Below are 72,089 nucleotides of genomic sequence, written 5' to 3' on the forward strand. Positions count from 1 at the left end.
CTGATACATACAATGTCACATGAATACAACAATACAACATACAAGAACAACATCCGACTACGGATGAATCATAAACAAAAACTCAAACAATATCCACCCTGCTAGCCCAGGCTGCCGGCCTGGAACCTATCCCCTTATCGAAGAAGAAGCAGAAGAAGAACTCAACGCAAGCAAGCATCGCTCTCGCGTCATGATCATCGAATAACCTGTACCTGCAACTGTTGTTGTAGTAATCTGTGAGCCACGAGGACTCAGCAATCCCATTACCATGGGTATCAAGACTAGCAAAGCTTAAAGGGAATAGAAGGGGTAAAGTGGTGAGGCTGCAGCAGGGACTAAGCATATATGGTGGCTAACATACGCAAATAAGAGCGAGAAGAGAGCAAGCGGAACGGTCGTGAATCTAGCAATGATCAAGAAGTGATCCTGAACTCCTACTTACATCAAACATAACCCAGAAACCGTGTTCACTTCCCGGACTCCGCCGAGAAGAGACCATCATGGCTACACACACGGTTGATGCATTTTATTTTGGATCTGGTGTCAAGTTATCTACAACCGGACATTAACAAATTCCCATCTGCCTATAACCGCAGGCACGGCTTTCGAAAGATTATACCCTGCAGGGGTGTCCCAACTTAGCCCATGACAAGCTCTCGCGATCAACGAAGGAATAGACCTTCTCCCAGGAAGACCCGATCAGACTCGGAATCCTGGTTTACAAGACATTTCGACAATGGTAAAACAAGACCAGCAAAGCCTCCCGCTGTGCCGACAAATCCCGATAGGAGCTGCACATATCTCGTTCTCAGGGCACACCGGATTGTCCAGACTTCCGGTAGGCTAGCCCAGAGTTGCCCCTGGTGGCCACCGGCGGCCGACAGTTTGGACCAACACTCACGATGAGCACTGGCCCGGGGGGGGATAAAATAAAGGTGACCCTCGAGAGCGCGACTCTCAAGGGAAAAATGGCTAGGTGAGGCAAATGGTAAAACCAAGGTTGGGCCTTGCTGGAGGAGTTTTATTCAAAGCGAACTATCAAGGGGGTCCCATAAATCACCCGACCGCGTAAGGAACGCAAAATCCGGGAACATAACACCGGTATGATGGAAACTAGGGCGGCAAGAGTGGAACAAAACACTAGGCAAAAGGCCAAGTCTTCCACCCTTTACCAAGTATATAGATGCATTAATAATATAAGAGATATCCTTCCACGCTAATTAGGGATGCAGTAGTTGGTACCACCTTTGAGCTTGATGAGGAGGAGTTTGATGAGCCGGTAGTGATATCCTTTGTTCCTCATGATGCTGCTCTGAACATGCGTCTGACTTCTTTCGGGCTGGAGATCTGGTTGTTGTACATTGGTTTTCCGTATGATTATAAGACTCAACACTATATGCACAAATCTGTCGATAAGTTTGGTCAGTTGGTTGAATGGCATAACCCGAGAGGGGACCGTCGATTCGTGCTTCTGAAAGTCAGGGTGATACATCTTCGATTCGTTCCTAAGAGTGTGGTGTTGCGCCAGCTTGGAGGCGCTCGCCAGAGCTGGACTATGGCCGTCACTATGTTAAGGAGCAGTGACTGGAATGCGCACATCCCAGATGTCCCGCCGGCCACTAAGGATCCTCCTCCCGAAGATGGAATTCCACACCCACTTCATGGAGAGAACCTCACTGCTGAACAGATTTATCAAATGCAGCTTCACAATTGGATCGCTCAAAATGTGGCCGCCAATGCCAATGCTCAGCCAGGAAATGGCAATGCAGAACAGGTGGTAGATGATGAAGTGCAGTTTCAACCTAATTGGGGAGTCTGGCCCCCATCCCCACCACATACACCTCCCGCAATGTTCAACTTCCAGGCCTGGCTAGCTGGAGAAGGTTTGCAGGTGCACCATGGCATTCATCCTCTCAATAACCTGCAAGATAGTCCGGCTGCTGCTTGGAACGACTCAATCTCTGTTTCTAGCAGCTCGGACTCCAGTGCTACTCTGTCTGATGGTTTCGCCATCGTCCCTTTAAACATCTTCAACCAACTGCTTTCTGTTAATGGATCGGCCTTGGGTGTTTTGTCTGTCGACACAGCTCAGTCCAATGATTCTGTCCAGGGCCCGATCGCGGCTCCACCTGAGGTAAACAGTATTGAACTGACCCTGACTATATCCAATGCTGGTCTGCAGTTCTCCATGCTTTCAGATCATGACAGCTATGCCTCGCTCCTGCTGAATGAGTCGGTGCCTATGCTAAGGCTCAACACCTACCTCACTGCGGCTATCCGGCCTATCATTGCCGCTTTTGGCCCTTGGAGTTCAGGTTTTGGTTTTCGGGATAGTTCAGTGCAATTCTCGGTCAATGTTGAGGAGACAAATGGGCATTTCTCTGTTCGGTCAGCATCTAAAACTGTCAAACACTCTGCTGACTCTGCCTCTCGTACTATCCTCATTCCTGGTCACACCACATGGGCTCTACACCAGGGAGATGATGCGCCTGTTTCTCTTGAGGAATCTGCCATTCTCCCCCGGGCTGCTACTTCCAAGGTTGTCATTACTGAGATTGATGCTGGCCTCGATCAGGATGTGCCGTCAGATGTGACCATTCCTACTAACACTAATGCTTTGAGCCTAACTGCTCCGGATGATGCAGTGCTTCCTCAGCTTCCCAATGCTATCACTGAAGCATCAACTGACGCCACCAAGACTTTGATTGCTCCTCATGCGGTGGATCTGGGTGCAGGCACTTCAGTAGTCAGGAAAGGCAAAGCCAAATCTCTAGCATCTATACTGGAGGTGCGTCGCAGCAATAGATCCAACAAATATGATGGGTTTAAGGTACCCTCTGTCTCTGACACTAAGCCAAAACCCTCCAAAGTTAAACCCCGAGTTGTACCCTCTGCTACTGATACTCCTATGGAGGTTGTTGATCACACGGTCAATCAGGGGGACTACATCCCGCCGCCTACTCCAATTCAGGTTATGCAGCACATTGGAATTAGCAAGTGCGCCATCCCGCCAGCCGAGGTCTCTGAAGAAGCTCTCATGGCGGATTCTGCGGACGGCCCGCCCCAGGCTTGAAGTATCTGAAAGTGCCTGCTAAGAGGCTTACCTATTTTGCTTTATCCTTTCATGTCTTCTTTGTTGAATTGGAACATCCTATGCTGGAATGTACGTGGCTTAAACTCTGAACCTAAACTTTTAGCGCATTCTAATGCTATCGCTTCTAGTGGTTGTGCTATCATTTGTCTACAAGAAACAAAAAACCCACCATTGATAATATGTTCATTAAATCTTGCTGCCCGAAGAGATTTGACAAATTTGCTTACATACCCTCGAATGGGGCCTCGGGAGGGATAGTCACAATCTGGAATAGTGCCATCTTTACTGGCTCTGTGATTATGGAAGAAGATTTTGCGTTGGCCATTAAGTTTCATTCCACACAGTCTTCCTAGGAATGGACGCTGGTGAATATTTATGGCCCATGCCAAGGGGATTCTAGAGTGACTTATACAAATTGGCTCCGACATCTTAATATTCCATCTAATGATGATTGGCTTTTATTGGGAGACTTTAATTACATACGTGGCCCCGACAACAGGAACAAGCCTGGAGGTAATCCAAATGACATGATCACTTTTAGCGACATCATTCGATCGAATCAGCTAATTGAACTGCCAATCAAGGGCAGGGCCTACACATGGAGCAATATGCAGATTGATCCACTTCTTGAATAGTTAGACTGGTTCCTCACTTCCAACAATTGGACATCTTCATACCCCAACACACTAGTGGTGCCCTTGGGAAAACCAGTTTCTGATCATATCCCGTGTGTGGTGAAAATTGAAACATCCATTCCACGCAGTAAAATTTTTAGGTTCGAATCTTATTGGACTGAACATCCTGGTTTCTTTGAGTTAGTCCAATCGGTCTCGTCAAGAACCTTCAAGCATACCTCCAATGCAGCCACTTTGCTAGCTAGAAAATTCAAAGCACTTAGATATGAGTTGAAGCGGTGGAGTAAAAGATTCTCTAAACTAACAGTGGCGATCGACAATTCTAATCTTGCATTAGCCAATCTTGATGCTATTGAAAACATTAGAGCCCTCTCCACACCAGAGCAGAACTTTAGGGCAATCCTGAAAAGGCACCTCCTTCGGTTGTTGGGCTATCAACGACAATACTGGCAAAAAAGATGCACTATCCGTTGGATCAAATTTGGAGACGAAGACCCTAAATTTCTGAAAGCTCTGGCATCAGAGAGATACAGACGAAACACAATACCAACACTCAAACTCTCGGATGGATCGGTCGTAGATGACCACGCGGGTAAAGAGGCAATCATTTATCATACATTTAAAGAGCGGTTGGGGAAATCAGGCGAATTCCAAATGAAATTCAACCTCCCTGACATCATCAAAAAAGTTGAGGGACTAGAGACACTTACTGTCCCCTTCACCAAGCAGGAGATAGATGTGATCATTAACGAAATGCCGACCGACCGAGCTCCAGGACCAGATGGTTTCTCTGGTATCTTTATCAAAAAATGCTGGCATATTATTAAGAATGACTTCTATGATCTATGCAACCAGTTCTATGAGGGGACCCTAAATCTTGAAAGCATCAATGAGGGGTTTATTACACTCATTCCTAAGGTTCGCTCCCCAGAGAATGTCTCTGATTTTAGACCAATCACTTTGTTGAATTGTTGTCTTAAGATTCTCACAAAACTTCTTGCCAACCGACTACAAAAGCTCATTCTTAAAATCGTTCATCGAAACCAATATGGATTCCTAAAAGGCCGATCACTACAGAACTGTCTCGCCTGGGCGTTCGAATATATCCATCAGTGTCAAGCCTCCAAGGAAAAGATCATCCTCCTAAAACTGGATTTCGCAAAGGCCTTTGATACGATCGAACATGATGCTATGCTTATGATTATGCAGCATATGGGATTTGATGACAGATGGCTCAATTGGGTAAAATGCATTTTCTCCTCTGGCAAGTCAGCGGTGCTTCTAAATGGAGTCCCGGGTCGTCAATTCAACTGTAAATGTGGTGTTCGACAGGGTGACCCCTTCTCTCCATTGATTTTTGTATTGGCGGCTGACCTCTTACAGGCCGCAATCAATGACGCTTTCAGACATGGCCGAATCCAGCTACCGTTCCCCAGAGAGAACCAACACGACTACCCTGTAATACAATACACGGACGACACGCTCATTCTTCTTCCTGCATGCCCGGTCCAAGCCCTCACAATCAAAAACATTTTCACTAACTACGCTGACTCCAATGGGCTCAAGATAAACTTCCACAAGTCCACACTTATCCCAATTAACTGTGAGGCTGCCTGCTACAATGAGCTCTCCAATATCTTTGGATGTAATGTTGGTTCCATGCCCTTCACTTACCTAGGGTTACCTCTCGGGACAACCAAGCCCTCAGTTCAAGATTTAATGCCGCTTGTTTGTACAATGGAAGGTCGGATGTCAAGCACTCTGGCCTTGATGTCGTATGGAGCCAGGCTATCTCTACTCAATACCATGATCACTTCACTAGTCATCTTTGCTTTGTGCACCCTCAGACTGCCACCAAAGATAATTGAACTGCTTGATAAACTGCGAAGGAAGTGTCTATGGACAAAGAAGATAGAACATGGGGACAAATGCCATTCCCTTGCGGCCTGGAGTATGGTGTGGACCAAAACAGTGTGGAGGCCTTGGTATAATCAACCTACGCGTACAAAGCGATGCCCTCCTTCTCAAATATCTGCATAAATTCTACAACAAGCACGATGTACCTTGGGTGGAGCTTCTGTGGTCCACATACTATACAAACAAAATCCCCCATGCCATGGAACCATGCGGATCATTCTGGTGGAGAGATGTTCTCAAGCTCACCCCGATTTACAAAGGGATTTCTAAAGCCAATGTGCATGATGGAGCTACAGTGCTCATGTGGAAAGACCTGTGGCTCGACGCCACTCTCGATGAAAAGTACCAGCGCGCCTTCTCCTTTGCAAAAAATGAAGATATTTCGGTTAAGGATTTCCTGGGATCCACATCTCTGCATGAAACGTTTCACCTCCCACTATCAGTCCAAGCAATGCAAGAAATCTGTGATCTTCAGCAAGAGGTGAGACATGTTGGCAACGCTACTGATCCGACCCCACACGATAACTGGACTTACTGTTGGGGCTCAGTGGATTTTAAGGCGATCAAATACTACAAATTGTATTTTCGAGAGGTGCATGCACATCAATCATACAAGTGGCTCTGGGCGGCCAGGTCAACGCTCAAAATTAAGGTCTTTGGGTGGCTTCTTCTCTCTGACCGCTTAAACACACGTAACATGCTAAAGAGGAGACACTACAATATTGGGGACGATTACAACTGCCTTCTTTGTGATCAGCAAATTGAAGAGACTGTCGAACACATGATCTTCCAGTGCCCCTTTAGCCAACGATGTTGGTCCATTCTAGGGATAACTTGGCAGCAAACTGGTTCAAGGCTTCGGTGGATCAGCATGGCAGCTCATGATTGGAGCAGTCCCATGTTCATGGATGTTTTCCTTCAAGCGGCTTAGAGCATTTGGAAGGAGAGGAATAACAAACATTTCAGAAGCATCCCACCAACTATTCTATCATGGCTCCAACATTTCAAACATGACTTTGCCCTGCTCCAACATAGAACCAGAGAAGATGTGAGAGACTTTATTCTCTCTTTTGTAATTAGCTTAGAACCCCCTTGATTGCCCCCACCATATAAAGTAGTAGTAGCCCTAGCCTCCACCGGTGGAGGTAAGGCGCCAGGTAAAAACGCCATGTACATTGTACCCTGCTTTTGAGTGATACAAACACAGTGGGAGCCTCTCCCACTGTCCAATTCCTCAAAAAATAATATAAGAGATATTGTGATATCCCAACCAAAATCCTGTCCACCATGGAGAAATCTTCAACTTCACCTGCAACTAGCAATGCTATAAGAGGGGCTGAGCAAAGCGGTAACATAGCCAAGCAACGGTTTGCATAGGAAAGGTGTCAAAGGTTAGAGGTTCATGGCAATTTGGGATGGCTTAATAACAGGTAATAGGTAGCGCAACATAGAGATAGAACGAAGCAACTAGCATAGCAATGATAGTAGTGAGATCCAGGGTAGCGGTCATCTTGCCTGAAATCCCGCACGGAAGAAGAACGAGTCCATGAAGAAGACAAGCGGACGTACTCGAACGAATCCTCACGAACGCAACATTACCGGAACTAAGAAGCAACACCGGAAAGAAACAAACAACATGGTAAACAACCATCACATAGACATGGCATGATGCACAACCAAGTATGATGCATGTCCGGTTTAATAAGGCATGGCACGGCAAAGTGCAACAAACATCACTACAAATTAAGTGGAGCTCAATATGCAACGAGTTGCATATTGACGAAACACCACATGCAATTATTTAGTTTGATCTCGGTTATGTACCCAACAATATTAAATGTTATTAAACATGGCAAGAGGTGAAACATAATGAAACTACCTATCTAGGCAAGTTTAATTGAGGCCGGAAACCACAAACAACAGTTCCGGAAAATCCCCATATGCAAATTATGGATTCGGTACTGTTCTGCCCTAAACACAATTTTAATGTTGTTAAACAGCAAAATAAAGTGCACCATGTTAAACTAGGCATTTTTCCACCCCATTTACATATAAAGTTTATTTAAAACAGAGTTACGGTTATTTAGTTATGAAATAAATCATTTTAGCATGGCATTATGCAAAAGAAAAACAAACAGCATGTTAAACATTTTTAACATAGATGAAAGTGGCATATTATTAATCTACACAATTTTCTAAGCATTTTACATACATAAATTATTTTAATCCGGTGCACAGTTTATTAGTTATTATATGCATGAACAAAAGGGGGTTTCTGCAATTTTGCCAACTCTGGATAAATGGAAAAAATCACAGCGCATGGAAAAAACTACATGGGCCGAAACTGCTGGGCTGAACACAGAGAAGGGGCTAGGGGGTGCTGCTCACCATGGGCCTTAGCAGGCCGGTCGGTTTGGAGAGGAGGCCAGGCAGGCCACGGGGAAAGATGGGCCAGGGGGCGCTGCCCACAGAGAGGTCGGCCCACGCGGGCGTGCGCCTCTCCGACGAGGCCGAGCGAGGCCATGGCAGAACGGCGGCGAGGAGGGGGCATCTCCGGCGAGGGCAGGCGCGGGGAGGCCATGGGACGGCGGTCCCGGCAGGATCCGGACGGATTTGGGCGCGGCGGACCCGTTCCCGGCGATGGCGAGGCCAGCCGGCGACGAGGTTCCTGGCGGCGGCGGCGGGGTTCCTACAAGGGGAGAGAGAGAGACCTGAGAGAGGGAGAGAAACCAGAGGGAGAGACGGGAGGGAGAGGGAGGCGCAGGGAGGCAGCGACCTTGCAGGACGGCGGCGGTCCTCTAGTGGCCGGGGAGGCGAGGCAGGCGCGCCGACAACAAGGAAGCCGGGCGGCGGCGACGAGGACTCGGGGTCGAGGGGTCCTCCCTCGATCCAGATCGGGAGCGGGAGGCGCGGGGACGCTCGGGCCCTCGCGGGCTGCGGCGGCGCGGTCACGGGCCGGGCGGGCCAGATCCGGAACCCGGCGGGCCGTGCGGTGGAGAGGGGGCTGAGGAGGGCAGGTGGCGCATGGGGGTTGGCTGGCGCGGGCGCTAGGGGGATGTGGCGGTGCCTCATTGGCCGGGGCGATGTGGCGGCGGCGGTGCCAAGTGGCGGGCAGGGGCGGCGGCGCCAGATCCGAGGAGAAGGTGGGAGGTGGCAGCTGCGGGAGGTTAGGGGAGGCTAGGGGCTAGGGTTGCCCAATTTAGGAAGGAGGGGTGTTTATATAGGGGTAAGGCTAGGGTTAGGGGGGTTTCCGGACCCTCGGATCGCGATCATGCGCTCCGGACAGAGGGGGGGGGGGACTAGGTGGCTGCAGGTGGGCTGTGTAGAATGCCTCGAGCTGAGAAGAGAGAGAAACAGAGTGACCCGGTGGCAGTTTCGGAGACCGAAACGTCCGACGATTAAACCGACTATATCGCGGTTATAAATATAACGGTTGGGCAGTCAAACGAACTCCGAATGCGATCAAACTTGCAGGCGGTCTGTCTACACTATAATAAGACCGCACGACAAGTTGCAACCCATTCCGAGAACATTTTTATGCCGCTTATAAAATAATATTTCGGAGGTGCCGCGGGCGCGTGCGAGTGTGTACGGACTCGGAACGGACAACGGAGAGAACCGGCGGAACACGAACGGATGCAAGTTTTATGAAAACGATGCCGATGCAATGCGAATGATGACATGAGACGAGATGCATAACAAGAACAAAATGCAAAACAACAGACAAAAACCCAACCATGGAGGAAATAATAAATCACATCTCCGGAAAAGGCAAGAGTCGGAGTTACGAATATGGAAGGTTGTATCCGGGGCGTTACATGCCAGTTCCCTAATTATGATGGATTAGACACAAGGTGCAAATTCCCAGATGATGCTGGATTACACACAAGCCAGGTGGAGTCGTCAACTGTTTGTGTCCTTGTGGCTCTAGTTAAGGCTGAAAGAAACCATGCAGCAGCCCTTGAGAATGTAGCTGAGTTCCTGAAGAAGCGAAAAGAGCAATCGGATGCTCTCTTCACCCAAGCCAAAGAAGAGATGGAAGAAGCCAGAAAGAAGCTAGCAGAGGTAGAGCAGGCTAGGCGTCTCCTGCTATCTAAAACTATTGTCCATACGAAGTTTCCTTCATAATATCTAGGTTCAAATGTTTATCCAGTCAGCATGCCTATTGTGATGTTCGTGCATCTACTGTGTGGCACAAAATAAAAATTTTAGGGTCCTGCAATAACAGCAATTACTTTCTAAACAATAATAGACAAAGCATTGGACATAGTATAGTTCACGCGCAAGCCCAACATTCCAAGTTCAACTTTCACATCAAACTCATGTTCACATATATCTGCACATTCATAAATAATGTCCACAACCATGATGCACTTCAGAGCCAAAAAAATGTGAGGAGAGATATAAATAAAGAAATACCTCTAGTTCCTGCTACAAGTGCGAGCACAACAAGTAAAGACCATGCATAATTAATTATATTTTGATCATTTTTTGTGTTCTAAAATGCCAGCCAGCTCGCGGAAGGACATGTTGCCGGCACACACACAGATTCAATGGAGGCAGGCAGGGCAGTCTAAAGCCGGCTGCATGCGGCGAGGAGGCGTGTTCAGCCAGGCCTGCAGTGAGTGGGGCCCTCTTGGCTGGCGCGCCGGTTCAATGCCTGCGCTATGAGAGGTCGCGTCCCTGTCAGGGCAATCACTCCCTCCAGTCCTTTTTTGTTTGGGTATAACAAAATCTCGTTTTCCATTCACATTTTACAAGTAAAATTCGTGGACAAACTTTGACCCAAAATACGATGGGGACTAGACCAGGACGGAGGTAGTAGTTTTTTTTCAAAGAAGGGTTTCCTCGTTCCGATTTTCATTACTGAAAACCAACATCTAAACCATAGTATTTGCCCTATAACTACCAGGTTCAACATCTCGCAACATAAACCCATACAACCATACACTAAGTAGGTAGTAGTTATGAATTCCATTTTTGCTCCATACCATCGTTCTAAAAACTACTTAAGTACTTATAACACGCCCTTGAAAATCGGAACTCTTACCCCGCTAAAATGTTATTTTAAACATGGCTACTCAATTTGTGGCAACTGGCGAGCCACCGCCTGCAGGTCGTTAACATGTGGTCCCAAACATCACTCCTATGGATCAAATTATCACACGAGCTGACTATTCCTACAAAGGTGCGCTCCACCACGTACCCGGTACCCGCGCATGCAGCAATCGTGCACCTAGGGTTTTAGGGTTTATTTGTTAACGGTGCCTTTACGTAACTCTCATGTGTGTGAGACAGTGAGAGACCGACTGCGTGCGTGCTCCTTTTCTCTTCGTATATGTACTCCAGCGTTTGTCTGGTGTCCAACAAATTATATAGTAGTAATACGTACTAGCAATGTGCCAATGCGTTGCCACACGATCAAAGTAGATTAATACATATTCACTGATTTGATAGAAAAAAGAGTCTAGTTTTGAAATACGTGTATCACTAAAAATATCTTATGTTTCACTCAAAATATATTCCTTTGGCGGTTTTGATGAGATAAGGGAGGAATGTTGTTGGTTTCAAGATTCGTGAAGTGGTATATCTCTAATTTCTATTCTTACTAGAAAGATGCCCATGCGTTGCACGGAACATCAAGATCTTGTGGGAGAAAAGGATGAACGAGGGAAGGTCTTATCTGCAAATGTGGAGAGGAGTGCAGGTAAATTGCCATAGTTTCCTTCCTATACGTTAGGTATAGATCGGATTGCCTATATTGCAGGATGGCAGGCACACCATCATCACCGACTATGCTTTTGTTAAGATTAGAGATAAAAACAGAGTTGGTGATGATGGTGTGCCTGCCATCCTGCAATATAGGCCGTCCGATTTATATCAGATGATAGGAAGGAAACTATGGCAATTTTGGAAAAAGATACCCACACCCCTCTCCACATTTGCAAATAACGCCTTCCCTCGTTCATCCTTTTCTCCCACAAGATGAACTACTCATACAAATGCATCTTGATGTTCCGTGCAACACATGGGCATCTTGCTAGTTGTTGCAAAAAGCCGATGTGTGTGTGTGTGTGTCATGTCTGTGAGAGAGAGGGAGAGAGGAGGAAGACGGAGTGCATGTGTGACAAAGACACATAGAGTATGTGTGCGAGAGTATCAGCTTAAAATGAGGCGATAATGTGTGTGTGCACGATCGTGAGGGCGTGTCTCAAGAAGGGACGAAAAATCTACATAGATACAAGGAGCGAGAGAGAGAGATAGATGTACGCGATAGTGGAAGCACGAGTCTGCGGGTGTATAAACCTATCTGGAGGCTAGTCGATCAATGATGTGAGAGAAATACGAGTCGGGGTTGCGAAAGTGAGAGTTTTGTGTGTGTGAGAAAGAGACGATAGTCAGGAAGGGGAGTGGAAACAGGAGCTGTGTGCGTGCGTGTGTGTGTGAGAGAGAGAGAGAGCGGCGGGGGGGAGTTTGTCGGATCGGTAAACAAATGAATAATGTCAGCTTTATAACTGGGATGGAGACAGAAAGGAGACCGCAACAAATGTTGTGTCTGCAGGAGAGAGTAATTTTAGTGGTATGAGTCATATCTTGAGACATATAGGGTGTGTGAGAGAACCCCATTGAGAGAAACACAAAGTGAAACACGAGTGAGACTGTGTGTGTGGCGGTGAAAAAGATAGCTTAGGTACCTAGTGATACCAGAGAACAGTAGAGACATGAGAGATAATGAAAACCGTGTGATGTATAATGATATGGAGAGTGTGACACTTCTCAAGGGAGGGGTCGAGAGACCATGTTTGTGAAGATAGGAGAAACATGAAGTCAGCATGCGGGTGAGCTGGAGAAAAGAGAATGATAGCTACATGATGGAGCATGCGAGAGAGATGGGCGTGAAAGGAGTCAACATAAAAGGGATTCAAATATTTGAATTCGAGATGATGATACATGTAATTCATACTCGAACTAAATTGATCTATCAAACATGCATACCCATATGAATTCACGCGCATCTATGTTATTTAATATGTAGATATTACTGATCCATACATTTAGTAGAACATAATTTGGTTTAATTTTTTTGAATTCAACCTTATGATTTTGAGATCATTGTATTTGTAAATCATATTATATACATATAAAGGAGCAGAATTCTTTGTTGTTCTTTTGAAAGTATATATAAAAAAAGATGTATACAGAATTTTATTCCAATCGAAAATGGATCCTGCCCGAACAAAAATAGAATACAAATTGGATTCGAATTGAGTTGGCACGGTAAACGTGCACTCTTGCTCTGCAAAAATTTGAACAAAGCAAGAAAGTTGCAGTAACCGCCCGAAACCAAAATTTGTGAGATGGAAATTACTGCCTATCCCTAACACGGAAAGCCTATTCGCTCGATTTCTATTGGTTTCATTAGGGGTAGGTTTGTAATTTCACTCAAACGTGACATAACCGCCGCTCACCGGGATTCATACACGATGGGTGCCAAAACACAGTGTCTCCTCAGCCGAAATCGACTCCCTCCCCGATTCATACACGGTGGGTGCCAAAAACAAACTCTCTTCGACAAACATTCGGTGTATGCGAGATTACCGTCCTATCCCCAACCGACTAATATTGCTGTGATGTAGGAAATTTTAAACGGGGGCTAAGTTTGTAAATTTCCTCACATTCGAGACAAGCACGCCCTGAAGACATGGTACCCCCTTCCTTGCTCCCTCCATTTCCCCATTCGTACTCCGTGGGCGCAAAACACCCTCTCCACCCCAGCCTCCTCCGTCCGCCACCCCATCCACCGCCGTCCACCTCCACTATGCCGGAGCTGAAACCTCGACGCCGTCGTCCATTACAAGAGATTGACCTCTCTCATCCACGAGTTCGGACCGGGATCTTTTCATCCTGTCCTCTCGCTTCATCCCCGCCGTCATCCACCTTGCCGGCGCCGCTCCTACGACCATCTCGTCCACCGTGTCCCGCCGCCACCGTCTACCCTCCTAGATCTGCTTCCACACCGCCGACAACCATCGCTACTGCAACACCGCCAAATTCTCAGAAGATGCATACATGGCGCCACACCAGAGGCGGTACTCTTTTGTATCTGCTCAACTTATTTATCACAGCTAGAAAATAGATCGCCACTGCTTTACTATGATTTCTTGTCCATCACTTACTTGCTAGTTGAAAGCAAACATTGGTTGCGAAGTTGCCTTTGTCCAGTTTGCACCTTTAGATCTGCCATGGCACGCTCAACACTATACCCGCAGTGCTTATGGTTTCCCCCTTTTATATTCCACACTAGTTAAATGACAGTAGACTAAATTTCAAAATTGGGTCAGTCGATTTTTTAGAGCTCGCCGGAGTTCGCCGGTGCGAAGGAAGGGGCTTGGGTGGGGATAGTGCTGGGGCCTTGCCGAATGAAGAAAACTCGACGCGGGTGGGGCGGGGATAGGGGGTGGGGGTAGCGGAGGAACACACACGGTGGGGGCCGGTTTAGGGGAGGGCGGGGCGGGGGGGGATCGGGGCCAGTGGTTCGGCCGGTGGCCCATGCGGTGTTCTGTATGGGAAGAATGAAAGACGAGGAAGAAGAAGGGTTAGGAGACGTAGGTTCTTCATCCAACCACCTGAAATGGTCGACTAACCCAAATGACAAAAGTCACGCGACTTGCATGCACACATGCCTTTATATTCAGTACCATCATCGTACCTGCTTAGCACTGCTCCTGAATCCATCAAGCTAAACAACGTGCCACTCATAATTCCAAACTTGTTGCTCAAATACGAATCTGATATGATGCTGATATTACTAAAACAGATAATGTTTAATTGGTTAGCTAATGTTCCTACTTTACTTTCCAAAAGTGCGTGAACCACATATAGAGAGACAGTAGGGAGTTTCATTCTTAATGCTCTCTGGTTCATCATGTGTGGGCACTGTGCAACGAACATTTTATTATCCAATCTGCTTGCTCTTCTTTAGCATGTTCCTCTTCTGTTCTTCTTTAATAAGTATTCTCTCCGTTCGTAAATACAAGTCTTTGTATAGATTCCACCATGGACTACATATGGAGCAAAATGAGTGAATCTACACTCTAAAATGTATCTGTATACATATGTATGTGATCCATAGTGGAAATCTCTACAAAGACTTATATTCTGGAATGGAGGGAGTATGATAGTAGTATAGTATGTTCCTTGTAGTGAAGATGAGCAGGGACATTTGCAGTGTAGAGGTCTATACGGTCGGTTGTGATGGACACTTTGAACTCTTCGGGCCTCTTTGATTCGTAGGATTTTGTAAACATAGGAATAGGATTTGTAGTGGCCTGCCCACTTGAATCCTATAAGATTAGAAAGGAAATGCGGGGAGCTGTGTCACCTTTGAGAGTTACAATGATATTAATAGTACCGCACCTTCAATTGAAGAGAGCTGGTATCCGAAGCCTTTCTAGCCGTACCAGCAATACTAGCACATATATTCCAGCAAGTTCTACTTTGCTGATTTTACTCCTGATGCTTACAATTTTCCCGTTATATCTACACTATGATCTGTGTAGCTGCTATGTGTCGCACTAGCAGCAGTCCACTCTTGAAGATAAACAACACACCAATCATAAGTCCAAAGCTTACTTCTTCAAATACGAACTGTGATATGATACTGATATTAGTTAACAGACACACATTTAATTGGTCAGGTAATGCTCCCACTTGATTTTCCAAATGCATGTGGCCACATATAGAGAGACTGTATGGAATTGCATTTCTTTGGGCGCTGTGATTCATCATGAGTGGGAACTCAACATTGTATGCAATGAAGCGGAACCTCAAGAATATGCTTCCTCTTCTATTCTTTAACATGTTCCTCTTTTGTTATTCTCTATTTAGTACGTACAGTATGTTCGTTGTCCGGAAGGGGGGCAGGGACATCTGTAGTCAACAGCTGATAGAGCTGGCCTCTAGGTGATCGATAGGCTTTCAATTAGTAGCAGCAATAGAACACCGTATTTTCCAGTCAGTTCCACTTTCCCAATTTATATATCGTGGTTGTGGTGTATCCCTTTTATGTACACTATGATCAGCCTAGTTGTTGTGTGCTCTTTTTATCATGGTTTGGCAATAAACTCTCTATACTGTATATTATGAACCTCCTTCCTTCTGGAACCTATTTTTATGTGTACTTGTGCCAGATTATACTAATGCACGCACCATATTACAACACACATGAGCTCCCTCATCAGAATCCAGTGACAGCACACAAGGGTTTACAGGGGCGCCCCTATATTAGAATATCCTCTACATTACAAAGATAATCTCACTACTATTTATGTTTTCATGGTTCTCAGATATTATACGTAATTACAGATGAATATCAGAATCCGCGCATCAGAAGAATATTGTGGAACACTACATCAACTTACAAAATTCACACCAAGGCATTGAGTGCCATTCTGGATGAAATGAGACTCATATGCTCCCCACCTGTAGATTCTTGTTTAGAATATGATCCTAATGACTATTCTAACTTCGAGGAGTCAAAGGCAGATGGCCTGTCCTGTTCACCCATCAAGGTGCATGTTCTAATTTGGCAAGGTTTTATTGATTGCACGTATCTTGCATATGTTGTCTTGCATTTCTTCTACTTTGTTGCACCGCCACCTGCTTAGTTTACTTATCATATATGTCAAGATGGCATGCCCATCCATTATCAATACATATTCCATCTGTCATCATACCATGTTTTTCCACTCAAATGTTGTTCTTGTGCATCAGACATCAAAAGTGAAGAGGGTGATTGCCAAACCTGAAGGAGCACCAGCAAAGTCCTTGAAAAACATGGTGGTGCCGAAGATATCAGGCAACACCCCACTTATATTGGCTATACAACCAGTGACACAAAACGTAGGACCGACTCCAGCAGACTATACCCATACTTCACTGGCCACACCACTAGCGCCACCACACAGGACCTACACTCCAGCAAAAGGTATGCCGATTTCAGTTGCCATAGCACCAGCCGTACCATAGAAAAATCCCACTCCAGCAATAAGTACAGCAAGTCCACCGGCCGAAGACCTATCCCAACTGCAGAGATGGCCAATTCCTGCAGATTGGAACCCCATTCTAGTTATTCCCAGTTTTAAAGACAATGCTTTCAATGTTGTTAGGGACTACATCCATATATTCCCATCATGGGAAGAATATAGTGAAGACAAACACCATTTTCACATCTTCCTATCCCACTTACGTGTAAGTGCTTTTATTCATGGTGATTATTTTCATGTTTTCTGCTGATTGAACACATCAATGATTTACATTACATTGTTGTAAGTAGGCGAGGGTCAATCTGGATAGTCATGACGAGCAAAGCTAGCTTGCGCTTTTCAAGGAAGCATTGCAACAGTATTGGTGTTACCTGAGGAAATCACACTTTGATGGCAAGTCTATAAACGAATTTCCGGTGAAGTCTCCGGTGCTAAATTTAGAAGACATTGAATGGAAAAACGTTGTTATGCACTAGTCTCGTTCCCAGGATGAGGTACTGTCTATGATATCACATGACAATTTGAACTTCTACTTTTTTGCATGTGCCCTACGGATCTTTTTTTAAGGAAATCAGCTCGAAGAAGAATTCCGGTTTGAAAAGAACGATAGGATATCGCAAATATGCTGCCCGCTGCTTTGCTCTTGTTACTACCTGTTGTCCTATATCACTGTACTTGCATTCATACCTGGTTCAATATGTAACAGCAGTTTGCATGATAGCTTTCTTATCAATTGTTCGCTCCAAATTAGTTGATCTGTATGAATGGTTACATTACTGTAGAATATATCAAATGCCAATGAAATTTTTTAGCTCTGCATTGTTCTTGTAAGTACCTATTGTCCTTTATCAGTGTACTTATATTGGCATGTAGTTGTTCATGTACCATCAATCTACAACTTATTTTCCTTTGCGCTCCATTTTCTACGTATCAGATCTGTATTTACTCTTACCATAAGGTCGGATAACACCGATGGTCCTGAAGAAGTTTAGCTCTGCATTGCTCTTGGTTGTACCTTTTGCCTGTATCGCTATACTTACATTTATAGCTACTTGGTTATGTAGCATCACTCTTCATCTTATCTTAAATATTCTCCATTTTTTCCTATATTATCACATCTATATTTACTCTTAACAAAATGTAGAATAACGGAAATGCTTATGAAGAAGATTTTGTGGTAAACTTCTTGAATTCCCCCCCCCCATCAGCATGGACAAGGGCTTTATAGAGCCTGTCTTCACCAATAATGTAAGTTTGTTCTTCTCAAGACTTCAAACTTTGTTGTGTATATTTGGTTAGGCATGACTGCAACAGCTATTTATTTTTTGTGTTTGCATCAAATTGCATGTTTAATGTTTATTATGTAGTTCATAAACAAAAGTTTGTCCTTCTCAATTTAAGTTTTCAGTTGTACAACCAAGTTTCTTCTTCATACCATGTAAATAAAACTATACAGAGAAAGTGATTTTCTTTTGCACTTCATGTATGCTTCTGTTCTTGATCCGTAATCCAGTGGTGTGGTGAACCTACCCACTACAACACAATGTCATATTTTGTAGAGTCTTAACTATGAACAATGTCATATCCTTCTACTATTATTTAAACCATCTCTTTATTTGCCAATCTGAAATGGGATAAATTGATAGCACACTAACCATTTATACTTATGAGTTCTTGATCTGTAATCTAGTGGTGTCGTGAAGCTGCCAACTCCTTCACAATGTCATTTCCTGCCATGTCTTAACCTGAACAATACCATATTGCGTTAATGTTGTTTTAAATTGTGTCACTTTATTCGTCAGTAAGAAATGTGATGAATTGTCAACACTGATACTTATATGTGCAAAACCTATCATATGTATGCTTGTTTATCTTTCAGAGTGAGGAGGATATAAGTGTCAAACAAGTGCAGTCTCATCAGCTTGCTCAGCTGCTTGCGCTGCAGCTCCTGAGCAGGGCTAACCTTTCTTGAACTTTAATGAAGTGTTGTCGGTTTTGTATATTATTTTGTCAGAGTGTTTATATGCACTAGTGGCGATCTTTTATGCCCAGTGTATGTAATCTGCTGTCTGCTTGTGCTTTATTATCGTAGTGGCGAACTTTGATGCCCAGTGGATGTAATATGATGTAATTTCTTTATTGTATAGTCTAGGTTTTTGTTATTCATGATGTTGCAGTTGTTTTACTGTATATATATCATGTCTTCACAGTAAACCGGCCAAACTGTAAAATTATGGTACATAATCGGGCTGTCATGCAAATCACTACATAATTAGTCCGTGTCGGAGTAATGGGCCATGGGTAGGCTCACCCGAGTCCCTGAATTTATCAAGACTTTCGGCCGTCTCCGCCTTGCTGCACCCCAGGCCGAAGCTCCGCCCTCTGGGGACCGGCTAGCCCAACAGCCGGCTGCCAGAGGGTGGCCAACCATCAACAGACGGAATCACGAGCGGCCGGCTCCAGCCGGCCATCCTCTATGGAAGACGGCATCCCGCAGGCGGCTGCCGCGCACCCTCAGAGTTTGTGCCTCCATCAAGAGGACGAGACGGGGCATGGCAACAGTGAAGCCCTCACCCCCGAATCATGACGTTGGCGTGGCCACAGTGTCCTGTACGGGCGGAGATCTCCGCATGGCGTGGCACTGTTGCCACTCTCCCCTGACATCACTCTGGGCAAGCGGACCTCTGCTGCCCACAACGGCCTGTCGTTATGGCCCGCAGGCTGCGGGCCCTACCGGGCAGTGACATCCCAGAAGACGGTGCACGCCGAACCTGACGGACAGGAGGAGGGCCAGCCTCTAGCAGGCGGCCGTCCCCTCCCTCGAAGCCTGTGTACCATTAACCTGATGAGACCAGGTGTGGCTACAGTGATCTCCCACCAGGCGGCAGGGACCGTAGCCACACTAAGATGACCAAGCCAACATCATTATTAGCACGGCTACAGTGAGCAGCCACCGAACAGACCCGCCAGCGGCAGGAGCGGCCTGACGGCTCCGTACCAGACCAGCTAGCGGGGCCCATCAGGCGGCGGACCCCAGTAGTCGGCGAAGAAGCTGGAGGCCGGAGACGCTGATAGCCGGGCCCAGCAGCCGGCCCGGTTACCATTGTACCCCTGGGGGGTAGGCCTATATAAACCCCCCAGGGCACCCATGCAAAGGGTTCCCACCCCATTAGACCTAGCCACATTCCTAGGGCAGGAGAGAGCTAGCCTTGCCTTCTCCTCCTCTAGTATACAGCTCGAGGAGCAACCTTGTATCACTTGTGCCTTTAGTGATCATGCGGAGACCCCGCAGAGCAGGACTAGGGGTGTTATCTCCTAGGAGAGCCACGAACCTGGGTAAAGTTCGCCGATGTTCGTGTCTACGCCTCATCCATTTTCCGGGCACCGGGGACGTTTTACTCGCTCCCACCATGATAAGCCATCCTTTGGCACATGTCTCACCCAACCCCCGACATTTGGCACCCACCGTGGGGGGAGGTTCACCGTCTCCCGGAGACCTGCTCTGGACGGGAACCTTGTTCCTTCCTGGCGAGCGAAGCCAGCCCAGCACGCCCGACGATGTCAGCCTCGACGCCCTGCATGGCGCGAGATCGCCTGCGCGGCGAGCTGCCTCGCCGACCTCGTTGGCGAGATTCACCACTCTGACGAGCCGTCCTCCGACGCGGGCACCGGCTGCCCCGAGAGCCACCTCGTTAGCCTCCTCGACCAGCTTCACGTCACCAGCGAGCCTGCTGTGGACCTGGAGTTTGTTGGCTCCACCGACCCGATGATCGTTGACTCCGACACGGCGTCGCTTGACGTGTTCCCCACTAATGCGGTGATCTATGACGAGCCGCCTCCTCGCGAGCATAGCGGCGGGAGCACCGTCATGGAGGTGCTCATCATTAATAGTGGCGAGCGCTCGAATGGAGATACTCTAGATCCACTCGATGCGGCATTGCGGGACTTGACGGTGCCCATCCCAGAAGACGCAAACGCTGAAATGCTGGAGGCACGATGCGTCCAGCTTCTCGAGAGCGCTGGCTGGCTGGCCAGCATGCGACGCCTCTCGGACGCCTATCGGCGTGAGATGGACCAGGCCATCGGCGGCACGCCGGCTCCTGGGGAGCCTAGCCGCATCGGCCCTGTCCGGCAGCGTGGCGGAACCATCGCCAGCATGTTTAGGGCATAATGCCCCGTCTACGCCATGCCTGCAGAGAACATCCAGGCCGCCCAGGTGGTGACGGAGGAACTGGACAAATACGAGGGCGACGAGCGTCGCCACATGACGGAGCGAGTCCAGCAGCTCCTAGATGCGGCTGCCGCATTGCACAAAGCCGGCTGCCGCGCCGAAGAGCCCGCACCACGGAATGACAAGCCGCCCCTTCGCCAAGAACACGGCGCGACATCCTGGACGCCGACTGGTGGCGCCCGTGGAAGACGAGGCAACGAGCTGGCGGCCAGCCGAAGCCGGACTCGCCTTTCCATCGAGCCTGAAGAAGACGGCCGCCCTCGAGCGGTGGAGCACCTGGGCGATCCTCTGCCTCCTCCACCTTGCGGAGCAAGATATCCCACTCCGCCACCTGTCATGCACCCGACACTCGGCGACCGCCTTGGCCGCCGAGAGGGAGTCGGAGAAAATGACACACTGATGTCTACTACACAACCTTCTTCTTGTAGACGTTGTTGGGCCTACAAGTGCACAGGTTTGTAGGACAGTAGCAAATTTCCCTCAAGTGGATGACCTAAGGTTTATCAATCCGTAGGAGGCGTAGGATGAAGATGGTCTCTCTCAAACAACCCTGCAACCAAATAACAAAGAGTCTATTGTGTCCCCAACACACCCAATACAATGGTACATTGTATAGGTGCACTAGTTCGGCGAAGAGATGGTGATACAAGTGCAAAATAGATAGTAGATATGGGTATTTGTAATCTGAAATAATAAAACAGCAACGTAACTAATGATAAAAGTGAGCGTAAACGGTATTGCAATGATAGGAAACTAGCCCTAGGGTTCATACTTTCACTAGTGCAAGTTCTCTCAACAATAATAACATAGATAGGTCATATAACAAGCCCTCAACATACAACAAAGAGTCACTCCAAAGACACTAATAGCGGAGAACAAACGTAGAGATTATGGTAGGGTACGAAACCACCTCAAAGTTATTCTTTCGGATCAATTTATAAAAGAGTTCGTACTAGAATAACACCTTAAGACACAAATCAACCAAAACCCTAATGTCACCTAGATACTCCATTGTCATCTCAAGTAACCGTGGGCATGATTATACGATATGCATCACACAATCTCAGATTCATCCAACCAACACAAAGTACTTCAAAGAGTGCCCCAAAGTTTCTACCGGAGAGTCAAGAACGTGTTCCAACCCCTATGCATAGGTTCCCAATGTCATGAAAGCGCAAGTTGATCACCAAAACAGACATCAAGTGGCACATGATATCCCATTGTCACCACAGATAATCATGGCAAGACATACATCAAGTGTTCTCATAAAAGACTCAATCCGATAAGATAACTGCAAAGGGGAAACTCAATTCATCACAAGAGAGTAGAGGGGGAGAAACATCATAAGATCCAACTACAATAGCAAAGCTCGGGATACATCAAGATCGTACCATAGAGGGAACACGAGAGAGAACACGAGAGAGACAGAGATCAAACACATCGCTACTGGTACATACCCTCAGCCCCGAGGGTGAACTACTCCCTCCTCGTCATGGATAGCACCGGGATGATGAAGATGGCCACCGGTGATGGGATCCCCCTCCGACAGGGTGCCGGAAAAGGATCCCGATTTGTTTTTTGTGGCTACAGAGGCTTGCGGCGGCGGAACTCCCGATCTATCTTCTGTTCTGGAAGTTTTACGATACGTAGGTATATATGGGGGGCGCGCCCGGGGGGTGGGCGCGTCCCCCACCCTCGTGGGCAGCACGTATCTCCCCTGACGTGCACTCCAAGTTCCCTACGTTGCTTTCCTTCCAAAAATAACTTCTCCAGTTGATTTCGTTCCGTTTTGACTCCGTCTGATATTCCTTTTCCTCGAAACACTGAAATAGGCATAAAACAGCAAATCTGGGTTGGGCCTCCGGTTAATAGGTTAGTCCCAAAAATAATATAAAAGTGGATAATAAAGCCCAATATTGCCTAAAACAGTAGATAAAGTAGCTTGGAGCAATCAAAGATTATAGATACGTTGGAGACGTATCAAGCATCCCCAAGCTTAATTCCTGCTCGTCCTCGAGTAGGTAAATGATAAAAAAGTATTTTTGATGCGGAGTGATACTTTGGCATAATTTCAATGTAAATCTTCTTAATTGTGGTATGAATATTCAGATCCGAAAGATTCAAGACCAAAGTTCATATTGACATAAAAATAATAATACTTCAAGCATACTAATCAAAGCAATTATGTCTTCTCAAAATAACATGGCCAAAGAAAGTTATCCCTAAAAAATCATATAGTCTGGTTAAGCTCCATCTTCCCCACACAAAGTATTTAAATCATGCACAACCCCGATGACAAGCCAAGCAATTTTTTCATACTTTAATATTTTCAAAACTTTTTCGATCTTCACGCAATAAATGAGCGTGAGCCATGGATATAACACTATATGTGGAATATAATGGTGGTTGTGTAGAAGACAAAAAGAGGGGAAGATAGTCTCACATCAACTAGGCGTATCAAAGGGCTATGGAGATGCCCATCAATAGATATCAATGTGAGTGAGTAAGGATTGCCATGCAACGGATGCACTAGAGCTATAAGTATATGAAAGCTCTACAAAAGAAACTAAGTGGGTGTGCATCCAACTTGCTTTCTCACGAAGACCTAGGGCATTTTGAGGAAGCCCATCATTGGAATATACAAGCCAAGTTCTATAATGAAAAATTCCCACTAGTATATGAAAGTGACAAAATGAGAGACTCTCTATCATGAAGATCTTGGTGCTACTTTGAAGCACAAGTGTGGTAAAAGGATAGTAACATTGTCCCTTCTCTCTTTTTCTCTCATCATTTTTTTATTTGGGCCTTTTCTCTCTTTTTTGGCTCTTTTTTTTCGTCCGGAGTCTCATCCCGACTTGTGGGGGAATCATAGTCTCCATCATCCTTTCCTCACTTGGGACAATGCTCTAATAATGATGATCATCACACTTTTATCTTTCTTACAACTCAACAATTACAACTCGATACTTAGAACAAAGTATGACTCTATATGAATGCCTCCGGCGGTGTACCGGGATATGCAATGAATCATGAGTGACATGTATGAAAGAATTATGAATGGTGGCTTTGCCACAAATACGATGTCAACTACATGATCATGCTAGCAATATGACAATGATGGAGCGTGTCATAATAAAAGGAACGGTGGAACGTTGCATGGCAATATATCTCGGAATGGCTATGGAAATGCCATGATAGGTAGGTACGGTGGCTGTTTTTAGGAAGATATATGGTGGGTGTATGATACCGGCAAAAAGTGCACGGTATTAGAGAGGCTAGCAATGGTGGAAGGATGGGAAAAGTGCGTATAATCCATGGACTCAACATTAGTCATAAAGAACTCATATACTTATTGCAAAAATCTAGAAGTTATCAAAGCAAAGTATTACGCGCATGCTCCTAGGGGGATAGATTGGTAGGAAAAGACCATTGATAGTCCCCGATCGCCACTCATTAGGAGGACAATCAATAAATAAATCATGCTCCGAGTTCATCACATAACGGTTCACCATACGTGCATGCTACGGGAATTACAAACTTCAACACAAGTATTATTTGAATTCACAACTACTTAAATAGCATGACTCTAATATCACCATCTTCATATCTCAAAACAACTATCAAGCATCAAACTTATCTTAGTATTCAACGCACTCAAAAGAAAGTTTCACATATCTTGAACACCAAGTATATTAACATTAAGCGAATTACCATGGTATTAACGACTCCCAAAATAATCTAAGTGAAGCATGAGAGATCAATAGTTTCTTTAGAACAAATCCACCACCGTGCTCTAAAAGATATAAGTGATGCACTAGAGGAAATGACAAACTACTCCGAAAGATATAACTGAAGGTCAATGAGTAGCTAAATAATTATGCAACTATGCAAAGACTCTCTCATTTAATAATTTCAGATCTTGATACTTTATTCAAACAGCAAGCAAATCTGAAGAAAACTACATTGCAAGGATAGCACAACTCATGTGAAGAAGCAAAAACTTAGGCTCAACCGATACAAACCGATAGTTGTTGAAGAAGAAAGGTGGGATGCCTACCGGGGCATCCCCAAGCTTAGATGCTTGAGACTTCTTTAAATATTATCTTGGGGTGCCTTGGGCATCCCCAAGCTTGAGCTTTTGTGTCTCCTTAATTCCTCTCATATCAAGGTTTCTCTTTTTATCAAAAGCTTCATTCACAACAAACTCAACAAGAACTCATAAGATAGGTTAGTATAAACCAATGCAAAACCATATAATTTTCTACCGTAACAAATCACTTAAATAATTATCCAACATTGCGTACTAAATGCCTCTGCATACTTAATACTCCTATCCTCAAATAGAATCATTAATCAAGCAAACATATGCAAACAATGCAACCATAACAGCAATCTGCCAAAACAGTACAGTCCGTAAAGAATGCAAAAGTATCAATACTTCCCTGACTCCAAAAATTATGAACTGAAATTCCCACTGTAATAAATTTATGAGAGCTCAATATGCAAAAAGATTCAACATTATACCACTCTCTTACTTTTCTAGGGAATTTTTGCAACAGCGGTAAACTTTCTGTTTTTCAAATAGCAACATGTATACTAGCAAAATAAGCATGGCAAAGGCTATCCTTGACTTTCTTATTGAAACTAAAGATGCAAAACATTAATCTAAATAATAGCAAGAAAAAACTAACAAAAGAAAATGACGCTCCAAGCAAAACACATATCATGTGGTGAAGAAAAATATAGCTCCAAGTAAAGTTACCGATAGACGAAGACGAAAGAGGGGATGCCTTACGGGGCATCCCCAAGCTTAGGCTCTTGGTTGTCCTTGAATATTACCTTGGGGTGCCTTGGGCATCCCCAAGCTTAGGCTCTAGCCACTCCTTCTTCCACAGTCCATCGAATCTTTACCCATAACTTGAAAACTCCACGACACAAAACTGAACAGAAAACTCGTAAGCTCCGTTAGTATAAGAAAATAAAACAACCACTTAGGTACTGTAATGAACTCATTATAAATTCATATTGGTGTAATATCTACTGTATTCCAACTTATCTATGGTTCATACCCTTCGATACTACTCATAGATTCATCAAAATAAGCAAACAACACATAGAAAACAGAATCTGTCAAAAACAGAACAGTCTGTAGTAATCTATATCAAACGTATACTTCTGGAACTCCAAAAATCCTAGAAAATTAGGACGTCCTAAGAAATTTGTGTACCAATCCAGAGCAAAAAGAATCAGATCATAAGCACGTCTCTGTGAATTAGCAAAACTAATTTACTGGGTGCTAAAGTTTCTGATTTTCAGCAGGATCAACACAACTATCACCGTAAGCCATCCTAAAGGTCTTACTTGGCACTTTATTGAAACAAAAGCTATAAAACATGATTACTACAGTAGCATAATCATGTGAACACACAAAAACCGTAAGGATAAATATCGGGTTGTCTCTCAACAAGAGATTTTCTTTAATGCCTTTTTAGCTAGGCATGATGATGACAATGATGCTCACATAAAAGATAAGAATTGAAACATAACGGGAGCATCATGAAGCATATGACTAGCACATTTAAGTATAACCCACTTCCTATGCATATGGATTTTATGAGCAAATAACTTATGCGAACAATAATCAACAAGCATAGGAAGGTAACACAAGCACAGCTTCAAGAATTTAAGCACATAGAGAGGAAACTTGATATTATTGCAATTCCTACAAGCATATATTCCTCCCTCATAATAATTTTCAGTAGCATCATGAATGAATTCAACAATATAACCAGCACCTAAAGCATTATTTTCATGTTCTACTAGCATAGAAAATTTACTACTCTCCTCATAAGCAAAATTCTTCTCATGAATAGTAGTGGGAGCAAACTCAACAAAATAACTATCATATGATTGAAAATTAAGATCAAGATGACAAGTTTCATGGTTATCATTATTCTTTAAAGCATAAGTGTCATCACAATAATCATCATAGATATGAGGCATGCTTTCATCATAGTAAATTTGCTCATCAAAGCATGGGGGACAAAAATTATCATCTTCATCAAACATACCTTCCCCAAGCTTGTGGCTTTGCATATCATTAGCATCATGGATATTCAAGGAATTCATACTAACAGCATTGCAATCATGCCCATCATTCACATATTTTATGCCAAGCATTCTATGTAATTCTTCTTCTAGCACTTGAGCACAATTTTCCTTTCCATCATACTCATGAAAGATATTAAAAAGACGAAGCGTATGAGACAAACTCAACTCCATTTTTTTGTAGTTTTCTATTATAAACTAGACTAGTGCTAAAACAAGAAACAAAAAGATTCGATTGCAAGATCTAAAGATATACCTTCAAGCGCTAACCTCCCCGGCAACGGCGCCAGAAAAGAGCTTGATGTCTACTACACAACCTTCTTCTTGTAGACGTTGTTGGGCCTGCAAGTGCACAGGTTTGTAGGACAGTAGCAAATTTCCCTCAATTGGATGACCTAAGGTTTATCAATCCGTAGGAGGCGTAGGATGAAGATGGTCTCTCTCAAACAACCCTGCAACCAAATAGCAAAGAGTCTCTTGTGTCCCCAACACACCCAATACAATGGTCAATTGTATAGGTGCACTACTTCGGCGAAGAGATGGTGATACAAGTGCAAAATAGATAGTAGATATGGGTATTTGTAATCTGAAATAATAAAAACAGCAACGTAACTAATGATAAAAGTGAGCGTAAACGGTATTGCAATGATAGGAAACAAGGCCTAGGGTTCATACTTTCACTAATGCAAGTTCTCTCAACAATAATAACATAGATAGATCATATAACAAGACCTCAACATGCAACAAAGAGTCACTCCAAAGACACTAATAGTGGAGAACAAACGTAGAGATTATGGTAGGGTACGAAACCACCTCAAAGTTATTCTTTCGGATCAATCTATAAAATAGTTCGTACTAGAATAACACCTTAAGACACAAATCAACCAAAACCCTAATGTCACCTAGATACTCCATTGTCACCTCAAGTATCCGTGGGCATGATTATACGATATGCATCACACAATCTCAGATTCATCCAACCAACGCAAAGTACTTCAAAGAGTGCCCCAAAGTTTCTACCGGAGAGTCAAGAACGTGTGCCAATCCCTATGCATAGGTTCCCAATGTCACGAAACCCGCAAGTTGATCACCAAAACATACATCAAGTGGCACATGATATCCCATTGTCACCACAGATAATCACGACAAGACATACATCAAGTGTTCTCATAAAAGACTCAATCCGATAAGATAACTTCAAAGGGGAAACTCAATTCATCACCAGAGAGTAGAGGGGGAGAAACATCATAAGATCCAACTACAATAGCAAAGCTCGGGATACATCAAGATCGTGCCATAGAGGGAACACGAGAGAGAGAGAGAGAGAGAGATCAAACACATAGCTACTGGTACATACCCTCAGCCCCGAGGGCGAACTACTCCCTCCTCGTCATGGATAGCGCCAGGATGATGAAGATGGCCACCAGTGATGGGATCCCCCTCCGGCAGCGTGCTGGAACAGGGTCCTGATCAATCTTCTGTTCTCGAAGTTTTACGATACGTAGGTATATATGGGTGCATGGGGTACGTCGGTGGAGATACGGGGGCCCCACGAGGTAAGGGCGCGCGCCCGGGGGGGGCGCGGCCCCCACCCTCGTGGGCAGCCCGTATCTCCCTTGATGTGCACTCCAAGTTCCCTGGCTTGCTTTCCTTCCAAAAATAACTTCTCCAGTTGATTTCGTTCCGTTTTGACTCCGTCTGATATTCCTTTTCCTCGAAACACTGAAATATGCATAAATCAGCAATCTGGGCTGGGCCTCCGGTTAATAGGTTAGTACCAAAAATAATATACAAGTGGAAATAAAGCCCAATATTGCCTAAAACAGTAGATAAAGTAGCATGGAGCAATCAAAAATTATAGATACGTTGGACACGTATCACGCCCGCCATCGGATCGACCGCCTCAACCGATCCTTTGCGCTAGAAGAAGAAGACGTGCTGGGCCTGCCCTGTGTCAGCCCACGAATCCGGGATGAGCCCTTTCCCAAAGGGTTCACCCTCCCTCGAGATATGCCCAAGTACACCAGCTTCGTGAAGCCGGAGGACTGGCTGGTCGACTACTCGACAGCCATCAGCATAGCAAACGCTAACAAGCATGTTGCCGTGAAGTACGTCCCACTCATGCTTCAGGGCACTGCCCGAACGTGGCTCAACAGCCTGAAGCCCCGTAGCATCAACAGCTGGCTTGATTTCACCGAGGCCTTCATCCGCAACTTCACCAGCACCTACAAGCAGGCTCCCAAGCCCCGACATCTCTCCTTGTGCGTCCAAGGGCCCACAGAGTCTACTCGCGACTACCTCACGCGCTGGACCGAGCTTCGCAACTCCTACGAAGGCGTGCACGAGGTGCAGGCAATCGAGTACTTCACCGCCGGGTGCCAAGAGGGCACCCTCCTCAAGCATCGACTCCTCTGCGACGAACCCGAGACACTCGACGAGCTGCTGATCATCGCTGACAAGCACGCCACGGCCGACTCCTCCATTAAGGCGGAAATCCTAGTTGATGCATCCGACAAGGTGGCACCTCAGGCCCCTCGGACTCCGGCTGGTGACACCAGTCGGCGATAGCAACCAGGTGACACCAAGCGGAAGGCCACCCAGCCGGCTTCCACCAGCCGACAGGTGGCGACGATCGAGGATCAGTAGCCGGAAGGGCAGCCGGCACCCAAGCGGCAGAAGGGCGGAAAGTCCAATTGGTTGCCCGCCTTTTCTTATGAGCAAACCTTAGATGCACCCTGCAAGTTCCATAGCGGCCCAAAGCCGTCCAACCACACCACTCGGAAGTGTCACTGGCTTGCCAGAATCGCCAAGGGAGATGGACTCCTGCCCCCTCAGCCTGTTGGACCGCCGCCTCCTCAGCCCTAGTAGCCGGCGGCCCGACCAGTCGGCACCATACAAGATGAGTACCCAGAGGAACACGGAGCTTATGTTCTGTTCACCAGCGTGGCCGATGACAGACGCAACAGATGGCTCCAATAACAAGAAGTGCAAGCAGTGGCCTCCAACACTCCAGAATTCATCCATTGGTCCGAGAAGCCTATCAGTTGGAGCAGGGCCGACCATCCGAAAGTGATGCCTTCCCCTGGTTCGTACGCCCTGGTCCTAGATGCTACCTTTGCAATAGAGAGGCGGGCAGCACGTTTCTCCAGAGTCTTGATAGATGGCGGCAGCAGCATCAATATCCAGTACCATGACACAATGGAGAAGTTGGGAATCAAGGAGAAGTAGCTCATCCCCAGTCGGACTGTATTCCATGGCATAGTCCCTGGCCTTTCCTGCTCACCAATCGTCAAGACCCAGATTGATGTTCTCTTTGGAGACAAGAATAATTTCCACCGTGAGCCAGTTTGGTTTGAAGTGGTGGACCTCGAAAGCCCCTACCATGCACTGCTTGGCCGGCGAGCTCTGGCCAAGTTCATGGAAGTCCCCCACTATGCCTACCTCAAGATGAAGATGCCGAGTACCAAGGGGATCCTGACCATAGTCGGAGATTACAAGAAGTCAGTCGCTTGTGCCACAGATAGCAGCCGGCTGGCCTAGTCCCTCATGATCGCGGCTGAGAAGCGACTCCTTGACCGGGTGGTGGAGTTGGCAGGCAAGAAGCCAGAAATGTCACCCATCCTCAAGGAGTCGGAGGTAGAGGGATCGTTCAAGCCGGCCAAGGAAACAAAGAAGATACCCTTGGACCCGGAGCACCCGGAGAGGCATGCTGTCATAGGTGCAAACCTCGACAGCAAATAGGAAATCGAGCTCGTCGATTTCCTCCGTGAGAATCGGGACATCTTCGCATGGTCTCCTAAAGACATGTCGGGTGTTCCGACGGATTTTGCCGAGCACAAGTTTCATGTCGGACCTGACGCCAAGCCGGTCAGGCAGCCCTTGCGCCGCCTGTCAGAAGAGAAGAGAAGAGTTGTCGGAGAAGAAATAGCCCGGCTTCTAGCAGCCGGATTCATCACGGAAGTGTTCTTTCCAGAATGGCTGGCCAATCCAGTCCTAGTATTGAAGAAGAATAAGCAGTTGCGCATGTGCATTGACTACACCAGCCTCAACAAAGCCTTCCCCAAAGATCCCTTTGCTCTGCCAAGGATTGATCAAGTGATAGACTCCACAGTCGGATGCGAGTTGTTGAGTTTCTTGGATGCATACTCAGGGTACCATCAGATAAAGCTGAACCCGGCCAAAAGGCTGAAGACCGCCTTCATCACGCTATTCAGAGCCTTCTGCTACTTGACCATGACGTTTGGCTTGAGAAACGCCGACGCCACGTTTCAGCGTTGCATGCAGAAGTGTCTCCTCAAGCAACTCGGCAGAAATGCCCATGTCTATGTGGATGATGTAGTGGTGAAGACGGAGAAGCATGGCATGCTGCTAGAAGACCTCAAGGAAACTTTTGAGAATTTGCGCCGATTCCAGATCAAGCTCAACCCGGAGAAATGTATCTTTGGAGTACCAGCCAGCCAGCTCCTTGGCTTTCTGGTCTCAAAGCGCGGCATAAATTGCAATCCGGTGAACATCAAGGCCATTGAGAAGATGGAGGTGCCCACCCGACTGCTGGACGTGCAGAAGTTCACCCGCTGCCTGGCATCAATTAGTCGTTTTCATCAGTCGGCTGGGCGAATAGGCTCTCCCTCTGTACCAACTTATGAAGAAGACCACTTTTTTCGAGTGGAACGACAAGGTGGACGAAGCCTTCTCCCAGCTCAAGAAGATGTTGGCAACCCTGCCTGTCCTAGCAGCCCCGATCGAGAAGGAGCCCATGCTCCTCTACATCGCTGCCACCAGTCGGGTTGTCAGCATAGTCATTGTGGTAGAGCGCAAGGAGGAGGGCAGAGCATTGCCGGTCCAGAGACCAGTGTATTACTTGAGTGAAGTACTGTCCGCCTCCAAGCAAAACTACCCGCATTATCAGAAGATGTGCTATGGTGTGCACTTTGCCACCAAGAAGCTGAAGCCTTACTTTCAGGATCACCCAATAACCGTCGTCTGCACGGCTCCACTTGCTGAGATCCTGGGAAGCCGGGATGCTTCTGGCCGAGTGGCCAAGTGGGCCATCGATCTGGCCCCTTACACCATCTACTACCAGCCTCGCACCGCCATCAAGTCACAAGTGTTGGCCGACTTCCTTGTCGACTGGGCCGAGACCCAGTACCTACCACCAGCACCAGACTCCACCCATTGGCGGATGCATTTTGATGGTTCGAAAATGCGCACCGGTCTGGGAGCCGGCATCGTCCTCACCTCTTTAAAAGGCGACAATCTCAAATATGTGTTGCAAGTCCATTTTGCCGCCTCCAACAACGTAGCAGAATATGAGGCACTCATACACGGACTCCGGCTTGCCAAGGAACTCGGCATTCACCGGATCCTGTGCTATGGTGACTCCGACTTGGTGGTCTAGCAGTCGTCCGGCAATTGGGATGCCAAGGACGCAAATATGGCAAGCTACCGTTTCCTCGTGCAGCAACTCAGTGGATACTTTGACGGGTGCGAGTTCCTTCACGTGCCAAGAAATGACAATGAGCAAGCGGATGCTTTGGCACGGATCGGCTCCAATCGCTAGGCGATACCAGCCGGCGTCCCCTTGCAGCGCCTCCTCAAGCCGTCTGTCAAGCCATCTCCATAGTCCGACTCCATCCCCTTGCAGCGACTCCACTCTGAAGCAGTCGGATCCGACTTGAGGATACCAGAAGCCGGCATGGGGACTTTGGCAGGCGGCCCGGTGACTGCAGTCATCGCACCCGGCCCGGGAATTTCAAAGCCCGGCCCGGGGACTGCAGCAGTTGGCCCGGGGACTTCTTCAAGACAGCAGGCGGCAGCCGACTCAAACCCACCATCTCCTAGCCCAACCGCCCTCGTACAAGTTGCTGTCGTAGCAGTCGGAGAAATAGCAGCACCATCATGGGCTCAACCCATCCTCAAATTCCTGGTAAACAAAGAGCTGCCAGCCGATGAGACCCTGGCCCGACAAGTGCAACGGCGGGCGGCGGCATACACTATAATCAACAAAGAGCTAGTTCGGCGCAGTGTCACTGGAGTGTATCAGCGCTATGTGGAGCCATACCAGGGCCAAGCAATCCTCAGAGATATTCACCAGGGTGAATGTGGTCACCACGCGGCCTCAAGAGCACTAGTGGCCAAAGCTTTTGACCATGGATTCTTTTGGCTGACTGCTCTTGAAGAGGCCAAAGAGTTGGTCCAGAAGTGCCAAGGGTGCCAAAGATTCCGCTCCAAGCATCACTTGCCATCTTCTGCACTCAAGACTATTCCGATTGCTTGGCCATTTGCTGTTTGGGGGTTGGATATGGTGGGGCCATTCAAGACAGACCGTGGCGGCATGACTCATCTGCTTGTCGTTGTGGACAAGTTCACCAAGTGGATAGAGGCCAAGTCAATCAAGAAACTGAATGGGCCGACTGCCGTGACTTTCATTGCCGATATCACCACTCAGTACGGCATACCGCATAGCATCATCATCGACAATGGCACAAACTTTTCCAAAGGAGCCTTGGCTCGTTTCCGCGCAATGCAGGGCATCCGATTGGACTTAGCGTCCGTTGCCCACCCGCAGTCAAACGGCCAGGTCGAGCAAGCAAACGGCCTCATATTGTCCGGCATCAAGCCCCGATGAGCTACCAGCCGTCCTCTGGAGCCTGCGCACAACTCCGAACAAGTCGACCGGCTTCACGCCCTTCTTCCTCGTCTATGGTGCTGAAGCCGTCATCCTGACGGACATAGAGTTCGACTCCCCACGAGTCACCATGTACACCGAGGCGGACGCCAAGGAGGCGTTGGAAGACGGCGTCGACCTGCTGGAAGAGGGCCGGCTGTTGGCACTTAGCCGGTCCGCCATCTACCAGCAGAGTCTGCGCCGATGCTACAACCGCAAGGTGAAGCCAAGATCCTTCCAAGAGGGAGACCTTGTGCTTTGGCTGATCCAGCGAACAGCCGGCCAGCACAAGCTCTCGGCGCCTTGGGAAGGCCCCTTCATCATTAGCAAGGTGCTGGGCAAGAACTCCTACTATCTGATCGACGCTTAGAATCCCAGAGCACGCAAAAGAGATGGTTCAGGCAAGGAGACGGAGAGGCCATGGAATCCAAGCCTCCTCCGGAGATTTTACAGTTGAAAGCAGTATGTATCACGCTACCTTTTGTATTATGTACAAAGACTCCGGGTCCTCCGAGACGAACTTGGGGACTGCCCTCCTTTTATCTATATGATAAGTATTATGCCCATGAATGTGTTTCTGTTTTATGATTTCTGCCTGGCACCGGGTCGCCCAGTCGGCCTAGAGGTTCGCCGCCCTCCACTATATGCCGCCTCCTGCAGCCGGACAAGTAATGTGTTCGCACCTAAAACTTCTTCTGTCAGCAGCCATAGTTCGCAGAGCGACTGCATGGCGGGCAGAGGCGGCAAGACAGTGCCCACATGAAAAATGGTTAAGGAAAAAGCTCATATAGCCGAGGTCGACACCATACCCGCCCGGCCAGCTGCCAAGCAGCCGGCCTCTGCCTCCCTTGCAAAAACCTCCAAACGGCTAAGTACTTGCCCTCCCGCAAAAAAGCTAAGTACTCAAACCAGCCGTAGTCTGCAGAGCGGCTGCTTGACTGGCACGAGGATAGCTAAGGGAGGGCGGCAAAGGAAAAAAGCAAGGAGTTCACGCAAGGAAAGCTAGAGATCGGCAGAACAAAGCATAAAATTGTGATAAAATATTTACATAGATAAAGGCCGATCCACCGGCATTCAGCAAAGTTTAAGATACACCCCACGGGTGGAATTGTGCTAATTTAACAAAAGTGTTCAGACTAGCAAGAAGGAAAAGAAAAAAGATAAAATCCCTAAGGAGCGGCGGAGGATTCCAGCTGGGCGCTGGGGTCGGCAGTGCCGGTTGGCGCAGAAGACGGCTCCGACTGAATGCCGGGGTAGGCAGTACCGGTTGGCGCAGCAGACGGCTCCGGCTGGATGCTGGGGTCGACGGTGCTAGTTGCTGCAGCAGGCGGCCCTGGCTAGATGACAGAGTCAGCTGCGCCGATCGGCACGACAGGCGGCTCTGGCTGGGCGCTGGAGTCGGCAACGACAGTCGGGGTGGCAGAAGGCTGGATGATGGAGTCTGTGGCATTTGTCGGAGGCACGGGCGGCTGGTCGGTCACCACCTGGCCGCCTCCAGCAGCGGTCGGTGCTTTGGAGCGCGGGTCATTGCTTGAGGCCCGGTCGGGGTGGGGCTGATCATCCGCACCAGCCTCCGGCATGTCGATGTCGCTGTCCTCTTCCTCCTCCTCCTCCTCCTCCTCCCCCTCCTATCCTTCATCGCTGGAGTCGATGACTTCGGCCGAGTCCTTGCTGTCCTCCGGGTTCAGCCCGAGCCACTCTTGCGGGGCTTTGCCGCCTTCCTCGACCACCACCGGAATGAAGATGCTGGTGCCGGTGAAGTCGGCAATCGCCGCCGCCCTGTTGACAAGTTCGGCCTCCACCGCTGCCAGCTCCTCTTGCGCTTCCAGCCGGAACGTGGCCAACTGGGCTAAGTCCAGCCCAGGATACCACACCTTGACGAACTCAAGGGCGCGGCGCGCTCCTGCCCGGGCTGCAGAGCCCTTCCAGGCCTCCAGGCGACCGACCGCCACCTCCAGTCAGTCGGCGGTCTGGCTTGGAGTGCGCGGAACCGGCAGGCCTGGCCAGAGGGCGGAAATCTCCTAGGCCCCGACGCGCTGAAGACGGCGCGGCACTTGATGGGCGGGCCGAAGGCGGGCCTGGATGCTGAGGATCTGCTCATTAAGGGTCCGGGGGGCGTCAACAGCAATCTGCGCGCCTTCCGCCCTCCGCTCCTCGCACTGGGCCTCGATGGCTTGGCTCGCGGTGACGGTGTGACCCGGGAAGAAATCTGCTTGGGCAGAAAGCAAGGAAAAACAAAATCAGAAACAAGCAGTCGGCTTAGAAGAGGCTGGCAGCTCAAGACAATGAACAAGAAGAACAAAACTCACCGTCGACCATGTCCTCGATGCTGCTGAAGCAGGCCATCGTCTGCGCCTCCTTATCGGCCTAGGCGGCGCGCTCGGTTTTCAACTCGGCAGGAGATCGGCCTCCTTCGCCTTTGCATCCCGCTGGGCCGTCTTGAGAGCCTCCGTCTGCTCGGCGAGTTTGGCGACCAGTCGGTCCCGCTCCTCGGTTAGTTTGCTGCACTCCGCCTCCTTGCCGTGCAGAGCGGTGTTGGCTTCGCCCAGCTGCTGCTGCAAGGCGGTGTTGGCCTCTGGAAAAAGGGAAAGAAGAAATAGCATCGGTCAAGAAGACAAGGCGGAATATAGTTGCCGGGGATATCCGGCCCGACTGCTCAGTAGTTGGTCCGAATCTCGGGGACTACAACCCATGGGTGCGCCATCGCGCCCCCGCAGATAAGAAGTAATCAACAAAGAAAGAAACACTGAGGAGATTCGGCCCGACTGTTGAGCAGTTGGCCCGAACCTCGGGGACTACAGCCCGCGGGTGCGCCAGCACGCCCCCGCGAAGAAAGCAAGATAGAGCTTACTCCGGCTCTCGGACAGATGGGCGGTCTGCGTCTCCAGCTCCCGAACCCTGGAGTTGAAGGAGACGGCGCGGAGATTATGGTAGTCCTGCAGAAGGGATATCAGACAAGTCAACATTTGATATATACAAGTTAAAGTTCCGGACCGCCTGCTCAGCAACTGGCCCGAAACTAGGGGACTAGACCCAGTGGGTGAGCTAGCGCGGCCCCACGAAGAAAGCAAGAAGATCAAGGGAAAAAGGAAAGTAAGGAAAGCTTATGCGGATGGCTGCCCGCGACTCCAGGAAGGCCTCGTTGCAGCGCCTGAAGGCTTCGGCTTCGGTCCGGAGCTTGGCTTGGACGTCAAGGGACGCCTGGTTCAGGGCGCCCGTCCCACCCCCGTGTATCCAGCATGCGGGCGCGGTGCTGGTCGCCACGGTGTCGGGGACCGATGACCTCGTGGCGCCGACCTCCTGCGGCCGTGGCGCTGAGGCCGCCTTCTCAAGACGGCGGTGCGCGGGTGTGCGGACCTCAGGAATCAGGTTCGTCACCATCGTGTCTTCGGCCGGTGGCACCGGCGGTGCAGCCGGCTGCTCGTCCTGCGTCCCGCTGGCTGGCGGTGGCGGCGGCACAAAGACGTCTGACATGGCTACGTCGCCGCCCTGCCGCACCCGGATCGGGTGATCGTCGCTGGCTCCTCCGGCCGTCGCCACAAACTCAGGCGGACGCGGCGAGGTGTTCAGGGGCATCACGAGCAGCGGCTCTTGGCGGTGCGCGGCCTCCGCGAGCCGCTCCTTCTCCACGGCTTCGGCCTCTGCCTGCGCCAGCGCCCTCTCAACAGACGCGGCGGCCTTGTCCGCCTGCTCCTTGGCCAGATGGTCGGCCTCTTCCTCATGCTCCTCCCGCGTGTTCCGCTCTGTCGCCTCCCGGAAGTCGGCGGTCAGGTCAATTCGCCGGCTGGTGGAGGAGGTCGCCGCCGACCTGATGACCGAGGCGGCGCTCGACTTCTCGAGGGTCAGCGGGGCCCTGAAATGAGAAGACAAGTCAAAAAAAGCTTTTTAGGCTGGATTGGCGAGAAGACGGAAAACATGGAAAGGATACTTATGCCAACACCATGACAGGCACCTTCGGCTGCCTCTGATACTTGGCCACCTTGGTCGCGGCTTCTTTCCTCCTAGTCGCCGCGGCCGGGTTCTTCGGCTTCTTTGGGGCGCTGCCAAACAGGGCAGCGCCCTGCTTCCACTTGCGCTTGCTGCCACGGGCAGGCGGCACAGTAGAGAGGCCTGCACTGGTGTTGGCAGTGCTCCGGGTAGGCCGCAGTTCGTCTTCATCGTTGTCTTTGTCGGTCCAAGTCCCCACGCCGCCGCCTTCCCCGGAGCCGCCTGCTCCGCCTCCGCCGCCTATTGCATCGTTCGCCAGGGTGGCCGCCCCCAAGTCAGGGACGTCCAAGTCACTCACTACCCTGTCCGGCCGGTAGTCACCACCCAGCTCCAGGAGGGCGGCCGTCGCCTTGGACATATAAATCTGCATTCAGAAGGGAGTCACATCACGACAAGAACGAGGCTGAAAAAACAGATCAGAAGGACGATACGAAGAAACTTACGGTAGGCGGCGGATCGTCGCGCGAGTACGGCCGCTTCCTGTACCTGCACTCTGCCTCCGACACCTTGAGGTTAGAGATCTCATTCACCATTCACACGACCTCAGCAGTCGGCATCTGCTTCGTGCACAGCCGGCTGGGATTGCGGTGCCCGCTCATCCGGAAGATTGGATGAGGGCAGCTCTGGAGCGGGAGAACCCGGCGCTCAACAAAGGCGATCAGGATGTCAGAGGCCACGAGGCCCTCCGACTCCTCGAGCACCTAGAGTCGGCCAATGGCAGCTGCTGCGTCCGACAACACCGGCTTAGGCTTATAGCCCCAGTTAGGCCGGAGCCCGGTGGGAGGGCCGGCCTCGTAGGCCGGCAGGTTGAGGAAGTCGGCAGCCGGATCTACGTTCTCGACGTAGAAGTAGAACTGCTGCCACATCTTCACGGGCTGCGCCACCTTGATGACGTGGAAGTCGTTCCGCTTTGCATGCCGGCGCACGGCGACGAAACCTCCACACTCGGCCGTCGTATCTTTGGCGGAGGTGCCGAGATTCCCATATAAGAACGCTCCCCATAGCTCAAGTGTGGGGACAATGTAGCCCTCGCACGCCGTGACGAAGGCGGACAGCAGGGTCACGGCGTTGGGCATGAGATGATGAGGCTGGAGGTTGTTGAAGTCGAGGAAGGAGCGGAGGAAGCCGCTCACCGGAAGGCCGAAGCCGCGGAGGAAGTGCGAGCGGAACACGACCCGCTCGTTCCCCCTCGGTGTTGGCGAGATCTCCTCCTCCGGCGGCACCCGTGCCTTGACGAATGTCGCGCTGGGTGAGGAGGGCTGCATGGGAGGAAGGATGCGTCGGCGGCAGCTCCATGGTGGCACTGAGCAGCAGCGGCGGCTATAGAGGAGAGAGCAGAGGAAGAAGAAAGAGTGGGAGGGGGAGCGCAAGCTTTGCCACACCCCTCCCTTCCCCCTACATATAGCCCCCGGGCTACGAAACCGAGGGGGCGGGGCGTGGGTCGTGGGATTAACTGCGCCCACGACCCCATGTCCCCCATTTATCGCGCGCATTCACCACGCCGCGAACGGTCGTGGGAATGACGACCGCCCCCCTCGGCACAGCGAATCCGCCCGGGTGCCGAGGCGTGGTAGTGGCAGGCCCGGACCACTGTCACGTCCCATCAGGGGCGTGGGCTGGCAGGCTGACCGGGCTGGCGCGTGCCACATGGCATGTCTGTGGCGGGCGGTGGCCCGGGAAGCTTAGCAGGCACGCCACCTGTTTTCCCGCCTTGGAATTCAAAATAGACCAAATAGTTCCGCCTAGGCAATGCCGGCTTCAACAGTCGGCCAACCGCAAGACGGATCAACGCTCTCCCAGAGCTCGATGGGGGGGAAGCCACTGAGACTTCGCGGCCCCTCGACCACAATGCCTCACCGGCTTCGGGGACTACTGTCGGAGTAATGGGCCACGAGTAAGCTCACCCGAGTCCCTGAATTTATCAAGACTTTGGGCCAGCTCCACCTTGCTGCACCCTAGGCCGAAGCTCCACCCTCTCGGGACCGGCTAGCCCAGCGGCTGGCTACTAGAGGGCGGCCAACCATCAATAGACGGAATCACGAGCGGCTGGTTCCAGCCGGCTGGCCTCTATGCAAGACGGCATCCAGCAGGCGGCTGCCGTGCACCCTCAGAGTTTGTGCCTCCATCAAGAGGACGAGACGGGTCGTGGCAACAGTGAAGCCCTCACCCCTGAATCCTGAGCTTGGCGTGGCCACAGTGTCCCATATGGGAGGAGATCTCCGCATGGCGTGGCACTTTGCCACTCTCCCTTGACATAACTCTGGGCAGGCAGACACCTGCTCCCCACGATGGCCTGTCGGTACGGCCCGCAGGCTGCGGGCCCTACCGGGCAGTGACATCCCAGAAGACGGTGCACGCTGAACCAGACGGACCGGAGGAGGGCCGGCCTCTAGCAGGCGGCCGTCCCCTCCCTCGAAGCCCGTGTACCATTAACCTCATGAGACCAGGTGTGGCTACAGTGGTCTCCCACCAGGCGGCAGGGACTGTAGTCACACTGAGATGACCAAGCCAGTGTCATTAGCAGCACGGCTACAGTGAGCAGCCACCGACCAGACCCACCGTCGGTGGGAGCGGCCTGACGGCTCCATACCAGACCAGCTAGCGGGGCCCACCAGGCGGCGGGCCCCAGTAGTCGGTGGAGAAGCCGGAGGCCGGAGACGCTAACAGCCGGGCCCAATAGCCGGCCCTATTACCATTGTACCCCTGGGGGGTAGGCCTATATAACTCCCCCAGGGCACCCATGCAAAGGTTTCCCACCCCATTAGACCTAGCCACAATCCTAGGGCAGGAGAGAGCTAGCCTTGCCTTCTCCTTCCTCTAGTATACAGCTCGTGAAGCAACCTTGTATCACTTGTGCCTTTAATGATCATGCGGAGACCCCGCAGAGCAGGACTAGGGGTGTTATCTCCTAGGAGAGCCCCGAACCTGGGTAAAGTTCGCCGGCGTTCGTGGCTACGCCTCATCCCGCTTCCGGACACCGGGGACATTCTACTCGCTCCCACCATGATAAGCCATCCTTTGGCATATGTCGCACCCAACCCCCAACAGTCCGTCAAGAAGCCTAAATGTAAACTGGCCCACTAGTAGATCTGGGCCTCTAATAGGCCGAGTAAACCGTCGGCCCTTTTTTCGTAAGAAAACTCAATGGGCTTTTAGGAGGCTGAAAAGTAGGTTGGGCCTCAAACGTGCCGAACAGCTCACGGGCTGGCAGCAGGCCGAAATAGACCCCGGCCCATGATTGTGCCAATCACATCACGGGCCATTGACAGGCTAAAATTGTCTCGGTCCTTGTTTGGCCCAATTAGATTATCGGCTGTGAGCAGGCCGGATGCAAATCGGGCCGTAGTTAGGCCCAACTATATGACGGGCTTTTAACATGCCGAAATAAATATAGGGCCAAAATGTCAAACATGCCTTTAACAAGCCGAAACTAATATCTAGCTGAATTACTAAATGGGCCTTTAGCAAGTGGGCCCAAAAGCATACCATCCAGTTGACGTGCCGAATCTGATATGGGCCATAATTTAGCCCGAAGCCTCTTAAAGGGCCAGATCTGATCTGGGCCGTAATTTGTCCCAGAACGTGGTAGGCTTTTAACGGGCCGGATCTCATATGGGCCTTTATTGGGCCCAAAACATGGCAGGCTATTAAAATGGACCGGATCAAATATGGGCTAGCATTTGGCTCAAAACATGGCAGCCTGTTAACGGGCCGGCCCATTAGTGTTCTCAAAATCTTGTGGGCCTTTAACTGGGCCGGTCCATTATGGTCGGCGAAATCTCATGGGCCTTTAGCTGGGCTGGCCCATTATGGTCGGCAAAATCTCGTGGGCCTTTAGCTGGGCCAGCCCATTATGGTATGCAAAATCATTTGGGCCTTTAGTTGGGCCGGCCCATTTAATCTTTATGGGCCACTTTTGGGCCGGTCCACATGTCAACATATCATAGGTGCATCTCGCCCATTGAATGAGTGACACCTGTGCCAACGCGGAGCTGACACGTGGTTCCGTCGGCCAATGAGAATTATACACATGGAAAATCTTCATTGGTCGTGGCGGTTAGCGGGTTATCGGATCCAAAATCGGACCCGATAACTTAACAACGACCTGTTACGGTGGATGCGACGTGTTAGTCACCCTTGACGAAAGCACTTCCATGACGCGGCATTTATCATCATGGAAGTTAACACTTCCGTGATGATAACTTTGGTAATGTCATGGAACACTTCTACGACAGCACAGGTATGACGATCTTGATTCTTTCATAAAATCGTCATGGATGTACATGCATGACAGAAAACGTGAACTACTGTGACAAACACATATCATCACAGAAGTGTCTTTTTTTGTAGTGTAGGGTTACACATGGTCGGTTACCATCAGGGGATAAACATGTTGATTATGCTAACTAGACTTGGAGGATACGCCAAGTCCTCAGAGGTTTCCTTCTGGAGCATGGGATCATCTATGGTCCGGTCTTTCTCCAATGAACCAAGATTAGCCCATCAGTCCGGCCCATAAGATAGGCGGTAGCCCGAGGACCCCTTAGTCATGAACACCCTCAGTAGCCCCCAGACTTTCCTCCAACGCCGAAGTCGTTAATTTTCATTAGCTTTGTGCCTTTTAAAGTCTTCGGCTTGAGGGGCGAGTTCTCCTCTATCCGGCCGATGATAGCTCGGCTACCCTCAACACTTTGGTCAGTGAAGCACCGCGGGGCTCAAGTTCTCCTCTATCCGGCCGATGATAGCTCGGCTACCCTCAACACTTCGGTCAGTGAAGCACCGCGGGGCTCGACGCATCGTCATATTTATTCAGAATTAATGGCGCCCCTCGATTTCCGTGTGTCGGAGGAAAACAAATGGCCCAAAAGCCTTTTACATAAATTCCCCTTACGGGCCTGGGAGAGACATCTATTTAACGGGCCCAAAAATGCGAAAGTTGCCGCACTCGATCCCGATCACCGCAAATCCAGAGCTAAACAAGATTTGAACAATGGTGAGTGCCCCAAGCTCCTCTCCGCGTCTGTACGGCCCTCGCCAAGGCGACTGGGCAAGCTGCTGTCTCTCACATGAGGTTGAGAAACCTCGAGACGCAGGGATATCTTCCTGCATTAGATCTCGCGTCCACCAGCCCCAGATTGATCTTTGTGGACGACGAGGTTTTTGCGGAAAACTTCCCTGTCTACACGAGGAACAAAGGGTATGCTTCATGCCTTTTCTCTTACGGGGACTAGGCTTCCCTATTCATCCCTTTCTGAGGGGTTTACTAGAGTTTTACGGGATCCAACTCCACCATCTCACCCCGGGATCAATTCTACACATCTCGGGTTATGTTGCCCTTTGCGAGATGTTCATGGGTTTTGAGGCACACTTCAAATTGTGGAGGGAATTTTTTTGTCTCGTCCCCCGGCACCAGAGGAGGGGAAATTCAAAAGGTCGGCGGAGCCGAAGTATGGCGTATCACTGGGACAGGGTATCCGGTAGGGACCCCCAAGAAGAATGCCAAGGAGTGGACCTTAGAGTGGTTTTACATGGAGGACGCCCCCCTATTCGATCCAACTCGGAGGGGGCTGCCGTAATTCTTTCTCGTTTCTCCGAAGAAACGGTTTAACTAGCGACTAAAGAGTCCTTCCCGAAAGGAAAGTGTCGAAGTATCATGCCTGGCCGCTCAAGTGAGGTGGCTATCCCACAATGGGTTAACCATTATTGATGTAATGGCCGCAACTCCACCCCCTCCAACAAAAGGTGCACCTGATATGGCGTTACAACAGGGCGACTCAGCCTGGTGTATACAAAAGGGACCCGCCGATCAGGCGGCGATGGCATTCATCTTAGCCGACCTCTTTAAGGGGGAAGAGCAAGACTTCGCCCGATTAAAGCCCAAGAAGGGATTCTCGAGCTATAAAGCCATTGAAACGGTGAGTCTTACTACACTCTATAATTCGGATGCTATGTTTATCTTTCTTACTCGGACATCTAATCTGTCCGGGCAGAGCTAGAGGGACTAGATCGAGACAGTGAGCTGCCCTGCTCCTCAACTGGAGAGCTACTCTCGTGTCGAGGACCTGGGGTTCCACAATGATCTAGAAATGGCTATTGATTTTTAAGAGGGAGTCTTCTATCTGGAGTGCCTTGATGGCTCTAAGGTGGTCATTTTGGCCGATCACCCCGAGACGCTTCCTTCCTCCGCGGTAAGTGAGAAAGAGGTTACTTCCCGAAAAACACAATCGCCTCATGCCTCTCCTAGTACGCGGACTTCTACCCTAAAGGGCCACCGCACAACGTGCCTAACATCGGCAAGAGCGGCACCGACTGTGTCAGCACTGAACGGCCGTAGATCGTCCAAACGAGTGGCGGCAGTGGGAGTTACATCGACCGCGCCCACAGCTAAGAGGTAATATGTCCACCAGAATTTTTGGCATTATCATCTATGATAGAGGTTGCAAATACTGATAATCTTCTATGCTAAAACCTGCAGAAGATATGTAGAGCCACCTTCGTCCGAGGACGTTGAAGAGGTGCAGTGGGTACTGCCAAACCGAGGTCTTCGGTTGGGGCCAGCGTCAACAAGGACGTCCCTGTCATAGACAAACTTCTAGGGGACCCCGAGGACATCTCAGTTACAACTCTGAAGTCGAAAGTTTGATGAATCACCGTCAGAGAAAGGAGTCGCCGCATCATTATGTGTGTTTCGAACAGGAGTTTAACGCTCTTAGTTCGGTAGATGTGTATCTTGGAGCCGGCCGAGCAGGGCTCAAAGGAGCCGCCAACCTCATGTCGGTGAACCTGCGGGTATGCTATTGGTTTTGACAACCGAACATATAGCCTCAGCCAGTAGCCCCCGAGCCTTAATTTGGAAGGGATGGTCGAATTAAGGGTTTGAATGTGTATACTACTGCAGTATGGAGTAGGCTGTGAGGGAAGAAAACAAAAATTGTCCGAGGACCTCGAGCTAAATCGAGAAGAATTGTAATTGGTGAAGGCCGAACTGGAGGAGGTCAAGAAATTTACCAAGGAAGTACATGGTGAGTGAAAGACTTAATATGTCGAATGAAGAATTGTTTGGGACACCTTTTTCATACGTCTCCAACGTATCTATAATTTTTTATTGTTCCATGCTATTATATTATCTATCTTGGATGTTTTATATTCATTTATATGCTATTTTATATGATTTTGGCACTAACCTATTAACCTAGAGCCCAGTGGCAGTTTCTATTTTTCCTTGTTTTTGAGTTTCACGGAAAAGGAATATCAAACGGAGTCCAATTGAGATGAAAATTTATGGAGATTATTTTTAGAAAGTATAAAAAATAATGGAACAAAAAGATACTAGAGAAGAGTCCGGAGTCCACCACAAGGGTGGAGGGCGCCCCCCCCTAGGGGGCGCCCCTGACCTTGTGGCTCCCTCATGGGCCCCACTGACTTGTTCCCGACTCCAACACCTCTTATATATTCCCAAACCTCCAGAACAGAACCTAGATCAGGAGCTCCGCTGCCGCAAGCCTATGTAGCCACCGAAAACAAATCGGGGTAGTGTTCTGGCACCCCGCCGGAGGGTGAAATCATCACCGGTGGCCATCTTCATCATCCCGACACTCTCCATGATGACGAGGGAGTAGTTCACCCTCGGGGATGAGGTATGTACCCATAGCTATGTGTTTGATCTCTCCCTCTCGTGTTCTTTATTTGGCACGATCCTGATGTACCGCGATCTTTGCTATTATAGTTGGATCTTATGATGTTTCTCCCCCTCTACCTTATTGTAATGGATTGAGTTTCCCTTTGAAGTTATTTATCGGATTGTGTCTTTAAGGATTTGAGATCACTTGATGCATGTCTTGCATGTGCTTATCTGTGGTGACAACGGGATATTCACGCGATCCACCTGATGTATGTTATGCTAATCAACTTGCGGGTTCTCTGACCTTGTGACCTTATGTATAGGGGTTGGCACACCTTTTCGTCTTGACTCTCCGGTAGAAACTTTGGGGCACTCTTTGAAGTTCTTTGTGTTGGTTTGAATAGATGTATCTGAGATTGTGTGATGCATGTCATATAATCAAACCTGCGGATACTTGTGGTGACATTGGAGTATCTAGGTGACATTAGGGTTTTGGTTGATGTGTGTCTTAAGGTGTTATTTTAGTATGAACACTAGTGCTGTTTGTGACACTTATAGGAATATCCCAATAGATCGATCAGAAAGAATAACTTTGAGGTGGTTTTGTACCCTACAATAATATCTTTGTTTATTCTCCACTACTAGTGACTTTGGAGTGACTCTTTGTTGCATGTTGAGGGATTGTTATATGATCTAATTATGTTATCATTGTTGAGAGAACTTGCACTAGTGAAAGTATGAACCCTAGGCCTTGTTTCCAAGCACTGCAATACCGTTTTTGCTCACTTTTGTTACTTGCTACCTTGCTGTTTTTATATTTTCAGTGTACAAAAACCGTCATCTACCATCTATATTACACTTGTATCACCGTCTCTTCGCCGAACGAGTGCACCTATAGAATATACCATTGTATCGGGTGTGTTGGGGACACAAGAGACTCTTTGTTATTTGGTTGCAGGGTTGTTTGAGAGAGACCATCTTCATCCTACGCCTCTCATGGATTGATAACCTTAGTTCATCCACTTGAGGGAAATTTTCTACTGTCCTACAAAACTCTGTGCTTGGAGGCCCAACACGCGTCGACAAGAAGAAGTTTTCGTATTAGACATCAAGCTCTTTTCTGGCGCCATTGTCGAGGAGGCTAGGTAAGCGGCACTCACACCCCGTAAACTAAGATCTTTTCTGGCGCCGTTGCCGGGGAGGTTAGTGCTCGAAGGTATATCTTTATATCTTGCAATTGAATCTTTTAGTTTCTTCTTTTATCACTAGTTTAGTCTATAAAAGAGAATTACAAAAAAATGGAATTAAGGTTGCCTCATATGCTTCATCTTTTTAATGTCTTTCGTGAAAATGTTGGAAAGGAAAATTGTGCTCAAGTGTTAGAAGAAGTCTATAAAATGTTTGGCACTAAAATTTTGAATGATGAGCATGATTGCAATGTTGTTAGTATGAATTCTTTGTATATCCATGATGCTAATGATATGCAAACCCACAAGCTTGGGGATGCTATTTTTGATGAAGATGATATCTTTTGTCCCCCAAGTTTTGATGAGAAAATCTATTATGATGATAGCATGCCTCCTATTTATGATGATTATATTGATGAAAGTGGGTTTGGAAGAGTGTCAACTCCAGGTATTGATCGCACTATTTTGGAGGGTGTTTAATCTTATAATATTGATGAAAGTGGATTTAGATAGGTCGTGACTTTATTTAGTAATGAATCCACTATTTCGAAGAGGTTCTAATTGATTATGAGAACAAATTTACTATCTATGATTTATTATTGTGATGACATGTATGCTATAAAGAATAATGATAACCATGGAATTTGTCATCATGATTTTAATTTTCAATTGGATTATGCCTCACACGATAGTTATTTTTTGAGTTTTCTCCCACTATTTCGAATGAGAAGAATTTTGCTTATGTGGAGAGTAGTAAAATTTATATGCTTGTGCATCATGAGAATAATTCTTTACGTGATAGTTACATTGTTGAATTCACTCATGATGCTATTAGAAATTATTATGAGAGAGGAACATATGCTTCTACATATTGCAATAATATCATATTTCCTCTCTATGTGTTGAAAATCTTGAAGTTTTGCTTGTTTTACGTTCCTATGCTAGTTGATTCTTGTTCCCATAAGTTGTTTGCTCATAAAATCCCTATGCATAGGAAGTGGGTTAGACTTAAATGTGCTTGTCATATGCTTCATGATCCTCTCTTTGCGTTTTAATTCTTATCTTTTATGTGAGCATCATTAAAATCATCATGCCTAGCTAGAAAGGCATTAAAGAAAAGCGCCTATTGGGAGACAACCCAATATTTACCCTATTTACCCCTACTGTTTTTGCATGTTCACATGATTAAGCTACTGTATTAATCATGTTTTATAGCTTTTGTTTCAATAAAGTGCCAAGTAAAGCCTTTGGGATAGTGTGGTTGATAGTTGATTCAATTCTGTTCATAAACAGAAACTTTTGTGCCCAGTCATAGAATTGTTAAAAATCACTGGAGCATCCCAAAATACTGAATTTTTACAGTATATAGAAACACAAATTTCCCAGGTTTTCCTAATTTTTCAGAATTTTTGGATTTACAGAAACATGTTCTCAGTTCAGATCTTTACAAACTGTTCCATTTTTGACAGATTCTGTTTTCAATGCATAATTTGCTTGTTTTCTAGTTTCTATGGTTTATATTTCTTAATATAAATCATATAAATGTTAGGGTACAGTCGACATCATGTGAGGAAAATTATGAATCTTGTCTTGACAGTACCAAAGTGAATGATTTGTTTTACTATCCTAACGGAGCTCACGAGTTTTCTGTTAAGTTTTGTGTTGTGAAGTTTTCAAGTTTTGGGTAAAGTTTTGATGGACTAAGTAATAAAGAGTGGCAAGAGCCTAAGCTTGGGGATGCCTAAGGCAACCAAGGTAATATTCAAGTACAACCAAGAGCCTAAGCTTGGGGATGCCCCGAATGGCATCCCCTCTTTCGTCTTCATTCATCGGTAACCTTACTTCGACCTATATTTTTATTCACCACATGATATGTGTTTTTCTTTGGGGTGTCATTTCTTTTATTAGGACTTGCTTGCTGTTATTTAGAGTAATGTTTTGCATCTTTTAATTCAATAATAAGGTCTAGTATAGCCTTTACCATGCTTATTTTGCAAGTCCATGTGTTATTGTTTTAAAAACAGAAAGTTTGCTATTATGTTTTGAATATTTGTGAATAGCTAGAACATGATAAAATCTTGAAACTTTTACGCAATGAGTAACAACAATTTTTTTACAGTGTGGTCATTTTTCAGATTTTTTTGAGTTAGGGAAGTATGATTCCTCTTGCATTCTTTACAGACTGTTCTGTTTAGACAGATTGCTGTTATGTTTGCATTGTTTGCATATGTTTGCCTGTTTAATGAGTCTTTTTGAGGAAAGGATTATTAAATATGCATGGGCATTTAGTATGCAATGTCAAATAATAATTAGTGATTTGCTATAGTAGAGAATGATAAGGTTTATGCGTTGATTTATACTAACTTATCTCACGAGTTCTTGTTGAGTTTTGTGTGGATGAAGTTTTTAAGATTTAGGCAAAACGCAATATGAAAGGAATTAAGGAGACACAAAAGCTCAAGATTGGGGATTCCCAAGGCATACCTAATTAATATTTCAACAAGTCTCAAGCATCTAAGCTAGGGGATGCCCAGGTTGGCATCCCACCTTTCTTCTTCAACAATGATCGGTTCGTTTTGGTTGAACCTAAGTTTTTGCTTCTTCACATGATATGTGCTATCCTTGCAATGTCATTTTATTTTGTTTTGCTTGCTCTTTGAATAATGTACTTCAGATCTGAAATTTTATTTATGAGAAGGAGTCTTCACATAGTTACATAATTATTCAACTACTCATTGATCTTCACTTATATCTTTTGGGGTAGTTTGTCATTTGCTATAGTACTTCACTTATATGTTTTTAGAGCACGGCGGTGGTTTTATTTTGAAGAAATTGATGAACTCTCATGTTTCACTTTTATTATTTTGAGAATCTTATAAACAGCATGGTAATTTGCTTAGGTTATGAATTTAGTCCTAATATGATGGGCATCCAAGAGGGATATAATAAAAACTTTCATATAAAGTGCATTGAATACTATGAGAAGTTTGATTCCTTATGATTGTTTTGAGATATAAGGATGGTGATATTAGAGTCATGCTAGTGAGTAATTGTGGATTGTAGAAATACTTGTGTTAAAGTTTGTGATTCCCGTAGCATGCACGTATGGTGAACCGTTATGTGATGATGTCGGAGCATGATTTATTTTTTGATCGTCTTCCTTATGAGTGGCGGTTGGGGAGAAGCGATGGTTTTTTCCTGCCAATCTATCCCCCTAGGAGCATGCGCACAGTACTTTGTTTCGCTGACTAACAGATTTTTGCAATAAGTATTTGAGTTCTTTATGACTAATGTTGAGTCCATGGATTATACGCACTCTCATCCTTCCACGATTGGTAGCCTCTCTAGTACCGCACAACTTTCATTGGTACCATACACCCACCATATACCTTCCTCAAAACAGCCACCATACCTACCTATTATGGTATTTCCATAGCCATTCCGAGATATATTGCCATGAAAATTTCCACCATTCCGTTTATTATGACACGCTTCATCATTGTCATATTACTTTGCATGATCTTGAAGTTGGCATCATATTTGTGGCAAAGCCATCGTTCATAATTCTTTCATACATGTCAGTCTTGAGTCATTGCACATCCCGGCACACCGCCGGAGGCATTCATATAGAGTCATATATTCGTTCTAGTATCGAGTTGTAATTCTTGAGTTGTAAGTAAATAAAAGTGTGACGATCATCATTATTAGAGCATTGTCCCAGTGAGGAAAGGATGATGGAGACTATGATTCCCCCACAGGTCAGGATGAGACTCCGGACGAAAACAAAAGAGGTCAAAAAAAGGAGAGAGCCAAAAAAATGAGAGAAAAAGAGAGAAGGGGCAATGCTACTATCCTTTTACCACACTTGTGCTTCAAAGAATCTCCATGATCTTCATGATAGAGAGTCTCCTATGTTGTCACTTTCATATACTAGTGGGAATTTTTCATTATAGAACTTGGCTTTTATATTCCAATGATGGGCTTCCTCAAATTGCTCTAGGTCTTCGTGAGCAAGCGAGTTGGATGCACACCTAGTTAGTTTCTTTTTCGGCTTTCATAAACTTATGGCTCTAGTGCATCCGTTACATGGCAATCCCTACTCGCTCACATTGATATCTATTGATGGGCATCTCCATAGCCCATTGATACGCTTAGTTGATGTGAGACTATCTCCTTCTTTTTGTCTTCTCCACATCCACCATATTCTATTCCACCTATAGTGCTATGTCCATGGCTCACGCTCATGTATTGCATGAAAGTTGAAAAATCTTGAGGACATCAAAAGTATGAAACAATTGCTTGGATTTTCATCGGGGTTGCGCATGATTTAATACTTAGTGTGATGAAGATGGAGCATAGCCAGACTATATGATTTTGTAGGGATAACTTTCTTTGGCCGTGCTATTTAGAGAAGACATGATTGCTTTATTATTATGCTTGAAGTATTATTGTTTTTGTGTCAATATTAAAATTTTGTTTTGAATCTTATGGATCTGAACATTCATACCACAATAAATAAAATTAGATGGATGAATATGTTAGGTAGCATTCCACATCAAAAATTCTGTTTTTATCATTTACCTACTCGAGGACGAGCAGGAATTAAGCTTGGGGATGCTTGATACGTCTCCAACGTATCTATAATTATTGATTGTTCCATGATATTATATTATCGATCTTGGATGTTTTATATGCATTTATATGCTATTTTATATGATTTTTGGGACTAACCTATTAAGCTAGGGCCCAGTGCCAGTTTTTGTTTTTTCCTTGTTTTTGAGTTTCGCAGAAAAGGAATATCAAACGCAGTGCAATTGACCTGAAAATTTATGGAGATTATTTTTGGAAAATATAAAAAATAATGGAATAAAAAGATACCGGAGAAGAGTCCCGAGTCCACCACAAGGGTGGAGGGCGCGCCCCTCGGGGCGCGCCCCCTAACATTGTGGCTGCCTCAAGGGCCCCCTGACTTGTTCCCGACTCCAACACCTCTTATATATTCCCAAACCTCCAGAACAGAACCTAGATCGGGCGCTCTGCCGCCGCAAGCCTCTGTAGCCACAAAAAATCAATCAGGACCCTGCTCCAGCACCCTCCCGGAGGGGAAATCATCACCGGTGGCCATCTTCATCATCTCGGCGCTCTCCATGACGAGGAGGGAGTAGTTCACCCTCGGGGGTGCGGGTATGTACCAGTAGCTATGCGTTTGATCCCTCTCTCTCTCATGTTCTTGATTTTCCATGATCCTGATGTACCGCAATCTTTGCTATTATAGTTGGATCTTATGATGTTTCTCCCCCTCTACCTTCTTGTAATGGATTGAGTTTTCCCTATAAAATTATCTTATGGATTGAGTCTTTAAGGATTTGAGAACACTTGATGCATGTCTTGCATGTGCTTATCTATGGTGACAATAGGATATTCACGTGATCCGTTTGATGTATGTTTTGGTGATCAACTTGCGGGTTCAGTGACATTGTGAACTTATGCATAGGGGTTGGCACACGTTTTCGTCTTGACTCTCCGGTAGAAACTTTGGGGCACTCTTTGAAGTTCTTTGTGTTGGTTTGAGTAGATGAATATGAGACTGTGTGATGCATATCGTATAATCAAACCCGCGGATACTTGTGGTGACATTGGAGTATCTAGGTGACATTATAGTTTTGGTTAATGTGTGTCTTAAGGTGTTATTTTAGTACGAACTCCAGGGCTGTTTGTGACACTTATATGAATAGCCCAATAGATCGATCAGAAAGAATAACTTTGAGGTGGTTTCGTACCCTACAATAATCTCTCTATTTATTCTCCGCTATTTGTGTCTTTGGAGTGACTCTTTGTTGCATGTTGAGGGATTGTTATATGATCTAATTATGTTATCATTGTTGAGAGAACTTGCACTAGTGAACGTATGAACCCTAGGCCTTGTTTCGAAGCATTGCAATACCGGTTTTGCTCACTTTTGTTACTTGCTACCTTGCTATTTTTATATGTTCAGATTACAAAATCCTTTATCTACCATCTATATTACACTTGTATCACCATCTCTTCGCCGAACTAGTGCACCTATACAATGTACCATTGTATCGGGTGTGTTGGGCACACAAGAGACTCTTTGTTATTTGGTTGCAGGGTTGTTTGAGAGAGACCATCTTCATCCTATGTCTCCCAGAGATTGATAAACCTTAGGTCCTCCACTTGAGGGAAATTTGCTACTGTCCTACAAAACTCTGCGCTTGGAGGCCCAATACGAGTCTACAAGAAGAAGATTGTGTAGTAGACATCACTTTTCTAATGAAGATTGCCCCATAGGAGCCAAGTTGATAAGGTAGCTGCAGAAGGATCTGGACGTAGCCAGAGAATCTCAAAGGTATGGAGAATCATAGCAAGAAGCTGGCCGCCATGTACAGGCCAGAAGTCATGTGGAAAAGAATAAGGTTCCAGTGGAAAACCAACAACAAGGCGAGGAGATTGAGAGCTTAAAAACTCAACTTGTACAATCCCAAGAGGAGAACCAGGGATTGAAAGGTGGCATGTTCGATGAGTGCATCTAGCATGTGAATATATAGATTATATGTATTATAGAAACATAAGGACAATGGCATAACTCTTGTTAGTGCTCCTTACCTGTCCCGATGAAGAGGCGAGCTTGTTCGATGGAAACCTGCTAAAGGAATTGTCCGTTGTGCAAGAGCAAGCTCAGAAAGCTATGAAGAGCCTGGTCAAGGCATTATGGTCGAACAAGACGGCTCTGGAAGGGATGACCGAGCTGGCTAACTGATTTAAAGAAGCTCGGAGCCGTTTTGAGGTATGGAAGATATCATCACTTGGTCAAGACCCGCTTTACCAAGCTCAACTCAGAGCATTTAGCTCGAGTTGGGCCGATAGGGCCGGATGGGCAAGAAGTGCCATTACATTTGGTATATGACCAAGTGATGCCTGCTGCTCGGATTTCCCAAGAGGACTACACCCTGGATACCATAATAGATGATCTCAACAAAGAACAAGGTGTTTGATTCTATGTATCTATGTACTTTACATCAAATATTCTCTAAACCGTGCTTTAAACGTTGTCTTAACCGGCCATCAGTTTCTGCCTCCCCAGTGTTTCTCACTATGAGACCTGAGATCATGGAGAAATCACTTCAGAGAACTAGGCAATCCGGCCATTTGGTGCAAACAGAAAAATGCGCTTGGGGAGTTATGTTACATTACCGTTTAACATAAGAAACATCTTCTGAAGAAAATAGTTCCTCCATGGGTTCCTTTCTTCAGGTTGTCAGGTTAACCATAGACGTTTTAACTAAATACCTCTATTGAACAGGGAATGGTTACTTCTGGAAAGCAACCCCAGACATTGGTGATGACCACCGATTATTTTCACTTCCTTGAGGCGGACCAATTATGTTCTTAAGAACGCTAGCTTTCGGCTTCACCCATCTAAGGTACGCACCCTTGTAATCCAAATGTAACAATCGTAGAGGTGCTCCCTTTACCCCCTAGCCGAACAGTCGGGAACATAGGCGGTAAGCATAGGAGCAAGGAAACCCATCTTGGCTAAATCTTAAGTCAAATTGATGCATATAATGGCTTAAAAATGATACTGGAAGGGTGCAAACACGACAAAGGCAAATGAATGCACTAAAGATGTATTTATCGGCATCGTAAAAGAAGCCCCTAGGGATGGCCCGGTGGTACATTTGAAGATGTGTGCCGAGAAAAACTTAATGTAGCTCGGCTCAGCCGAACACAACCTGGGAAATACTAACCAAAAAAAGAAAGAAATGACTGTAAAAAAAGGAACGACTAGGGAGGATGATGACACAAGTCTAGCCGTAGAAGCACCAAAGCTGAGCTGTGTTCCATGGGTTTGGTTCAAGGCAATTGTCCATTGGGTTGCCGAGACGATACACTCCCTGTTGGGGATATTCCCCATGGTTATAATCCGGCCAAATGTTTAACCCGGCCTAGAGCTTGAAGGCTCTATGGGTCGCCCTATTTTCCGGGTTAAGACAAGATGACAAGGAGAAATTCAGGACCCAGTGATGAGACACGACTAGAGACCAGCTTGACAGGAGCCCAATGTGCTGGCTTGCAGAGAAGGTCCAAGAAGAGGAAAGTGCCATGATAAGGGAAGCAAGACCTCAACTAGGATTCGACTTGTAATAGAAAATAGACTAGTCCTAATCCTACTAGGAATCTATATCTAAGCTGGCCACTTCAAACTTATATAACGAGGGCCAAGGCACCACAAGAGGGACAAGGTTTAGAGAGAGACAAGTTACAAGCTCTCGAGCACTAGGATAGCCAAGTCACACCATTGTAATTGAGATCATCATCATCAATATCAACCAAGCAGAAAGTGGGCTATTACCTCCATCAAGAGGCGCTGAACCCGGGAAAAGTTCATGTCTCTCAATTACAACGAACCCCATTCAAGCGATGGCCTCACGACTTAGTCCCTTCACGAGGACATCTGCCATGACAAAACAACAACAGTTGGCACACACCGTGGGGCCAACGCACGATGGTGTTGTGTTCTTGGAGGGAGCTCTTTAGGGATCAAGAAGATTTTGATTGGACGGTTGAATAAGAGCCGGCACAAAACAATCATGCAGGATAATCTAGCATGGGACAACCTTGGGCAGGGCCGGCAAATTCATCGCTGGGAATCAAAATCATGATTAACTTTGGAGTTAGTAGTATGAGGTTTGAGTTCAAGAGAAATCAGGGGCGCATCTGTTCATCACCGTATGTGACCAGGCGATCCGTTGAAACCGGATCAATTTCCGCTTGCCACGGTAAGAAGATGAGTCAAATAGGAGTTATGTCCGTTGTGTGGGAAACCATGACCACCTATGGGGCCAAGAGCCCCTTGCTGGTTTGGCGGGGGGATGGCACGTTGCACAAAGAGCAGAGGAGCATGGAACAACACGATAGAGATCACATGGGCAGTCTTTACCCAGGTTCGGGCCGCAGTGAGGCATAAAACCCTACTCCTGCTTTGGTGGATTGATGGTTGAAAAATGGTGATGAGCACAACACGCTTTGCCCGACAGGGTTGCCTCAGGGCGAAAACGGCTATGCGCGTATGAATGTGTGAAGGGTGGATTCGCTAACCCTTTCTACGATTGCCTTGGGCCTCCTTTTATAGACAAAGGGGTCACCACAGTGGCAAATCATTCATTATGCACTGATAAGATAGCAAATAGTGATATCATACCTAACTCTGCAGGCTAATAGGGCACATTAAATGCGCCGCTCAACATCACATCGCAGCTCGCCCGGCAGGCCTTGTCGGGCTGTTTTGCCAGCTTCGTGCCTGCTTGCTCGACACGTTGCAGGACGGGTGTTCCTTGGAGGTATTTCCTGTAGGAAGTGGCTGCCATGTGGGGAATAGCAGCCACTTGGTCACTTTGGAGCTTGACACCACACTGGTCGATAACGTGCATCGTGATGAGGTGTTGCGGTGAGGTGGTTCTACCTTCGTGAGCCCCGGCAGGCCTGCCACGGCAACCTAGAGGCTTGCTTCCAGGGGTGACCTCATCCTTGGCGAGGTTCGCCTACCCAGCAAGGGAGGCTTTTCCCTTAGTAATATCTTGCTTCTTTGGCTAGTCTTGGTCTTCTTGTGCTGCACATCGGTACTTCGAAGAACTGATCCCTTGTGTTCCATTCTGACCTAGTTGCTACAATCTTGTTCTCGTGCCTGTGGGCTTCATCGTCCATGCACAAGTCAGGGGAAAATACACAACCCTGTTTGTGTTCCATAAGATAAAACCCCGGGCCTAAGCCATACGTGTCGCGCGACACATCGGGTTAGGCCCCAAACAGTGCACGGACACGCGGTGGGAGAAGGCTGCACATGGCGGTTCGCAATGATGACCAGTCATTCCAACGTCCACTTCGCGCAATTACTGCGAGTTATGGGGTCATGGGGCTGTTGTAGTTAAGGTAAAACGGTAACTTTCTGAAACGTCGCGCCCCCGCCCCACACCTTTCCCCTTAAGATAGGAAAACGTGGAGCGGCACGGTTCACTTGTCGCCTGTCCTGCCCTCCCATCATCTTCCTCTGCAAGCCAAACAACTGCCCCTCTTTTCTCTCCTTCGTCCGCTGCCATCCCCCTCTCTGGATTCCTTCTCCCTATCGCACCACCGTTTGCGGAAATAGGGAAGAAATTAGCAGTAAAGGGGAAACGACACGATGAAGGAGGTGGTCGCCGAGGTAAGTAAGAGGGCGACAGAACTGGACAAAAAGCGGAGAGGAGACGTTGTCTTCTTCCCGTCGAATCTTGACGGCCAAGTTCTGCAAGCCAGGTATGGGTGCCTGTGGGGGAGGGAGGTCCCGAAAGGGCATGGAGCACCCAAGGTTTTGGCGGAGTGAAAAGAGGATCCGCCAAATTCATACCGATTCTTCTGCGCCTATTTCGTCTGTGGCCTCTGTCCCCCTTTCTTTGAAATCTTTGAGGCGATTATGACGATTTATGGATTCCACCTTGTAGACTTCACGCCAAATGCAATGGCGACCATGGCCATTTTTGCTCATTTGTGCGAGAATTTCGTCGGAGTCGCCCCCAATGTAGATCTATCCAGGCATTAGTTTGTCCTGCTGGTGGAGAACAAAGCTCACCGCTCTGGGAACATCAGCTGGATGCCATGGATGGCAAGGAAGTTCTGGGATGATGTCCCTGGTAAGCAGCGTGAGAGGTGGGATGAGTGGAGAGGAGACTGGTGTTGGATCTAGGATGAGGAAGCCCCAGAGTTTTGTGAAGCACGGACAATGTGTATCGAGCGCGACAAGGAATGGAGCGCATTCGGTCTCACCAATGATAGGCTTCGCCTGACAATAAATAGGATCACCCGCCTGACAGCTGATGGGCTAACCATAGAGCATGTGGGGGCAGAATTTCTCCTTCGCCGTATCTTGCCATTGCAGAAGAGGGACATACCCGCTTGGTTATATGGTGATGCTGGGGACATGATGTCGGCGTTATGAGAACGGGGGGCCCTAGACTTGCCTGCCTGTGGCCTGCGGCATGGCTCAAGTAGTGGCCCAGTACAGACCATCTTCATTAGCACAAGGCTCAAGACCCTCGCGAGGGGCCAAGCCTTGCAGGGCGGACGACGCAAGGCTTCCTCAGGAACGACCTCGCTAGGTAGGCTCGCGAGTAGGCGGAGAGATCAAGGTAGGGTACCTCGCGAGGTGCTCGTGATGCAAGCCATGACGATCGATACCAGGCGGGTGCCAGGCGGGCGCCGGCCTGCACAGTGTCCTTGTTTCCTCTTTGGTGCAAAGGGGGCAAGCACAGACGTGGAGTACCGAGGAATCAAGCAAAGGTTGCCATTTCAGTGCAATGAGACCAAGACCAGTGGGGCGGAAGGATAGAGGTCATCGTGGAGCCCAAGACAGCGTCATCGACAGTGCTTTCGGCAGCCGAAGACCAACTTTAGTCAGGATAACTTGTACTAGGTGTTCCCCTTCAAAATGGCCGTTGTTGGCGCCCTTCCCGCTCAATATTTGGGAAGAGGGCCAGGGCCTCTATAAATAGGACTAGCCACCACCGAGGATGGGGGAACAGATCGAGTGCTCATTAGAGAGAGAGAGAGAGAGGCGATCGAACTCACCCAAGCAGTTCATTGCACCAGCTCAAGAACACCTCTCGTGAGGCTGTTCTTCCCTTGTACTATTCATCATCAGCCCTAGAGGCAATCCACCACACACACAATGGAGTAGGGTATTACACCACAACGGTGGCCCGAACCAATATAAATCTTGTGTCCCTCGTGTTGTTCATTGTTTTTAGATTAGATCTCACGAGGCGATCGGACGTAGATCAATAGGGGAGAGATCTTCGTGCGCACCCTAGTGTTCGAACCTTAAGGGTCTGCCGGAACCCAACATCCGACATTTGGCGCGCCAGGTAGGGGTGCACCGAAGCTCTCCCTTCTGTCGACCCATTCCCAATCAGCACCACGTTCAACCTTCATGGCGGCCAACGCGCTGCCTGCTCCGGTTGTCGACGCCGGCACGGAAACCAGGGGGCTCCGAGCCCTGGCCCCCGCCTTGCGACAGGTGCAGTGGCCGAACAAGTTCAATCCGGACATGCCACCGCGCTACAATGACGCAGCCGACCCGTTGGCCTTCCTGCTTGCATATGAAGAAGCCGTCCTCAAGGCTGGAGGCGACGACAAGGTCATGGCGAACTGGCTGCCCATGGCCCTCACCGGCATCCCGCGCATGTGGCTGCTCCACCTCCCAGCGGCCACTATGGCCTCCTAGGAGGAGTTGTGCAACCTCTTCCTCCCCCATCATGCTGCGCCGGCACCCCCAATCGTCACAGCCATCCTGGGCGGACCGCAGGCACCACCTTTGAGCCGCCACGTCAAGCGATTCGTCCGCCAGATCGGCGCTGACCTCAAGCGCCGTGAAGCCCCACCGGGCTGGGTGGCACCCAAGGCTGATTTAACCTTCAGCTCGGACGATCACCCCTCCAACACCGCCTGTTCGGGTGCACTCCCGATGCTATGCGCCCCCACCATCTGCCAGGTGGCCGTCACCAGGACCCTCATCGACGGTGGTGCCGGCCTCAACGTGCTCTCGGTGGAGGCCTTCAGCCTCCTCCACGTGCCGCTAGAGCGGCTTCAACCCAGCAGGCCCTTCTCAGGCGTCGGAGGCAGTTCCACTGGCTCCCTGGGGCAGATCTGCCTCCCGATGACCTTCGGCACCCACGACAACTTCCGCACGGAGCTGATCGACTCCGACATCGCCCCCATCGGCCTCCCGTACGACACCATCCTCGGCTACCCATCCTTGGCCCAGTTCATGGCAGCGACTCACCCGACGTACAACCTCATGAAGATTCCCAGGAGCAATGGCGTCCTTACCGTGTCCGGAGACACAAGGGATGCGCTGCAGGCGCTCAAGCTTGCTTTCAAGATGGCCGCGGTGGCGCAGCCTGCCAGCGCAGATACCCTCGAGCCCAAGGGGGCTGCACCGGCCAAGAAGAAGCAGCTATTCACCCAAGACAAGGCAGAGATCAAGCAAGTACCGGTCAACGAGGATAGATCCTCCGGCGCCATCTTCACCATAGGCGCCAACCTCGATCCTGAGCAAGAGGAGGCCTTGGTGAAATTCCTGCATGCAAATAAGGAGGTGTTTGCATGGGAACCTGATCAGCTGGCAGTAAGGATGGCAATGGGTCGGGTTTGGATTGGGTTGAACAATATCAAATCCATATCCATATCCATGAAGACAGTCTTTGCCCGCCCATGAAAGAATCCATGGGTGAAAAATTATGTCCATGTCCAAATCCGATGGATATCCATATCCACTGGATATCCATTGGGTCCTCTCGAGACATTTAAATAAGACTTAACACAATATTAACATAAACTCTTCCACTGAACATCATCTCAACGTGTGCCCCAACGTGCGCCCCGTGAAGCAGAAGGCAAGGCGACAGTCCACTGAAAAGCAGTCCTTCATTGTCCAAGAAACCCACAACTTAGAGGCAGTAGGCATCATTCGCGAGGTCCACCAACCCTGTTGTGGTGCCAAAAAAGGGAGGAAAGGAACGCATGTGTGTCGACTTCACCAACCTCAACAAGGCCTGCCCACAGATCCATTCCCGCTCCCTCCCATCAACCAGATCATCGACTCTACCGCCGAGTGTGACCTATTGTGCTTCCTGGATGCCTTCTCGGGCTACCACCAGATCAAGATGGCGGTAGAAGACATGGAGAAAACGGCCTTCCTGACCCCGTGTGGGGTATACTGCTGTACCTGCATGCCATTCGGGTTGCACAACGCAGGCGTGACCTTTCAGCGGCTGATGCACATCACCTTGGGCCGGCAGCTCGGGAGAAAGGCTGAAGCTTACGTCGATGACATTGTGGTGAAGTCTCGGGAGGTGAAAACCCTGATACAGGACCTGGAAGAAACCTTCGCGAGCCTCCGTGAAGTGGATCTGCGGCTCAAGCCGGAGAAGTGCGTATTCAGAGTCCCCTCGGGCAAGCTCTTGGGCTTCCTCGTGTCCCACAGGGGCATCGAGGCTAACCTAGAGAAGGTCAAGGCAGTCGAAGACATGAGTCCGCCGAAGACCCTCAGAGAAATGCAGAAGCTCACCGGGCGTGTGACCATGTTGGGACGCTTCATCTCCAAGCTGGGGGAGCGAGCACTGCCCTTCTTCAAGCTGATGAAGAAGAAGGGCCCGTTCAAATGGACTGAAGATGCCGATAAAGCGTTCCAAGATCTCAAGAAGTACCTTACCAGTCCTCCGGTGATGGTAGCCCCGTGCCCTCGGGAGCCCTTGGTGCTCTACCTTGTAGCCACACCCTACTCCGCCAGTGCAGCCCTAGTGACGGTACGGGAGGAGCGCCGGGCCAGGCCCGCGCCGGCCGCAGCCCCGGCCAAGGCGGAGCAAAGCCAAGAATGCCTCGCGAAGACCTCAACCGCAGCAGATGGGGATCAGCCTCAGCAGGGGGATGCACCCAGAGCGGAGGAGGCCCCGCCAGGCGACCAAGCGCCAGGGGCTCTGTCGACTCAGGAGGCGCCTCAACCTCCGGAAGGCGTAGGCTGCGCCAGCACCCTCAACCTTGTCGAGCATCCTGTATACTTCGTTAGCATGGTGCTACGGGACACAAGGGCACGGTACCCCATGCCCCAAAAACTCCTCCTTGTGCTGTTAGTGGCTTCATGCAAGCTGTGACACTACTTTCAAGACCATCCCATCAAGGTCGTCTCAACGTACCCCTTGGAAAGGGTACTCAGGAGCCCCACCTCAGCTGGAAGAGTCGTTGAATGGAACATCGAATTACAGGCGTTTCAACTGGAGTTCAGCACGACCTGAGTCATCAAGGGAGCCGCACTTGCAGATTTCGTGGCAGAATGGACGGAGGCACCGGGGCTCAAAGAGGGCGAGGACCGGTCCCTTTCCCTGGGAAGTGAAGCGCCGGACGGCTGGGTCATGTATTTCGACTGGGCGTTCTCGCGACATGGCGTGGGGGCTGGCGTAGTGCTCATATCCCCCACTCAGGACAAGCTCTACTATGTTGTGCAACTCTGCTTCCAGCATGGAGAGAAGGTCTCCAACAACATAGCAGAGTACGAGGGCCTGATAGCTGGCTTGAAGGTTGCAGCCGCCTTGGGGGTAAAGCGCCTCATCATCAAGGGCGATTCACAACTCCTTGTCAATTTTTCCAACAAGGTATACGAGCCGAAGGACGAACTAAAAGTGCAATTATCCCTAGGTGGTTTTTGTAATTCCTAACAACATATAGCTCATTGAGCTAATGCTATTTCAAGATAAATATTTCAGGAAAGCTCAGTGATTGGCATGGCATGGATGAGAAAAGTGGATCCCTCAAGATGCTAAGGACAAAAGGATTGGCTCAAGCTCAAAGCTCAAGACTCTACATTTTATATTTTAGTGGTCCAAGATCACATTGAGTCTATAGGAAAAGCCAATACTATCAAGGAGGGATGAGGTGTTGCTTAATGGCTTACTTGCTCAAAATGCTTAGTGATATGCTCCAAAGCCCTCAACTACTTTCTCACTTCCACATATTACCTAAACCAAATGTCAAACTCGGCCTTACCGATTCTTTCTATCCGGCGCCACCGAGTTCAGATCTCATACCCACTGCCACAAACCCTAGGCAAATCGGTCTCACCGATAGGGATCTCGGTCTCACCGAGATGGGATTGTAATCTCTTTGTTTCCCTTCGCATCGTTTCGGTACCACCGATATGAGCAATCGGTCCCACCGAGATTGCAATGTAAACTCTCTGTTTCCTTTTCGTAACATTTCGGTCTCACCGAAATGAGCGAACCGGTCCCATCGAGTTTACCTGACCAACTCTCTGGTTAGCTTATTACCAAAATCGGTCCCACCGAGTTTGTGTAATCGGTGTCACCGAGGTTACGTTATGCCCTAACCCTAATCATATCGGTCCTACCGAGTTGCATGTCGGTCCCACCAAAAATCCTTACGGTCACTAGATTTGCTGAATCGGTCCGACCGAGTTTCTCAATTCGGTCCCATCGAGTTTGGTAAGTTGTGTGTAACGGTTAGATTTTGTGTGGAGGCTATATATACCCCTCCACCTCCTCTTCATTCGTGGAGGGAGCCATCAGAACAAAGCTACACTTCCAGTATACATTTTTTGAGAGAGAACCACCTACACTTGTGTTGAGGCCAAGATATTCCATTCCTACCATATGAATCTTGATCTCTAGCCTTTCCAAGTTGCTTTCCACTCAAATCTTCTTTCCACCAAATCCAAATCCTATGAGACAGAGTTGAGTGTTGGGGAGACTATCATTTGAAGCACAAGAGCAAGGAGTTCATATTCAACACACCATTTGTTACTTCTTGGAAAGTGGTGTCTCCTAGATTGGCTAGGTGTCACTTGGGAGCCTCCGACAAGATTGTGGAGTTGAACCAAGGAGTTTGTAAGGGCAAGGATATTGCCTACTTCATGAAGATCTACCTCTAGTGAGGCAAGTCCTTCGTGGGCGACGGCCATGGTGGGATAGACAAGGTTGCTTCTTCGTGGACCCTTCGTGGGTGGAGCCCTCCGTGGACTTGCACAACTGTTACCATTCGTGGGTTGAAGTCTCCATCAACGTGGATGTATGATAGCACCACCTATCGTAACCACGACAAAAACATCCATGTCTCCAATTGCGTTTGAATTCTCCAAACCCTTCCCTTTACATTCTTGCAACTTGCATGCTTTACTTTCCGCTGCTCATATACTCTTTGCATGCTTTCTTGAATTGTATTAAGATTGCTTGACTTGTGCTAAGTTAGTTAAAATCCGCAAAAGACTAAAATTGGGAAAAGGATAAGCTTTTATTTGGTCAATAGTCTACTCACCCCCCTCTAGACATACTTTCGATCCTACAAGTGGTATCAGAGCCTTGGTATCCATTTGCTTTGATTTCCATAGCTTTTGGTAGTCATAGCCTTGGTTTCACAACCTAGGAGAGTATGGCGTCTAGCGAGGTCCTTACTTTGATGCTACTAATTTTGCTAGTTGGAAGCATAAGATGAAAACGCATATTCTTGGACATAACCCCGCCGTCTGGGCTATCGTGTGTATTGGCTTGCATGGTGAATTCTTTGATGGGAGAGAACCGAACTGCGAAGCTAGCGCGGAAGAGTTGAAGATGCTGCAATACAATGCTCAAGCTTGTGATATCCTCTTGAACGGATTGTGCCCCGCAGAATTCAACAAAATCAACCGTCTTGAGAATGCAAAGGAAATTTGGGATACTTTGATTGATATGCGCAAAGGTACCGACTCCGTCAAGGAATCCAAGTTGGATGTGCTTCAAAGTCAGCTTGACAAGTTCAAAATGAAGGATGGTGAAGGTGTCGCTGAAATGTACTCTAGGCTCGCTCTTATCACAAATGAGATTGTCGGCTTAGGAAGTGAAGAGATGACCGACAAGTTCATCATCAAGAAGATCCTAAGAGCTTTGGACGGAAAATATGATACCGTGTGCACATTGATCCAAATGATGCCCAATTACAAAGATCTCAAGCCAACGGAAGTCATTGGAAGAATTGTTGCTCAAGAGATGTCACTCAGGGATAAGGAGGAGCTCCACAACAAGTCAAGTTGTGCTTACAAAGCCTCATGTGAAGCTCCCACATTGTCAAGTGAGAAACAAACCTTCAATGAAGAATTGAGCCTAATGGTGAAGAACTTCAACAAATTCTACAAGAGTAGAAGCAAAGAAAGAAGCTCCAAGTCAAGGTCCTACAATGACAAAAGATCTTCTAGTCGAGAGCGTAATTGCTACAATTGTGGAAGACTCGGACACTATTCCAATGAGTGTACAACACCCTACAAAAGAAGAGAAGAATCACCACCAAGAGAGAGGAGGAGTAGAGATGATCGTTATGAACGAAGAACATCCCGGAGAAGGAAGGATTCGGAAAGGAAGGACAAGTCATCAAGGAGCTACACAAAACAAAGACATCAAGCTCATGTTGGAGAATGGGTATCCGGCTCCGACTCCGACAATCACTCCGAGAGAAGCTATCACTCCGACTCCAAATATACTCAAGATGAAGGTGTTGCCGGTCTAGCACTTGTGTCAACCAACTCCTACGACATATTTGATTCACCAAATGAAGGACTTGGAAGATGCTTCATGGCTAAAGGCCCAAAGGTATCACACCCCGAGTATGTTGATTTCAATAGTGATGAAGATGACTTGTTAGGGGATGATGATTTACTTGTTGACAACTCTAGTGATGAATACTATGATGAAACATCAATTAATCATGCTAATCAAGATAAAACGAATGACAATGATAAGGAGAAGATTGAGCTTCTAACTAAAGAACTAAACACTCTTAAGTTAGCTCATGAAACTATCTTAGAAGATCATAGAGAACTTTTAAGGACACATGAGAAGTTACGCTTTGAAAAGCTCAACCTTGAGCAAGAGCATGAGTTCTTAAAGGCAATCAATGATGATCTTCGTAAGAAAATTTCTTCTTACATTGCCAAGCGTTTACTCTTATCTACTTACATGCCTCAAGTCAAGTCTAGTAACAAGAACAAGAAGGATTCTTCTTCTAGTAGTAACAATAATCATGCTAAATCCAATGTTGTTGCTTCTAGTAGTTCTCTTGTTTCCACTAATGATTCTCTTAGCCAAGTTAGACTTGAGCAAGAAAATAGCTTATTGAAGGGAATTATAGAGAAAGGTGTTTACAAGAACCTTGCCGGGAGTAAGCAATTCGAGGAAATTGTACGCAAGCAAGGAAGGCACCGGAAGAACCAAGGTGTTTGTTTTGAACGAAAGTTCAATGCCAATGGAGTTGAGTGGGAAGAAGATCAATACCCCAAGACGAAGTTTGTTCCTCAACAAGAGAAGTATAATCCTACTTCCTTCAAAGGGACACAAGCCCAAGATGATCTTCCACCACAAGACCACAAGCAAAAAGGCAAGGACAAGCTTCAAGAGGGGAATGATGCATTTGAAGAAGCTCCTAAGGCCTTGGTCAAGTGGGTTCCCAAGACTATATCAAGTTCTACTTCATCAAGTACAACTACAACTCCAAGGATTCCCATCAAGATGATGTGGATCCTGAAGAAGAAGAACTAGAGAATTCTTGAGGGTGACTCCGCCAACATATTTTGCTCATATCATTTTGGCAAGAACAAGTGCAATCAACTTCCACATCTTACACTAGTTCATGGAGTCACAAACCCTCTTGTTGGTAAGACAAGGCACAAGGTAACCTAATGCTTTCATAAACATCATCTTGTGTGTGCATCACTCTATGTCTATGGATATCCTTGTTTGTTCCTTGTGGGACGAACCCGTGTAGGTATTGAAAGTGCAACTCACTCCAAAGGATTGCTCCAAATGATCTACATCAACTTTGAGCATCCACATCTTCAACATCTACATGAAGTCATCTTCGACAAAACCCAAGGTTAGTTCATCCCTCTTAAGGGGGCATCTCACATCTAGGGGGAGCTTTACTCTAAGAATTGAGTCAAAGCAACTCTAATGGTGTGAACACATCAATGCATTATGTAAAAGTGGTAACCCCACTTGAGCTTAAACGATGAGTATGACCTATGATCAAATGTTCTCATTTGAGTCCTAAGTCAATATACTCATATATAGATGACCTAGTCATCGGCAATTGCTTGATAGATGATAGAATTGGTTGTGCATGCTTTGCCACATATTTCATTTGCCATTTTATTGTGTGAGCATGTTGGTTGCATATTTTACTCATTCGAGGACATCCACTTGTTGTTTTGCTTGAATGATCTCTTTTCTTTTGCCAAGTGGATGGACAAGAATGCCTAAGAATCTTCTCTAGCTATCTATGCTTTTCTTGTCTCAAACTCTATTCATGCTACATCACAAAATTTGATCAAGTCAGATTCGAACCACTCTGTGTGAGGAGCACTCAGAGTCCCCGATTCGTCATAGACTTAAACTTCCAAAACTTCTTTGTGCGTTTCGGTCTGACCGATTCATCCATTTCAGTCATACCAAGATCACTAAGTCGATCTAGGTTTTCAATCTCGGTGCAACCGATTTGAACTTTTCAGTCACACCGAGTTGCAGTAACTGCTTGGAGTTATGCATCTCGGTGCCACCGAGTTGTTCCACTCGGTCACACCGACAGGGTCAGGCTATATATATCCACGGGCCAAATTTTGGAAATTTCTCCAAACTCTTTCTCCCGCGCTCAGCCTGCTCTGCCTCCCCTGGGTCTCCGGATCGTCCTCCTTGTCGCCAGCTGCCTCCCGCCGCTGGCCTCCGCCGCCGTCAATGGAATTTGACTCTGCCGTTGCCGCCGTAGCAAGTCCATCGCCGAACTAGGGTATGGACTTGATCTTTGTGCTACTCCGAACTCCAAATCTCTAGCACATTGTGTTGTCATTAAACCTGCCACGATTGTGATCATCTTATCCATCGAAAACACTCCGTAGATTAGAGATGAATTGAAAATTTAGGGTTAGGTTTCCGCCGAAACCATCTCGGACCAACTGAGTTGTAGAACTCGGTACCACCGATTCGGCTAAGGCCATTGCACATGTGATTCTTGGTCTGACCAAGAATTGCAAATCAGTGTGACCGAGTTCAGGACTTTGTGAAACCCTAGCAGTCTCGGTGCCACCGAACTGTTACTCGGTCTGACCGAGTTCACTAGTTTAGGTTCCAAAAGCTGCTTCGGTATCACCGAGTTTACAAATTGGTAGATCCGAAATGCTTTCTGTGGAAAACGAAAACTAAGTTTTTTACTCATTCTTTTGCAAAAACCTCTGTATTTTGTGATGCTCATCTATTCTACCTCATTTATATGTATTCACAGGGTCTGCTGTCAGTGTTTGCAATATGTCTGATCAGAGTGACAGTCAGAACAAGTCAGAGGAGCAGGTTCAGGTGAGTGAGGGCACTAGTCCCTCTAGAAGCTATGATGATGGTAGCAGGAGCACACCCAGCAACTTACCCAAGGCAGCCACCAGAGCAAGAAAGAAGAGAACCTCAGACTCTGAGGATGAAGACTATGTGGCTGTTGAGGATGAGGCCACTTCCAAGAAGGTGCTCAAGAAAGAGTATGGCACAACTGCTGTCACTAAGCCTGGTATGAAGACCAAAGCACCTGCCAAAAGAATCCCCATGTCTAAGGCCAGAGCCTCTACTCAAGTACCTTTGGAATCTGAACCCAAAGAGGCTGCTGCAGAAGGGAAGAAGAGGAAGGAAAGGGTCAAGAAGACAATGGCCAGGGTTTTTGGAAAGCCTTCCATGATGGAAGAGGAAGAAGAGGAAGAGATTGCTGCACCAGCACCCAAAGCTCAAAAGCTTATGGGTGATGCCATCAGGTCAGGGGCTGCTTCATCAAAGCCCAAAGAAGCTCCCAAAGCAACAGCTCCAAAGCCCAAATCTGCACCCAAGAGGAACACCAGGACCATTCCTGCTGCAGAGAAGAACAAGGCCCCAGTGCCTGAAGCTGCTGTTGAAGAAGAAGGTGATGAGGAACATGTCTTGAGAAAGTTGAAGCCCAAAATTCTAGATCACAATGATTTTCATCCTGTAGCTCAGGATATGAAGCTAAGGAAGGATGCAGGTCTCATGCAGTGGAGGATGACTGATCCCTATGCAGTCAGGAGGAGAACTGTTGTGGACTACAGGTTCCATACAAAGGAATAGCAGGACTTCTATGAGACAGTGCTGCTTGAGAAGAAGCCAATTGTTTGTGACATGAGATGGGTGGACTGGAAATACATCAGGGCCAATGAAGAACATTATCCAAGAGTGTATGACAGTTTCCATGCTTGTGAAGTAGATGACTTTGTTGGGCAGAAGCTCACAAAGTGGAACGATGAGCTTATTATGCAGTTCTACTCCACACCCAATTGGAAGAATCATCTGGATGTCTGAAGGTACAAGGTACCAATCATCAGTTGAAGAATGGGAAAAGTTGATCAATGCACCTAAGGAAAATGAGGATGACTTCGATGTCTATGCCAAGAAGAAGAAGCATCATAACTCCATGGCACACATGTACAGAGAAATCCCATAGGCTGCTATTGAGACACACAAGTTTGGCTCGGTACATTACCTTATGTCAGGACTACCAACAATCAACTGGATCCTCAGGCACACTCTTTTCCTAAATCTGGAGATCACAAGATGATCAGAGGCCATGCCAGCAACCTACTTCACATATTTGATGTGCCTCAAAAGTTCAAGGTTATGAGCCTCATAGTGGAAACTATCAAGAGGACTGCTGCAGATCAGAAGAGAAGTTGTGGATATGCCCCACAGATCCAGGAGCTCAGCAACTCCAAGATGGGCACACACACATACCTCTTGGACAAGTAACGCATGCCTATATATCTAGATTTTGAGGACAACACAGTGGTCATGGATGAAGATGAACCATCTTCTGTGGGAGCACAAGCAAAGAGGGAGAAGGCTAGAACTGAAAAGTATACCAAGATGCCAACCATTGATGAGGCATCTCAGTACTTCTTGAAGAGAAAGCAGGATCAGCTTGGCTACTTGATTGCCTCTACTCTAAGGATTGAGAAGGGACTGGCCACCCAGACTCAAAACCAGGAGAGCCTGGAGAGAATCATGGAGCAAAAGTTCTATGACTTGGATGTGAAGGTTACTAAGATACAGTCAGTTTTTGAGCAACTTCAGGATGACATGCACGAGAGGAAGGGCAAGACTATTACTGATGCTTTTGCTAGAGTGCTCAGGAGCCAGAGATCAGCTGCAGTGCCTATTACAGACACCAGAGCCACTTCATCTGCACCAGCTATAGCTTATGTGCAACCAGCTCCAGCACCTACTCCTGGAGCTCCATCCACATCTACTGAAGTCTTTGTTCAAGGAGCCATCTCTACTCCACCACCTGAAGATCAAGCCTGAGAGACGATTTAGTGCTATGCATTTTCTATGAACTTTTTGGTAACTTGTTGCCAAAGGGGGAGAAAATGTATAGATCATAGGCTTCGAGAGAGAGAGTTGCTTTTTATTCTCTCTTGTTTTGGTGGTTGATCTTTATTTGCGTGTTTGAGATTCTTTATGCGTTTGTGAGATACTTGGATGATCATGTGTTTGATCATATGCTACCTTAATGCTTGTTGGATGACATTATCCTTTTATCCCTATATGATCATTCACTTTGCTTGGTGATGAGTGCATGTATTTAACTATTATCATTTTGAGTGCTCCACCAAGATGTATGTGACATGGAAGAGTAACCCATGAGCTTAACTCTTTGTGCTTTTGCAGTATAAAGCAAATCTTAAACTATGCACAAATTTAGGGGGAGCTCTTGCTTATCACATACTTCTCAAAGAGACAATGTTTTTCACTCTTATTATCATTTGTCGAAGCTTTGATCTATACGTTGTCATCAATTACCAAAAAGGGGGAGATTGAAAGTGCAACTATCCCTAGGTGGTTTTGGTAATTCCTAACAACATATAGCTCATTATATTGAGCTAATGCTATTTCAAGATAAATATTTCAGGAAAGCTCAATGATTGGCATGGCATGGATGAGAAAAGTGGATCCCTCAAGATGCTAAGGACAAAAGGATTGGCTCAAGCTCAAAGCTCAAGACTCTACATTTTATATTTTAGTGATCCAAGATCACATTGAGTCTATAGGAAAAGCCAGTACTATAAAGGAGGGATGAGGTGTTGGTTAATGGCTTACTTGCTCAAAATGCTTAGTGATATGCTCCAAAGCCCACAACTACTTTCTCACTTCCACATATGACCTAAACCAAATGTCAAACTCGGCCTTACCAATTCTTTCTATCCGGCGCCACTGCGTTCAGATGTCATAATAGCCATTGCCACAAACCCTAGGCAAATCGGTCTCACCGATAGGGATCTCGGTCTCATCGAGATGTGTCACGACCGGGTTTTTCCGGGAAATAAATTTCCAGAAAAGATCGTCGTGCTCATCAGCCCCAGGATTACTGTTAGCCGATGAGGTTCCAACTTGATACAGGAATTCCAAGCAAAATACAAAATATGTAGTACAAGACCATTCTGGCCTGTGAGTACAACAAATGGTTTCTAGCGGTTGATGGCGGAAGCGGGTTATGAAACATCAGTGTCTATGGGACTCCATTTCCCATGGGAACAGCTGACCAGGTTAATTCCTATCTTCGCAAGGCTGCTATCTCCAATGAGTGGTTTCCGGGGCTGGCATCGCGTCGCCTCTCTCCGAGCAAGAAACTCTGGCCAAGACAATAGCCAGGGACAAGCCAGTGAGTACTTTGAATGTACTCGCAAACATTATGAACACAGGTATAATATAGCAATGATGTGCTGAAAATATTTTATGCTCATGACGTCAGTCACCAAAAGATAAATAAATCTCGGATGCGTGCAAGCAAGCTATTTATAAAATTTCAATAACAGAGTAGCATTAAAATTCATGAAATAAATAACAAGTAATGCCACAGTCGGGCGTCTGAGCGACACCACATAAAGGGCTTTAAAAGAAATGCCACAGTCGGGCGTCTGAGCGACACCACATAAAGGGCTTTAAAATAAATGCCACAGTCGGGTGTCTGAGCGACACCACATAAAGGGCTTTAAAAGAAATGCCACAGTCGGGCGTCTGAGCGACACCACATAAAGGGCTTTAAAAGAAATGCCACAGTCGGGCGTCTGAGCGACACCACATAAAGGGGCTTTAAAAGAAATGCCACAGTCGGGTGTCTGAGCGACACCACATAAAGGGCTTTAAAAGAAACAATCATAATGAGTATCCCGGAGGTAGAACCATCCTAGAGATACTCGGTAATAACAATAATATCACGGGTTAGTCAAAAATAATAATAATCATAGCTCTCACGAATTACAAGCAGTATTTCTGGTTAACAGTTTCACCTCCGAAGACCGACACTAAGACCGACACCTGACCCATCCCAGACTGTAATCCTTAACCATGGACACGGCTATTCGAATAGGTTTATTCTCTGCAGAGGGTGTACTCTTTACCCACGAGTAACGGATTTCTTTAGTCCAGCAGGGCTAATTCCGTCTACGGTCTTTTTGTTGGCAACACACCTAACTTGCACACACCAGCTTATCACACACGTGTCTGGAATCACCCACGACACATGTTAAGCAAACTCTAAGTGGGGAGGCTACAACCTCGCGTAGCATGGGATCAAATTTATATCGCGCGCTCTAAGGGGTGGCCTCCCCTCTCGGTCCCAACCGGAAACACCCATGCCCCCGGACCAGGTGGCCTGCCTACCAGTTACAACCGGTATCTTCCACCATGGCCTCTCTGTACGGTGTGTGCTAGAAAGAGGTTGATAACTTACTGAACCGTACTCTACTTGCTGTAGAGACGAGTGGTAGTACAAAACAAGTATGGGGGTTACTAGAACAAGACTCGATCTACGGTCGACTCAGGAGGTTCAAGTATTCTCTGCATGATTAGTATAACAAATATATTTCATCCAACAGAGTCACCACTCATATCACCTTACCATGCCATACCAGACAGAACCGTCCCGACGGAGACTGGCGACAAACTCATACCTACCCAAGGCAGAGGTTTTC

The sequence above is a fragment of the Triticum aestivum genome, chromosome 6B (genome assembly GCF_018294505.1).
Source record: "Triticum aestivum cultivar Chinese Spring chromosome 6B, IWGSC CS RefSeq v2.1, whole genome shotgun sequence".
Lineage (NCBI taxonomy): Eukaryota > Viridiplantae > Streptophyta > Magnoliopsida > Poales > Poaceae > Triticum > Triticum aestivum.